We start from the raw sequence: 64,313 nt of genomic DNA, 5'->3' as shown, positions 1-64,313 counted from the left end.
ATTAATTAAATTTATAGGGAGTAGTAAATGAGTGAATGAGAGAGTGATTTCGGACACAGCCATGCCAGTGGCTAGTACCAGACATAGTGGTGCTTTGTGCTCACAATGACAATGCTAACATGCTGATGTTAAGCAGACACAATGTTTACCATGTTCACTCTCTTAGCTTAGCATGTTAGCAACAATAATAAGCAAGCAAGCAACTAATTAGCACTAACACAAAGTGCAGCTGAGGCTGAGGGGATTAGTTTTTTAGGTATTTAGTCATAAACCAAAGTATTAGACAAATGAATCACAAATGTCTTGGGAAAGTTTTGTGCCAATCCATCAACTAGATGTTGCAATATTTCTCAGGATAAATAAAAACGGCTGGTGGTGCTACAAGAAAAGTCAGGTACTCATCAAAGTCATTAGGATTCCTTTTCTGGGCTCCATGGATATCTATACCACATTTCATGGCAATTGATCAGATGGTTCTCAAGACATTTCACTAAAAAAACAGAAATGTCGCCACAGGAAAGGTCATGGTATCAACACAGAGTCAGTAGGCTTCATCTTCTGGGGACCATGAATGTATGAATAAAATGTCATAGCAACTCATCCAGTAGTTGTTGAGATATTTCAGTCTGGAACAAAGTGGTTGACTGTCTGACCGACATTACCAGCCCTAGAGCCGCTAGCATAAAAGTCATGGCTTTTTATTAGACTGGACACATTGTAGTGAAAACTAACCCTTTTTATAATAAAAAAAACCCACCCATTCAGACTTTCTTTTATCTATTTACAGGAGGCATGTGGCCCACCTGTGTTCCAGCTGTCTCCCTGTGATACATCTGGGACTTCTGGTCTGGTTCTGTGCTGAACAGAGAGGGCACAAAGCAAAAACATCACCACTGGAGTCCTATACAAGCGTATCCATTGTAAGTGTGCAAAAAATATTATTCTGGTCTCTGAAGGGGTACATTTATGAACTGGTCTCCACTGTTCTTTTCATCTGTTTTTTCTTAATCAACATGCTGTAATAAATTGTACCACCAGCAATGAACAAGTTAACTCTGAAAAGCAGCTCGCAGTGCACGTCCATGTTTGGTTTCACAGGATCACACTGCTGCCTAGTTAACCAGTTCATTTTACTGCCTGTGGAACCGGTGAGGTGTGTTTTTTCCTTATGTAACATAACGACTCAGACAACCTGTATGAAGAGAAAAGGGGGATCAAACATGCACACAACCTCTTCCACAGGGGTTCTCTATCTTTGTAACAGACACATTCCTTTTCTTTCTCATCTCTCAAGCCTTGATTGTAACTAGTGATGGCGTGATGAGGCCTCATGAAGTTTTTAAGCTTTCCAGCAAATTGATTCGCAAAAGGGTTAATTTCTCGAGGCTTCATTTGCTCACAATACGACCTGTTGGTCAAAGAGTGTAAAACAGGCAGATATATTACAGATGATCTATGTGATCTTTGATACACTGTATCAGAGACGTTTTTTTGACTGTATTTTGCGCCAGTAACGATTTAGAAATAATGATGAAGAAAAAATGAATTTCCACGTAATCCATTTATATCAATATAGGGTGTCTTTTCTGGTAGTGTACTATAATTAACATACCTGTATAATATTTGGATTTCCTTGAGAGGAAAGCGGCTATCAAACGTGTGTAAATCAGTCCTTTTGGTCATAATATAATAATAGCAGGAGGGGCAATTTTAGTAGGCTATTCTAAAACTGGAAAGTGGCAGTGCTTTAACCGGGTGAAGGGCAGTGAATGTGCTCGTGTAGATCATGGATTTATAATAAAACCGCTTGAATATGAATTACATGTATTATGCAACAGGAAACAGAGAGGAGGGGGACATTGGCATCACCGAAGGAAAGCAAAACAGATGAGAGAAACAGTGTGATTGCTGAATCATGTGACGTGTGGAAAATAAAATGCTCACCACCAGAGTTGTTTACACAGCAGCCACTACAATCTGATCAGTGAATTAGAAGAAGTCTGGCAGAATTGATTTTATAGAGCAGGACAGTTGGCTGTTAAGCTGACGTGCCAGTTCTCTCACTCTGAGTCGTTAAGAGATTGACAACATAAGTTTCCATTGGCTGATGAATAACAAATTTAAGTAACACCCTCACAGAACAATCACTGGCTCGCCAGATGTGCATTTACAGGTGTGAGGTGTTGCATAACATGCGTTTACATGGGTGCCAGTCTGGCTTACTGATTTGCAATGCCATTTAGAGTTTGTGGTAGAAATTCTAATACCTAGGTGAGATCTGAAATAAGGCTTCGGTCAACAAAGTCTTTTAAGAGTTTATTTCTTGCAAGAAAGGTTCAATACATCACAGCACAAGCCCTTGAAACACAAGCGCCTCAGTGCTCAGAGTAGAACCTCAGAGCTTGAGCCTGAAGTGAACTTTATGACACACAATGGAAAACAGAGTCTTTGCACGTGTTTTGAACGGCCAAAGCTCAATCCATTGTGTTTGATTCTTAGTCAGCAATTGGTGGCGTAGAAGGAAAATGAGTGTTTATAGTTCCGTCGTGTTCACTGAGTGGGCCCGCAGGGGGTCAGTGTGAAGTGTTTCTGAGAAAAGCATTAAAAATGGCGGGCTGTCTGCTGTGACTGTGACGGTATAATCACAGTGGATCACACGCCTACACACACGAAACCTCAGCCTCAGAGCAGCACAGTGGGTGTTGTTTGGTCTTCAGCAGCTCAATACAGGTGTTACACCAGAGGTTCTCATTACTGATACAGACATGGCACCAGAGTGTCCTTTGTGAAAACATAGACAGTAATTGCACATACAGGCAGATCAGATGTAACTGACAACACAGTAGTGATGCATAGAGCTGTAACAATTCCAAATTGTCTCAGAAATAATTGCGATTAACAATATAATTGTCGCTTTCAGTCAAATAAAATCCCAGAATATACAATATATTTTGGTTATATCACTGTTATGTGACCCAGATAATATAATAACACAAGGACACAGGCTATGAAGTAACCCACGCCTCTTTATTATCATAAAGCATATTTTTTTCTTAAATGAACATAAATCTATCAACAGTCATACCCCTTAGGATCTTAGCTAATGTTAGCAATTAATTGCGGTTCAACAAAGAAACGGCGATTATGTAAAAAAAAAAAAAAATTTGATTAGACAATTATGTAATAATTGTTACAGGCTTAATGATGCAACTTATTTAACATTTGGTGTCTGCTGTAGGTCTTTCCAAGGAGTCCTCTTCCTCACGGTAAGTGATGTGGTTCTTAAAGATCTCATGGAAAGTTGAATTTGATTGAACAGGCAGAAAGGTGATATCGTTTTTGACGATTTCATCGGCTACTAGGGCCGCATTAAATCACCACTGGATGCACTGTTTTCCAGGATGTAGCAGCTTTCCAAATTCAAGTGCTCATTTCATGATATTTCATAAACTATTTCTGCAGCAAAACGTGGTGGTAGAAGTGATATTAGCCACCATAGCTGGGCAGACAAATAAAGCCGTACCACTCAGATATATTCAAAAAAGAAGATACTACGCACTGATCTGAAGTATAACAAGACTCAGAGACTACAGCCATGCTAGCAGCTCTGTTCGGCTGTACATAAGCATAGAGGTGCCAAGAGATGAAAGCTAAGGTCAACATGCTAACAACGTGTGTTGTCATGCTAACATTTAGTAAATAGCACAAAAACAAAAAGACAGCTGAGGTTGATGGGAATGTCATTAGTTTTGCAAATTTTGTAAATCAAAGTACTGGACACACTGGATTATGAATGTCTGTACAAAATATAATTGCAGTCTGTCCAATAGATGTTACGTAAAACATTTCAGTCTTGACCAAGCAACATTTCTAGAGCCACGCCGCGAGCATGGCTAAAAACATCGTAACAAGTACTACAAGAACAAGTTAGCAACAAATATGTCATCAGATGCCAAAGGTAAATGTTAAATGGTTAAAAAGCGTGTACAGTCAGATGATTTAAGATTCAAATATGACAAACATAATTGATGTTCAGCTGAGAAAGCTAATATTATATATCTTTATCCTCTAAGTATTGCCTTGTAAATTGTCCACAGCTAATGTTTGTGTCTGTCTTTTGTGACATTGCGTCATCTAAATACACAGTGTAAAAATCATGGAACTCCTGCTCATTATAATTCCAGTAATATTTGTCATAGCATCACCCTCTAGACATGTTGTTTTTTATAAGTATGGGTTTACAAGATTCCTGTGGTTCTAATACACACATTCAATAGTTTCAGTAAATTCCTCTTTTTCTAACAACACAAACTGTCGTTCCATGTGTATGTGTGTGTGTGTGTGTGTGTGTGTGTGTGTGTGTGTGTGTGTGTGTGTTGTGCAAAATGTGACAGGGCTGTTTAAAGGTGTGCGTTACATAATGGGGCCCACTGTTTTTCCCCTACTGATGACAGTTTAACAACAGGGCCTTTCCACTGTGATGTAAGTCAGGCTAAGATTTAGCAACTATGTCACCAAACTACCTAAAAAGAGGACGATGAAGAAAAAAGTGAGTCTGATCATTAAAATATCTCCCTCACAAACAGTTGAGCCATGAAGACTTTGCAACCTTGCACAACTACTGGTCTGTTTTCATCTTTTAATGACAGGAGCTCATCTATTTCTCCTTAGCTTGTCTCAGCGGCCCTATAATCTCATTTGAGAAAGTAAGAAAGAGCAAGGTCAAGTGAATTCCTTCCCTGTAAAAACATTAAAATCTAAGGCTTCATGAAATTCAACAGCTGTGTCTGTGGGACTGTCTGTGACTTCTTGTTGGGCTTTGCTGAAAAGAAAACAGTGACCATATTTGCATCAGCTGCTCATGTTCTGGTACTGCTCATACACTGTAAGGTCATTTAGTGGACTTGGACATGATGAACAGCAAACTGGACCATCCTGTCCAAACACAGGGCTGCAATGAAGCATGGGTAATGGATTATTCAGGGCAATGATGGAGTGGCGCAGGGAGACCATTCATAACTACTCTATCTGGCTTCCCTTTGACCTGATGCCAATAAATTGTTTTCCATTAGCATTCCACCATCCGTCTCAAAACACACGTGCACACATACATACCCACAGGCACAATGTTCATTTTTAACCTTAATCCATCCTGCTGATGAAACCTACAGTATACTGTACTGTACACCTGTAATACTGTTGGATCCACTGTACTGTACAGTACACAAAGTCATGTAAACCTAATAAAAAGGACTTTAACTCTGAAATAATTAATTCACAATTACAAACAATCATAGGTTAAAAACATGTCATGTTTTTTAAGCAACATGAGACAATACATACTAAATGCTTTGTGCATTTGGGTCCACATATGCATCAGTTCAAAAAACTGCAATATTATTTTACATGCCAATGAAAACCAACTGAATGAGATATGAAACACAGACTGTTATACATGTGTTATTCTGGTACTGTCCAGTACAGTAGTTTAGTGGTGTGCATAGTTGTGGAAAGTACCTAAGCACATATTCAAATACTCTAATACTGTACTTAAGTACATTCATGAGTTACTTACACTTTTCTTAAGCATTTCTATTTTATGCTACTTTATATATCTACTCAACCCCATTTCAGAGGGAGAAATTTTACATATTAAATGATACTAAAATATGATGCACTGGTTCACATAGATTTAACTACCCCACAGTCTGAAGTAGTTCAAATTAGTTCTAACTCGACAAGACAACCACCTTTGACATTAAAATGCAGTCAGAATAATCAAATATAAAATGTAACATTGAAAGCATAATGAGTATTTTTTATTCTTGATCATTTAAGTATATTTCTCTGATAACACCTCTGTATTTTTACAGTAAGGAAGCTTTTGAATACAGGACTTGTAATGGAGTATTTTTACTTGTATGCTACTTTCCACCACTGCTTTGTTGTGGTGTTTTATACCTGTTACATGACATCTAGTATGATATATGATATGATATATATATCTATAATATAATACTATACTATAGACTATAAACTGTATCGCTTTATACTACACTGTATAGAAATGCAATACAGGCCTTTACCATATGTAGCATTAGCATAGAATGCACTATATGTAGTGCATTGTCTTCTATATACAGTCATGTGAAAAAATTAGGACACCCATGCTAAAGTTGACTAAAAAGAGGAATAAAAAAATCATCTTTAGGAAATTGATCTTAATGCCTTAATTAAAAAATGAGGAAAAATCCAATCTTTAAGGAGACAAATTTTCTTTGTGAATGAATAATGTAGCGTAAATAAATAAATGTTTTTCCTTAAAATACAGGGGGCATAAGTAAGTACACCCCTTAAATTCCCATAGAGGCAGGCAGATTTTTATTTTTAAAGGCCAGTTATTTCATGGATCCAGGATACTATGCATCCTGATAAAGTTCCCTTGGCCTTTGGAATTAAAATAGCCCCACATTATCACATACCCTTCACCATATCTAGAGATTGGCATGGGGTACTTTCCATAAAATCATCTCTCAATGCAAATCAAACCAGCTATTAGGCTAACTGAAATAAAACCATGCCAATCTCTAGGTATGGTGAAGGGTATGTGATGATGTGGGGCTATTTTAATTCCAAAGGCCAAGGGAACTTTATCAGGATGCATAGTATCCTGGATCCATGAAATAACTGGCCTTTAAAAATAAAAATCTGCCTGCCTCTATGGGAATTTAACAAAGGGGTGTACTTACTTATTCCCCCTGTATTTTAAGGAAGAACATTTATTTATTTATGATACATTATTCATTCACAAAGAAAATTGGTGTCCTTAAAGATCGGATTTTTCCTAATTTCTTTTAATTAAGGCATTAAGATCAATTTGCAAAAGATGATTTTTTTATTCCTCTTTTTAGTCGACTTTAGCATGGGTGTCCTAATTTGTTCACATGACTGTACATATATGATATTGTGTATAATATATAACATAGAATGGCAAGCCGTTCTACCATTCTATGCTATATTATCTGTACTTTGTGCTACCAAACTATAAACTGTTACAAGAGTGATCCTCTGAGAATGATTCATCTTCTTTATTAAATATAACTGACTGCTTGGAATTCAGATACTTCAACTGGCAGGGGCGTCCCTAGAATAGTTAGCCCCCTGAAAACATCCCACTAACAGTTCTGACACAATAAATAAGTATAATTCCTGAAATGACCTGGGGACCCTGTCCAGCTCTGAATCATCCAGGATCTCAATCTCAACAGTGTCCTAGCTGTTGTTGGACAGGTCACTGTTGAAATGACTGCCAGGTCCCGGTCTAAAAAACAGGTCCACCTATATGTTTAAGCCTTAAATACTGACCTGGGGACCAACTATCCTGTTAAACCAGATACCTCAGGAAACAGGATCGTTGGCAGCAGATGCAATAGATGGTTCAGAGAGAGGGAGAGAGGTGTGGGATTTATGTTGATGTTACCGGATACCTCTGCTCTCACGTCCTCTCTCTCTCAGGTAAAGTCACAGGAGTTGAGTGGTCCAGACAGACAGTTTTTACATCAGTATAACTCTTCATAATATCCTAACAACAGATTTGGTTACTTCCACTCCTGTTTTTTTTTTTTAAAACTGCACATAAAGACCACCAGACACTTCAAAGCAGAATTTACATGATAGGCCTACTGCAGTTTTTTGCAAGTTTATTGAACTTAAAAGTATGTTTCCGTCTGACATGACTATATAGGCTACGTATTACCCAATCATTTTTTAAGGATTCCGGTCTAAAGTTATTTTTTCGCTTATGTAATGGCAGGTATCAACGGGGCCCACCCTAACCCTTACCAAATACAGATCTGCAGTGGTAAGGTCGTTGCTGCCATCTAGTGTTACTCCAGCTCACTACAACATGATGTGCCGAGTAGACTTATCTCAAGAGGCCTGACCATAATGAAAAGGGCAAATACTGACTAAATCGATCAGATTTGACGGTCACAGGCAGACTGATGGGAGGGAGGCGAACAGAGCGTTGCCTGTTATGTCCTCGATGCACATCAGACCGCTTTTCAACCTCTTTGTAGAGGAGCTAATTAGATCTCTCCTCATAGATCATCTAATGATAGGCGATGTTCACGTCCTAGTGGAGGAGAGACACTTGTTATCCGACACCGAGGTTGTACTCCGAGAGGTTAAGGCAGAATGGCAGCGTCCTTTCCGCATGGCCGCCTCCACCAGCCTCGGCCTGCAGTGACAATCTGGCATCACACTTTTTTTTTGTCCAGTTAAAGCAAACCTAAGGCTTATGTTCTCAAACGTGGGCCGATAATGTGTAAGTCATAAAGCATGTAGCTTATCACCGCAATGTTTTTAACATGCGCAAAGCAAGGCGACATAAAATGACTGCCATGTCCTGTGTCATGTATGAAATGGTAGTGTATGGGATTTACGACAGCTGGTTTCTGCTCCTACTGCAGGGATCTGAAGGAGCGCATCCACCTCTTCTGTTTCAGCGATGCGCAGCCGTGCCGCATGACTCACAACGGCAGAAATGGCACGGATGTAAACAGGGGGCGGGCTCAGGTAAGCCTAAACTGTACCTGTCCAGCCAATGGGGCGCCGCGTTTCTCTGACTCGTCTCAAATCTTGCGGTATTCATTGGTCCTCCGTCACGTCGATATGCTGCAAGAGCGAGGCGCAGCTTCGCAATTACACCGCGGAACAGAGGAGAGGGGGAAAAATGATTAATCTGTCAAAGGCGAATTTGTGTTTGGGATGAGACCGCTCTAACATGCAGCCGACTGGAACGAAGCCCACAGGCGAACACAATTAATGCACAAGAATTTGAGATCAAGCTGATGCACCGCCATAGCAGGTGGTGCTTGTATAATCGTCCAGGGTCTTGTCACTCGTCTTTGCTGCCTGGTCTGCGCGTCGTTTCAGCACTGGACAGCGACCGGCTCCATCGGACTCTGAAATCACTGAGGGAATCCTGAGGCGGGGTAGGCTCACGACAGTATGTGATTATTTATCTTCAGTGGACACTATTTTTTAACGTATATCAACGTGTATCTGCTTGCAGCGAACGATGCTTTGTTTTGCCCTTAATAAGTATTATTCGTGTATGATTGGTGGAACCTCGAGCCCCCGGGTTTGTTCAACGACACTATATGGAGCCTATAGACCTCCACTCACCAAATGCCCTTGAAAGTATAGGCTTCGTGCTGCTGGCTGTATGTGTGTGTCCGTGTGTGCGTGCGTGCGTGTGCGTGTGCGTGTGTGTGTGTGTGTGTGTGTGTGTGTGTGTGTGTTTGGTTGTGTGCAAAAGAGGGAGAGAGGTTATGGTGGTAAGCAACTGCGCAATTGTCTGTCCCTGTCTGTTCATATCTCTATTTTCTGCACTTCTCTCTGTCCCTGTCCCTCTCTCTCTCTCTGTCTCTCTCTCTCTCTCTCTCTCTCTCTCTCTCTCTCTCTCTCTCTCTCTCTCTCTCTCTCTCTCTCTCTCTCTCTCGCTCTCTCTCCCTCCTCTGCTTCCACAGTCGGTCCGACCCTCGCTTGGCTCGGGGCAATGCGCGGCTAGATGACTTCACTACCCCATCAACAAGCACCGCGGTATCCTGGACTAATATAGCAGCGTCACACCCCAACCCTCTTCCTCTCTCTCCATTTCCATTCGCTGATTCCGAGTCCACCCGTCTAAAGGCACCATGGGAAACCGTGGCATGGAGGAGCTGATCCCGCTGGTCAACAAGCTGCAGGATGCCTTCAGCTCCATCGGTCAGGCTTGCAACCTGGACCTGCCGCAGATCGCAGTGGTCGGCGGCCAGAGTGCAGGAAAGAGCTCAGTGCTGGAGAACTTTGTAGGCAGGTAAAATTGACCACCAGAAATAGGATAATCCCTTCTCCGGTTAACCTTGAGGATGACATAAGAGGCCTATGGGGCCTATCTCTCTGTGCAGCTTTCAAACCATCTCTTCCCAGCTTAAAGTCACTACTGTTGCACCTTGTGAAGCAGGGACTTTCAATTATGTTATGTGCAGTATACATATTTTTAAACACACACCACTGTCTTGGGCTACTGACAGAGGAGGAAAGAGGTAGGCTATTTGGGTTACAGCAGCACCTTGGAGATTTTAGCCCAATCAGAACCAACTGCAGTCAGGCTCACTCACAGTGCTAGAAATATCCATCTCTTTACAGTTCCCAAGCATTCTTTGTGAGGCATTAATATGCCATTGACCCCATTAAAATGACATAATGCACTGTATAATATGCAGATTGCAGATCACTGCATGTAACCATTTTAAAACACCATCCAACTGTACATGTCAGCTCCCACTGCAGAAAACCTTAGAGTGAAAACACACATGCATATTCATCATCTCGCCCTGGGTTTTGGTCACTCACAACAAACATTATGAGCAGACGCATTTGAATTGATATCTTTTTTATTTTTCAAGATAAGGATCAAAATCATTTCCCAACCAGGAGTGGGATTATGTTGGCAGCACCAATTTCAGTGTTCGTTTAAGTAAAAGAAAAAGATCAGAAACGGAGGCATATCCATATCCCACAACTGCTATATTATGTGCTTTTGTCTGCTCAATAATATGGGACTGTTCTGTTTTATAGCCCTGCATTTTAAACAGATAATGAGGGCTAGTTGATCTCAACATTTCCTAACAAATTAACTCTCTAAATTGATTTACTGTAGCATTTCTTTCGCTGTGCACCGCACACATAAAGGTCAGTTTATTTGCCATGGAGAGTGCTACTCAGCCTGTGAAACCAGATGTATAATGTCTTACGCCTTCTGTGGCTCTGTAGGGAGCTGATGATGTCATCAGGGTTATTTATGATGATGTCATCAGGGTTATTTGAGTCAGGCTTTAGACTCCAAATATTTCACAGAAAACATGCATTACAAACTGTGGGTATTGATGTTGAAAGATGAGAGCACGGAAGGTCTAATGAAAGATGCTATTGAGTTGCACTATGGGAAATGTAGGCTCCAGTGTTTTGCGAGCTTGACACATAGTAGGGACTTAAAGTCAGAACATCTCGGCCTCTGCTGTTTTAATTTTGACCACTATTTTTTCAGTCTGTCTTTCACAAGCTAGTTTTAGTGTGTCCACACAGTTCCTGTGTGCAGTTTTAATATGCATGTGTGCTGTCCCAGATGGATGCATTGATTTTGTCCTGTTCCAACCCTCATTGAGAGTCGTGATGCTGAGTAATGGTCCATCTGTCCAGAAATGGCTCTGCACAGCGCTGAATGGACGAGTAGTGGGCTTGTCTTTCTTTAACTCATTGAGGGAGCTCTGAGGGTCGATATGTGTTAATAAGGTTTTCTTGGAACAGACCTTTAGCATAGCAGGGGGCTGTGATGGCTGTCAGGTGTGTGTATCATGCTCATGCGTGCATGCACACACACAGTAGTGGACACACATTCACACACGCACAAAACAAGTTAGTGTGGAACCCCTTAGGAAATGGTGTAGTCATTGTTTTTAAATTAGAAAGCTCCTTGTCAGCGATGCAGCTCTTCATTTTGACCTGTTGTTTATCAGGTCAGATTCTTCTGTACTGTTGGAGCACTTTTACGTGCAGCAGTAGCTGAAAAGCGACAGGAATTGCTTTGTTTCGAAAGGGCACCTATTCCACTCAGACTATATTGAATTGGTGTACCAGATTAGTGATATTGAAGGGTCTACAGTAGCTTGCATGCCATTATATAGGGTATAATTATAATAAATGTGCCCTTCAAAAGTTTCAAGGGAAAAAGCCTGGAGATGAAGATTATGCCACCATTATCCATTTCTACACTCTTTGATGCATGTTTACATTGGCTGTGGTTTGATGATGAGTTTTGATCTCTTTTCTTAGGGACTTTCTGCCCCGTGGATCTGGTATTGTCACCCGTAGGCCCCTGGTTCTGCAGCTTATCAGCGCCACTGCAGGTGGGCGCACACACACGCACGCACACGCACACGCACACGCACACACACACACACACACACACACACACACACACACACACACACACACATATATACATGCAGCCTCTCCCTCTCCCCTTTTTAAATGTTTTTTTTTTTCTCATGGCTTTTTTCCCTCTCACACTGGCATTATTTTTCTCTCAAACACTACCAGCCACCACTAATCCTCATTATATATTCTTTTTTTTTTTTTTTTGATTATTTTTTTGGGCATTTTTGGCCTTTATTTTTGACAGGACAGATGAAGACATGAAAGGGGAGAGAGAGGGGGGAATGACATGCAGCAAAGGGCCGCAGGTCGGAGTCAAACCCGGGCCCGCTACGCTGAGGAGTAAACCTCTATATATGAGCGCCTGCTCTACCAACTGAGCTATCTGGGCGCCCATCCTCGTTATATATTCTTCATTTTTCATCCTCAGAATGGGCTGAATTCCTCCATTGCAAAGGGAAGAAGTTCACAGACTTCGATGAGGTTCGCCAGGAGATCGAGGGAGAGACGGACCGTGTCACGGGGGCCAACAAAGGCATATCTCCCATCCCCATCAACCTGCGGGTTTACTCCCCTCACGGTGCGAAGCCATAACTCAGCCTCCTTCCTTTCACTGTCAAGTAACAGCACACAATAACACTTTTGCATAAAGGTAGATGGTGACAAGATGTGAGTCATCATACTCTCGCTCTTTCAATTATTAGCTCGCATAACATGATTTCAAAAACTGGCTAGAAACAAAGAATGTGGTTTTTCGAGCAAAATAATTATACAGTATATGAATTAATTTCTATGTTGTTGAGGAGATAAAAGAGACAGTGTAACAGGTCCTTTAATGACTCTGTGGTAATATTGCTGAATATAGCATATTCATATTCAATGCTATTCTGATACTATAGTGATGCTATACAGATGATATATTGATGCTATACATATGCTATATTGATACTATACAGATGCTATATTGATGCTATACATATGCTTTATTGATGCTATACAGATGCTATATTGATGCTGTATGTGATGTCCTTGAATTGTTGGCACTGTGATGCTGTCCTTAATAACCAGAGCCTTGAAATGAAGTGAATTTTACATGATTAGTTTACTATTTTCTGGTTGAAAACTGATAGCATGCACAGTGAACATCCAAAAACATTGGAATTACATCTTTAAATGCTGAGATACAGATGACTGGTTATTTGACAATTAATAGCAAGGCCTAAAAGAAAAACATTCTCATCTTAATTTTTTATTCAATTGAAGTTCAGGTTTGAAGTTGGGAGTGTCTCTCCACAAACCAGATTATATATATGGTATACATACAGTATGCACAATTAAAAGTGAGTTCTCTAATGATTCTTACAAAATTTCCAGCAGTTTTGCTCCTTGAGGCAGTTGCACCAGCTGTTATTAAGTACAAATGTAGCCCAGATATGATGTAGTAAAGTGACTACCAAATGGAAATTCACGCATCACTAAATTAAAACAAGTTTCATCAGACAAACGTAGAGGTTAGTTGTTAATACATATTTACACCAGCTAACTGTCAGGTGTAGCTAACTGTGGCGTCGCCAAGCTAACGGAACCAACTGACAGAACATGCTTGCTAACATATAACCTGTTTAGATTGAAGAGTAGAAGAGTATAATATGGAATATGGTCGACGTATCTGACCTCACACTAGATTGAAATGCTATTTAAACTGGGAAGATTTGAAATACCTCAAACTACAAAAATAAATGACCGTCCCAGCTAATAAAAACACAAGGGAAATAATGAAGATCCCCCTTTGACTAACGATATGCCACAGAAATGACACACAGGTATTGCCAGTTATTCTCAAATTGCATTCCTCTGTCTGTGCAGTGCTGAACCTGACTCTCATCGACCTGCCGGGGATCACCAAGGTGCCGGTTGGAGACCAGCCCGTGGACATCGAGCAGCAGATCAGGGACATGATCCTGCAGTTCATCACCAAAGAGAGCTGCTTGATCTTGGCCGTCACTCCGGCCAACACTGACCTGGCCAACTCTGACGCTCTTAAACTGGCGAAGGATGTTGATCCACAGGGTAAGGCGAGGGCATGATGGCATGGAAAGGATATTAGGAGTGAAGGAGAGATATAGAAAGTGGAATGGAAGTAAACTAAGCATGTAAAAGGTGGCCTTGTGGTTTGTGAGACTGACCTAAAAGTCGAATCTCTGTCAGCTGCAGTGATGGTGCCCAATGTCTGACCTTGTCCTTTGATCTCTCTGAATGTGGAAACAGAATTTCCCTTCAGGGATCGATCAAGTGTCACAATATTATTAGAAACGAGGGGCTGAGAGAAGGGGAACATGGAGAATAAGGAGGGCATTAAAAGATAAATGAGGAGAAGTAAGGAGAGCGGAAAAGAAAATCATGAAGAAATTTAAAGAAACACAGAGGAAGCATGAGGAAGGATAAGAAAGGAATCATTTTAATGTATTGCCCAAAGAGTTTGTCCTTCAGACAGTAGAGGAGGATGAATTAGCAAGGAAGAGGAGGACTTGAAAAAAAGTAACCTTGTGGGAGGGATGAATAATATCGGACAAGGAGAGTGAGGTGGAAGAATAGGGAGATGGGATGCTAGCAGCCAAAGATGCCTCAAAAGGATATCGTGGCAGAATTAAATATGAGTAAAGGGGATGTAAATAGGGGAGAAATAATGAATAAAGAAAGGAATGAAATGATGCAAAGCTGCATTATGACATCTTCAAAGTGCTAAGTTTGTCAAAACAGCCCACATTTAAAAAACTTGTACCAGCAAGTATTGCATTTTTACTCAAGAAAGTGAACCACATGATTAATTATAAAAAAAAAAAAAATGGTGCCTTTAACCTTCCAAAAAAGCATTTCTAGATTTCTATTACATCCTTCCTTTCTCTTTTTGACCCCTTTTCTAGGTCTGAGGACTATTGGAGTAATCACCAAACTGGATTTGATGGACGAGGGCACAGATGCTCGAGACATACTGGAGAACAAGTTGCTGCCGCTGCGAAGAGGTGTGTGTGTGTGTGTGTGTGTGTGTGTGTGTGTGTGTGTGTGTGTGTGTGTGTGTGTGTGTGTGTGTGTGTTATACAGTATAGTGAGCTATGCCAGCCAGATTCACTTTGGCGCTTTCTCTGGTAACTTTTCACTTTCAAAGTCTCTCCCTGTGTTCTTACTGTAATCTTAGTGTCCAATAACGCTGTCCTTGTTCCACCTTCTTTCACTTCCAGTGCTTGTTTTTTTCTGATTATCTCGCTCGTGCTGTCTCTGCCTTTGTCTCCTGGGATTATCATTCACTATTTCTCTTAACTTGTGCCGTTTATTCATTCCCAGGTTATATTGGAGTGGTAAATCGCAGTCAGAAGGACATCGATGGGAGGAAAGATATCAAGGCAGCTCTGGATGCGGAGAGGAAGTTCTTCTTGTCCCACGCATCATACAGGCACATGGCTGAAAAAATGGGGACCCCACGACTGCAAAGAGTGCTCAACGAGGTGATCATAGATTTACTCCCGGTGCCAACAGTGCACTTTATATAATTAATAAGAGGGCAACGTTGTTTTTCTCCCGCTTCCATTGTACAGCACATCAGTGTGGGTGATACAAGACTGTCAGTAGGTGGAAAATGCGCTCACTGTTTCTAGTTCAGCTTCTAATAATTCATGATTTCACTCAGGCAGGCATACCACATGCTATCTGCTTTGTTATTGTAAGAATGTTAAATTATCTATTGTATGATTACAGTGAAATATACATTCTTGATTGGTAAATCACTGTACATCCAAAATGCCAGGATCATAATCTACTTATTGATGCTCCTATGTGATTATAGTTTGTGTAATTTTGCTGGCTTTGTGTCTCCACAGCAATTGACCAACCACATCCGGGACACCCTGCCAGCTTTCCGCAGCAAGCTGCAGTCCCAGCTGTTGGCTCTGGACAAGGAGGCCGAGGAATACCGGGGATACCGACCTGATGACCCGTCCCGTAAAACCAAGCAGCTGTTGCAGTCAGTGCCCCATTTTTTTTTCACAACAAGAGCATTTACATTAAATTTAGTTCATAAAAACTAATTATCCTGCAAAATATCTGACCTCTGAAGAGATAATTACTTCCTCCCATGGCACCCATTGCTTATCAGCTCTTATTTTAGATGTCAGAGGTCATTGCTGGTTTTTTATTTATCATATTTGTTGTTGTTTCAGGATGGTGCAGCAGTTCTCTGTGGACTTTGAGAAAAGGATTGAGGGCTCAGGGGATCAGGTTGACACAGTTGAGCTGTCTGGTGGAGCCAAAATCAACCGCATCTTCCACGAGCGTTTCCCCTTTGAGCTGGTTAAGGTGACAATGTTGTACATAGAAGAAGATGGCACTGCAGAAAACAAGTGAAATAATCTGGCTCGGGTGCAATTATCAAACCTGTTTCAAATACAAATGGCTTTTTTTTTCAATTTGAAGATCTGTTGGCTTAAAGTAGTCAAAGATAAATGTATTGAATCTCTACTGGAATCCCACTACAAGTCATTTTTTTAACTTTAGAATTTAAACGCCCTACAGGTAGCTAAAACTCCTTAATTCTCTGAAAAATAGAGTTCTATGTCCTCAATGATAGCTATGGCTTGACTCATCTGCCTTATTCTGTCTTACCCAAAGAGAGTGACGCTCATCTCTTGAAAAAAAAATCCTGAAACAAAGGAAAATGCACAGGGAACAGTTGAAATAATGACACCACCAGTAGACTTTTTTTTATTCTCATTCTAATTCTTTAAAGCAACACTAGAGAACTTTTCCCGCTTCGATCCCCCTAAAGGTTGGAAGCGGAATTGTCCATTACATTACATTATGCAAGTTTGCCAGATCGGGTAACGGATCTGTAGTTCGAATGAACTGGACAATGTAATGTAATGGACAATTCCGCTTCCAACCTGTAGGGGGACCGATGCGGGAAAAGTTCTCTAGTGTTGCTTTAAGGCTGAATATAAAACTAAATTACACTATTTGCAGTCTAGTTTCTCCTTTTTTTCTTTGTTCTTTGTCCTGTTTACTCCCAACTCTTCATGCACACTGTATAATGTCCTTTTATATTCTCTCTCTTGTGATTTTCTGTTGAATAATCCCTAAACAGCTTCACTATATTATAGGGATGTCCAGATCCGATTACATGATCGGAAATCGGGCCTGATCACGTGGTTTCAGACTCGATCGGAATCAGACGTTACCTCCCGATCAGGACTTGGATATATATATATTCTCATTATTTTTTAACACATCTATAGTTATGCGGTGGCACAGAGTTAGACCCTTTTGACTCCACACAGAAACAGCGGCATGACATCCCTTTGTTGCAGAGACGCTATTGGTTAACTGCCGGCAAAGTAGAACACGGAAGCAGCTTGAAGCGGAAAGCGCGAGTATGTCTGCGGTCTGGAGGTATTATAAAGTTGATGACAACAACATTGTCATAGCAAACTGTGAGATATGTAACAGAAGTGCTCTGTTTGTTAACAGAGTTGTTGAATGTTAAAATATGGTGAATTAAATAAAAAATAAGGAACATCCTGGATCTCTTTTTTCGCTCTTCTTTATTCTTTTTTTATATATTATAGAAGTATCGGATCGGGACTCGGTATCAGTAGATACTCAAAATCAAATGACTCGGACTCGGACTCGAGGGCAAAAAAACCTGATCGGGACATCCCTACTATATTACATGTTCAAACTCAGTACAAATACAACTTTTATCTCTCTTTCTATCGCTCTCATCTCTGTCATGCTTTCTCTTGGCATGCTGTCTCTTATATTTTACAGTTTTACTTTTGTTCCCTGTATTCAATGTCTACACTCTCCCTCTCTGTTCCCCTCAGATGGAGTGTGATGAGAAGGAGATGCGTCGCGAGATCAGTTATGCCATCAAGAACATCCACGGTATCAGGTAAGAATTTGTCTAGCAAACTGAAAACATTTTTCACCCCCCCCCCCTGCTTTTGCACTACAGCCACATCATGTTTTACCCAAAAGGCACACAATTCCTCCAAATATTTGAGATATACCAACCAGTGATCCTATTACACTTGTCTTTCTGCCCGCTAGTATTATAAAGATATAAATACATTTATGTACAGCCTGAAGACAGTCAAATATAATAATGTTGATGTGGCAAACATCATAACAAGATGTACAGAAAACAAAATACAGAATGTGGTTAAAATACATGGTTTGGATGGGAATTTATAAACAAGGGAGGAGCATGTTGTCTTTCTTTATTTCTTTTCTTATGTTCAGCCCAGCCTCTCTCTGTGTTTCTATATCGGTTCAGCAGCGGTTAGCTACCACAACCAAAAGAATTGCCACCCATGCGAGAAATCTGACATTTAAAGAAAACCCACATTAGCATGAATTCCATCCACAAACAATAGCAGGTCCAATGTCTACCATGACATCAGTAAATGATTTTGCACTGACCCCTTTATTACTGCAACCACAGACTGTATACAGAACCAAAATACAGATCAAATATTGATCTACTATGTGGAACCAAAATCAATTTTGCTTAAGTAGATGTCACCGAAAAGGGAAAACAATTTTCATCACAATTGTACCCTTCGTTCCCTTCCTCTTGGTGGGTTTCAGGACGGGACTTTTCACCCCAGACATGGCGTTTGAGGCCATTGTGAAGAAGCAGGTCATAAAGCTGAAGGGGCCCTGCGTCAAGTGTGTGGACATGGTCATCCAGGAACTGATTAACACCGTGCGCCAGTGCTCCAACAAGGTAACTCATGTGGTTCATAGGGGTTTGGAAGTTTGAGGGGAAACAGGGAGGAAAAAAGGAAGGAAGGCTATTTGATAAAGCATGGATAAAGGAAACAAACTTCAACTGAAAAATTAAAGTTGAGCTCATTGTTGAAAAATTATGTTTTCAGTTTGTTTCTGAGTTTGGTTTTTATTATTCATTATTCAACATTCCTCATTATGTTAAGTGAGTGATAAGCCGTGTGATGTATTTTCAGCTGGAATGCTTCCCCATGCTGCGCGAGGAAACTGAGAGAATTGTGACTAGTCATATCCGAGACAGAGAGAGTCGGGCCAAAGACCAGGTAACACTCATTAGCTTGCAATTATGGCCATAAACATTTGTTTATGAGGGAAGGTCTGTGACATGTATTGACACATTATGTCATTAGCCAGTTTTTTAACCTATATCTGTCATTGTAATGTTGTGGAATTACAAACAAGGTACAAAATTAACCAAATAGATTACATATGAATACACATACTGAATGACATATAATACATTTAAAGAAATAGTTTTGGGAAATTAGCTTATTTCAAGAAGATCAATGCCACTCTCATGTCTGTACGGTAAATATGAAGCTACAACCAGCAGCTGATTAGCTTAGCTTAGCTTAGCACAAAAACTGGAAACAGAGGGAAACAGCTAGCCTGGCTCTGTTTGAAGGTAACAAAATCCACATAGCGACATCTCTAAAGTTTACTAATTAACATTGTTTATCTGGTTTGTTTATTCTGTACAAAAAGCAAAGTGTAAAAACAACACATTGTGGTTTTATGTGCAGGACCGAAATAAGCTAGCTGTTCTCCCCTGCTCCCATGTCATTATGCTAACAAGCTAACCAGCTGCTGGCTACTGCTACATATTTACCGTATAAACATGAGAGTGGTATCAATTATCTCTGCTAACTCTCAGCAAGAAAACACATTAGAGTCTTACCCAAAATGTCACAGGTGGGTACTGTTAAAAATTTCAATACTGGTACCAATACTACGGAACCCCCCTGGGGTCAGCTGATAAAAAAAAACTAAACCGTGCGCACAGAATAAAAATCTGTTCCCTCGGTTTTATAAATTGTACGCACAGATTCATAATCTGTGCTCCCGGTTTTATAAACTATGAATCTGTGCGTACAGTTTATAAAACCGAGAGCACAGATTATGAATCTGTACGTACAGTTTATAAAACCGAGGGAACAGATTTGTATTCTGTGCGCACGGTTTTGTTTTTTTTATCAGCTGACCCCAGGGGGGCTCCGTACAATACCAATACCAATACCGTGACTTCGATACCGGTTCATGAATGATACTTTTTTCAATACCAATTTTATAAAATCCATTTTGACAAAAACAAATTAAAACATTACAGCAAAAATCTTTTTATATATTTTTCAGCTCCTACTACGTGAGCACCGTCTCTGTGCGTAACATAGAGTTTTTCCTGCATACCTCTACGACGTGTAGACAGCCAATCACCAGCATGATTAGATCTCGGTAGAAGCATGCTGCATGCTTATTGGCTCACTGACGCTGATGAGATTTGCTCCTTAGGTATTGAAATTTGGTATTGAATGACGAGGTATTTTTCGATACTTGATACTAAGGAGGCAATTCGGTCGGTGCCTAAAAAGTATCAAAGTTCGGTACCCAGCCCTACAAACTAGCGTATTTCTTTGAGAATGACTCACTTCATGGTAAATGTTTTGTGTTGTTACAGGTTCTGCTGCTGATAGACATCCAGCTCTCTTACATCAACACTAACCACGAAGACTTCATTGGCTTTGCTAAGTAAAGACTACATCTATTAGCTCGGCTCCACCACGATAAAATATTTATGAAAACAAATGTTTAGAAGATCTCCTTTTACCCCTGTCATGTGTTTTTTCTCCTTCTCTCTCCTCTACATTCACCTTTCCCTACCTGTCATCCTGTCTCTCCCGCCATCTCTGCTTTGTTGTTTCTCCACCGCAGTGCGCAGCAGAGGAGCAGTCAGACTAATAAGAGCCAGAGTTCAGCAGGAAATCAGGTGAACATTTGTCATGTCTTGTATGTCACACATAAACAGCGGAGCACAAGGTCAAGGGAGTACTGCACACCCACACAGCAGCAGCATGGCTACTGCAGGGAGGAAAAGAGAATGATGCTGAAATGAAAGAGATCTGATCCAAGATACTCTTTCTTTTTAGTCAATCTTTTGCATTGTACACATTTTATGTTACATACATTCTTGCCTTATGTTTTCTTAGATATTATTATTATTTTATATTTTAGTCATGCGTGTGTACAGTGGTTTGTTTGCTTCTTTGGTTTTATCATTTTTATCTCAGTAAAAGAATCACACTGGGTTCTATTACTTTATGCCACCATCATCACCGGTGTTGTTGAGACATTTCCCTTTGTTTGAACCCTTCCTGTGTCATCAAGGTGCCACTTTGCATTTCATCCCCATCCCTTAGTGAGAATCTCAGCTGCACTCTTATGGGTGTCTGTTGGTGAGTATCGCTCATTGTGGGTTATGGTTTGCAATGTCATTTGTGCCTGCAGTAACACTTCTGCCCATTGTGTGGTGCTCTCCAGCGCTGCTGCATAATCATTTTTCCCGTTTTTCACTCTTGACGTGTTCAAGAATGGCAAATTAGCTGAGTAAGCTACTGTTGGGCAGAGGCATTTTCTTTAAGACAAGTTGCACTAGAAAAATTGCCTTTTTTTTAGTGCCATGAGGTTTCTAAATCCCCCACATTCCTTCCTGTTGCAGGCCTCCTCTCCTCCCGCATCAGGCCTGATTGTAAGAGTTTTCTCTCTAACCATTTACTGTTTAACACCCCCTCCACCCACCAGCGTCCGCAGACTACAGGGGGTTGCCAACTAGACAAATAGACATTAAATTATTGGTTATTGGTTTGGCAATTAAAATATCATCTCTAAGACTAAAAGTGTAAGAGATTTCTTTTAGTATCCTGCTATGGATCCAGCCACAAAACAGCCCTGTAATGTTTGCCTATGACAGAAAGGCTTTGTAATGATTTGGGTAACCTCCTTAGTGAGTCTTAGGCGGTGCAAGACTGACAGTAATCTAACCTAATAATCACTTGGCACTGTGCCCCAAGGCCTGTTTGTGTGGGGCTTGTAGTGTTATTACCCCTAACACAGTTGACACACACATGCTTTATTGTGTGCTTGAAGCACTTAACACAATGGTTACTTAACAAGCTAACACTGGCCTCTGCTTGTGAAGCACACAGTTCCTTGAATGAGACTGCACTGACACACAGTCACATGTTAGGCTCTGAGTGAGTCACAAAGACACAATGACACACCTTTCCGGATCTTCATACACATTTCATCGCAATTCATGCATTGATTACCTGCACAGATTAATTTGGGCTAGCTTTAGCCATGATGTGTTTGTTTTTTAATCGCTGCCAAGAAAAACTCCTGCACACTGTCTTACTTGCAAAAACGATAAAGTTTGAATCATAGGCAACGTTTAGATACTGGACCATCTTCAAACCAGTGCCGAAACGTTGCCTATTATTAAAACTTTATATTTTTTGCAGCAAGACAGTGTGCAGGAGTTTTTCTTTGCAACTCTTGACCTACTGTCTCACGTTGTAGATGTATGTTTTTTTAAATCAAAATAATTACGGATGAAAAGCTCCTGTCATCCTCTTGTCTTCTTGTTATTTGTGCGTTTTACTTAGTAAAAAAAAGACTGACTTTCTGACCTCACTCTCCCATCAGGTCATTCGCAAAGGCTGGCTGACCATCAACAACATCAGCATCATGAAGGGGGGAGCCAAAGAGTACTGGTTTGTGCTGACTGCCGAGAGCCTCTCCTGGTTCAAGGATGACGAGGTCAGTTTAAAGCTGCAATATTTTTTACAATAACATTGAATCAAATCGGTCTTAATGTGAAAGGGGTCGCTTGTTATAACAAATCCACAGAGAATTATCACCCTTTACTCTACACTTTCACTTCAGCTTTACAAAGCGTTTTAGTGTCTTTCAGCTTATTGTTTTTGGTAATTAGCAGCTAAAGAGACATAAATATTTCCCTTTAGAGTTAGAGGGTTTGTGTGCTTGTCCCTTTTTCATGTTTAAAAAAAAAAAATCATATTTAGGGCCTTTAGATCAGGATGAGGATCAATTAAAGCTGTGCTAGGCACTTTGTTGTTGTCGTCATGGGGCAAAGATTCCATAATAATCTTTCAACATATTGTAATTCAAGTAGTCTCCTCTTGGCTCTGTATTCTGGCTTCAGAAAATCTAGCCATGACGGGAGGCTTTGGTCAACCCCAGGTCATTACAAAGAGAGAGAGCGTTCCAATTGGCTGTTCTGCCAAGAGAAGAGGGGGAGAGCTGCAGGAAGAGGTCTCACTCTACTTCAACTTCTGGCTTTATTTTGCACTTTAGCCACTGCAGCTTTAAGGGTGGCTCAGATATAAATATGTGCCAGTTCTATGTTTCGCCTGAATGTCTCCTGGTGGGAAGGAAATTACTTGTGTGAAAATAGTCATGAAAATGGGAAAGATATTCTTTGTGGAATTGATCTTTATGTATTTAACTAAATAAAAAATCAACTAAGACTGATGGATGACAGTCGGATGTTGTGCAGAATGAAACCAGCAGTTAACTTCCTACATGGTAAATAAATGACTGGTTATGACTTGTTTTTTAAAGCGGAATTTTATTATTCAATTTTTTATTATCATTGATAATACTGTACATCATAAAGACAAACAACGACATACTGTTTTTGGGAGAAAAGCTCAGCATTTGCACCACTCTGCATCGACAGGATGCAGCATTTCATCCGTGCTGCTGCTGGCTTGTTCGGCGGGCTGATGTCTACCTGCCTGTCTGTGCCTGCTGTACAGGTTGGAGGATATTCTGCACAGCAAGTGTAGATAGGCAGACACACTGCAACTCCTTCAGCCAGTTGTTGGTATTGTTGCTGCATGGTTGTTTGTTTATCAGACCTTGTTTAGTCTCTTGCTGGGGTGCAGTTCCACGAGAGGTACACGGAGTGGAATCTGTATTTGTGCAAAAAGACAAATTGATAGAGACAATAGTGCTCTCTCTTTTTTTTATATGTGGTTCCACTTTAATGTAGGTCAACTTAATATACAGTTTGGGAGCATTTATCTTTCAAAGAGTCACTCTTACATATGTGAAGAGTTTGGCCTCTTCATTTGGCCTTGTCATTCACTTCTCCTTTCCATTCATCTTTCCCTTTGTCTCTGAGTTTCCCTTCTTTTCGCTCTTTCTTCCTTCCCCACCTCTTTCCACTGGGAGTTCAGGCATTCGCTTCTTCTCTGCAAATTTGGAACAGTCCCAATCCCAACCAAATGTTCACTCACAGACACCCAAAATATATGAACGCACACTCAGCCCTCAGACATCACATGGGCCACACAGCACTGGGTCTACAGATTGTCATTTGATACGTTAGTGTGGTAATGTAGGAAATTATAGACTCCGCTGGCTTCGCCTTGTGTATTTCATTTATGTTTTACACCCTGTAAACTTTCTATAGTCGCATACGCATGCACGTGCACACTCGCGCACACACACACACACACACACACACACACACACACACACACACACACACACACACACACACACACACACACACACACAAACACAAACACACAGCCTCCTCCCTCTCTTGGTGTGGTTGGCAGTTACTTTGGAACTGCTCGCATTTTTAGCAGGAAAAGTTTTTGATCCAAACATCAGTTCCAATGTTTTAGCAGAGAGGAACCCCTCTATTAAATACCAATATTCCCCTGTTTCTGGCCTTCAACTTCATAAGCAGCTATCACTCTATGACACTGAGTCACTGTTTTTGGCCCTATATAATGGGTAACATTCCACAGTCCACTCTTTGACTTATCATACCACAAACCAACAACACAAGAGCTTACCTCAATAGACTAACACTCATTTAACTGAGTCAAATGTAACACATCCTGTGTGTACATATATTTTTGTGCACTGTGGCTGTTGCTGATGTGTTTCTTGCACCATCTGCAGAACACTTATCCTACCAGACATTTGCAGTTATTTGACACCACAGCACTATAGTATGCATCCTTAAAGCCTTAAAACTCAATTTTGGCCACCCACTGAAATAACTTCACTGGAGGTGTCTGACTGTATATTCAAACTCCACTTGATTGATTGGCCCTCGTTCCTTTGGCCTGTGTTAGATGCTTTGCAGCCGCCTTCGCTCCTCCCCCCTACCAGTGGACCACATCTTCATCAGAGCACCAGGCCAGCAGCCTGCACACTTACTCATTCATGCTATAAAATTTTGTGAGCTCGACCATTTTGTGAGTTTTGGCTTTAAATCTTTCTTTTTTTTTTATCATCCCAGCTCACAATTAAGAGCACGTTGTCAAATCTGCAGTTAGTGTTATATTGGTAATGTATGTTTATTCCAAAAAAGAAGTGAAAAGGAAGTGGTGAGTGTTAGAATGCACTTAGGACAAAATACAGATTAATATAGATCACATACAGATTATAAAATAGATTAAAAAATAGCAAAGCGGGAGAAGGAAGGAACAGATGCAAAAAAAAACACATCTTGGAGACTTGAAATGCCAACAGAGAGACAGAGAGACAGAGAGAGCGACACAGAAAGACAGACTGACAGAAGAGGGTCCATGCCCAGTCTAACCAATGTGCAGACTACTGTACACCAGTATGATAATGAACAGGTAGTCTGAACACTGGGTGGACGGAGCCGGAGTTAAGAGCCAGGCCTTGTGTGCTGTTTTCTGCCATTCCAGATGCTTGCGGGCGGCTCTGTCATCTGTGCCCTCCCTTCGCCCCTCTCCATTTTGGCAGCAAGGATCCCGTCTATCGAAAACCCCTCAAAACTACAATTCGCCTCATCCGCGTTTGCCGCCTTCCCCAGCCTTTTGGTGCACGTCTCTTGGCGTGTTTATTTGTTTTGGTAGATGTTTGAGCTTTGGGTCCCCTCGCGGTCCATTTCGGTCACGCCGGCCATGAGGAGTATCCAGCCTTGACGTGGCATATTCGCTCAGACGACTGGGACAGACTGGCTGCACGTTCAGGGAGGGGATATTACAAAAAAGAGGGAAAGAGAGAGACGAAGGAGGGGGGGGGGGTGGGGAGGAGTGAGTGAGTGAGAAAGAGAGAGGAAGAGAGAGGAAGAGGGAGGGGACCTGTGTGACCATATAAGGGCTGCAGTGACCCCTTGGGGAATACAACGCAGCAGGGTCTGCAGCGTTTACTTGTCTTCTCTTTCTTCTTCTCCACTCATCCTCTTTAATTCTTACCTGCGACCATCTACCATCTCTTCCCGGGCAATCAGAACAGATGTGGGCTTTCTTCTGCAAATCTTTTGCAAATCCACTTTTGTGTTTCTTCTTCTTCTTCTTGGACTCTCCTCCTCCTTTCGCCCACCGTCTCTGTAACTTCTCCCTCCTTCCCTGGTTCTGTGTGCTGCTAAGCACTACCAGATGTTGAGTTTTAACGCCAGGCTGTCATTTAATCTCTCCCTCTCTCGCTCCCTCCAAAAAAAAAAAAAAAAAAAAAAAAAATCGGGCAGGAAGTGGGCCCCTCTGGAATGGAAAGAAAAAATATTGAGAAAATATAGAGGGGGAGGGATAAAAGAAAAAAGACTGAGAGAGTTAAGAAAGATGGAGGCTAGGATGGAGTGTAAAAAGGAAGAGCAGAGTTTCTCCAACTTAAGCATCCATCACAGGGCCTCTTTGAATGTGTCATCCTCGAGCTTCTACCTCAGAGGATGAACATTGTGTTTGAGCCCTGGACCTCCAGTGCTTACATATACCTGTGTTTTCCCCGTCTTACTCAGTTTACTCAGCCTTTAGCTACCAGCTCTCCGCGGCAAAACACACCGTGAAGAACGACTGTGTCTTGACCCACACTCTAATGACTTCCACATGTGCTCTCCTTCTCCCTTCTTTCTGCTTCCCCCTTCTCCACCCACTCCCCCCCTCCTACCTTCCACTCTCATTTCTCCCCCATTCCTCCTCCCTCCTGTCACCCCCTTTCTCTTTGCTTACCCCCCCCCCCCACCACCACCCCCCCACGTTCCCTCTTTAAAAACCTGATTTCACCTTTCTCTTATGGACATATTCTTGCACAATTTGCACCAATTTCAGTGCATAAGAATTCATGAAAATAACAAACGGAGCAAATTGCATTAGTCATAAAATGCGCTCATAATGCATACCTTCTGTTTTCCTCATTCATCCACAGGAGAAGGAGAAGAAGTACATGCTCCCTCTGGACAACCTGAAAGTCCGCGATGTGGAGAAGAGTTTCATGTCCAGCAAGCACATATTCTGTATTTTCAATACAGAGTCAAGGTCAGCTGTGAGATCGTAACATTTTCATTTTTTTCTTTTCATGTGGCTGTAAATAAAACTCTTGAAAGCAATCACATGCAGTAGATGGAGTTTGAGAGTCCAAGGCCTGTGTGCTGGTGCGGCTGCTGAAATATGTTTTGGATTATGTGTTTAGTACAGTATGTATGCCTGCATGTACTGTATGCATGATTGCAGGCTGGACAAGCTGCACCTATTTCTAAAAGATCTTCAGCTCAGTTTAGGTTGTCATTTAAATGTAGTGTGTTCAAGAATCACAAAAAAGTAGTTTACAGTGAATTATTACAGCTGATTATTATAAAGTAATTTTTAAGGCTTGATGTTGTAATAGGTTGAGGATAATAGAAAAGCGCTGACAGGACTGAAACGTATCCATAACGTGGTGAAACTGTATAAAATGTTTAGTATCAGGCCTGAACTTTTAGTAATTGGTGCAGAACGTCCTGGAAAACATTTTATGGTATTTCAGTTTCTTCATCCCTCTTGGCTGGAAACCCAAGAAAGGGTTAAACAACAAAATATCCCACATGGAAGGAGGCACATAACCTAATACTGTCAATACTTCCAGATGTCAGAGTTTGTATCTTTTTGTGGAACACTTTTTGTAACAATGGTGAGCACTGTCTCCATGTTCCTAAATAATGAATCCTTAATAGATTAGTTAGATCAAATTGTAATTTTTATTTAATTAAATGCACTCCTCCACTTGGTGTTGACTGCATATTCTCCTGTGGCATGGTGTTTAGGAATGTGTACAAGGACAATCGCACCCTGGAGTTGGCCTGCGACTCTCAGGATGATGTGGACAGCTGGAAATCATCTCTTCTACGTGCCGGGGTCTATCCTGAGAAAGTCATGGCGGTTAGCAAACTCATTCATTCTCCATTTAATTGATCTTTTACTGCCTCTGGCAGTCGTCCAGGATTCATAGCACCGTGGTTACATTCGTAACTTTATTTTTTTTAGCTTTGGTTCCCCTGTTCATGTCTGATCCTAACTATTAATATTAACTGTATTTACCTGTCCTCTTTTACAATATTATTATTTAATTTCCTACCTCCTATTTTACTATTTTTTAGAATATTTGAAACCTTCCAAATTTTAACACATTAGCAAGGCCATGCTGGAAATTACACATTTTCCAAATGGCAAACATTTCGCCTTAGTTTTCTAACATTTACATTTCAGAGTGCACATGCCATTATATCTGAAAAAAAATTTACGCATCCTGTGTGTGTGTCAGATTCATTCAAAGCACCCAATATCTTTTGTAAATGTAGGCCCCTCTTTTCTCATTCACCTCTTTTTCCTCCCTCTTTAGGTTGAGAGTGAGACCACCACCGCCACAGAGAACTTCTCCATGGACCCTCAGCTGGAGCGTAAAGTGGAAACCATCCGTAACCTAGTGGACTCCTACATGGCTATTGTCAACAAGTGCATCCGGGACCTCATGCCCAAGACTATAATGCATCTCATGATCAACAATGTAAGAAAAGATTACTCAGATGTTCATTTATATGTGTCGTAAAGACAGCTTTCCTTTTCTGTTACTGTATTAAAGTAAAGATACTAATGCTTTTAATGATACTAATAGTGTTAGATGATAACCATCAGAAGGCCTGTACTTTTTAATCTTAATTTTCATAATTTTGAGTCATCATCCTGCACCACCTCTTCCTGCCACTAGGTGAAAGACTTCATCAATGCAGAGCTGTTGGCTCAGCTGTACTCTGCAGGTGACCAGAATGCCCTGATGGACGAGTCCCAGGAGCAGGCTCAGAGGAGGGATGAGGTGCTGCGGACCCACCAGGCCCTGACAGAGGCCCTGGCCATCATCGGTGATATCTCCACCTCCACCATCACTGTCCCCATGCCTCCGCCTGTTGACAACTCTTGGGTGGGAGGACCTGGTAGTCGCAGGTAAAGTTACAAGAATTAAACTAATCCTATACACGCATCCTGTAACATTTTTAAATAAAACTTTTGTTAGCTGTGCTCTTTCTTTCCTAAACATTGTTCAGTACTATAACTCCTTTTCCTTCTCCAGGTCTCCTCCATCCAGCCCCACTGCCCCAAGGAGGATGTCTTCAGGCCAGCGCCCGGCTCCCCGAGGGGCCCCGCCACCACCAAACCGCCCAGGACCCCTGGGGCCCTTCAATAACATTGCTGACAGCCCTCAGGCTCCCAGTCGCCCTAACAGGGCCCCTCCTAGCATCCCCAGGTAAATGCAACCTTCACATGAACTTGTTATGTCGGGAAGATGCAAAAAAATGCTCTTCAGATGTCTTTATGAGGGTAGGGATGAATAAGACCCCCATTACTGCAATTTTAAAGTGGTATTGACCTTCTTATTTAACTACTCGTTTTTGTTTTAAGCAATCTTTACATCGATAATTTTGACTCTGTGTGTGAGACATTGAAGTTTTAAACATAGCATCTGTTTGATTTATGTGAAGACTGAATACTAATCTTGTCTCTTTTCTTGTCTCTTTTGTTTTATTTACTATTCTATTCTCATTGTTCCTTTCTCATTCTTTTTTGGAATATCTTATCTGTCCTTTTCTCTAACACTATTCATTACACATTATTATTACATCATTCTCTACCGAAGCCGGCGGCCCCCGCCATCTCCTACAAGACAAGCTCCACCATAAACATCTAAATGGGCTTCTCATCCACTTATCTCCCTCCTTCATCCACTCCATCCCTCCTCTATTAGCCATGGCTCTGCCATCCTGGTCTCTCCTTAGTGCAGACACTGAAGTCTTTGACCCCTCGACCCTCAATTTCCTGCCAGGTGACGATGCCCATATATCTATGTACAGTATGGTACTTGTCTTGTGGTATATGTGTATGTGCGGTTGTTGCTCGCCTGTGGTCCAAGTTTGCTTAGCAGATCCACTACCCAGTATCAGTCCCTGGAACCTCCCCCTCACAAACCCCTCACCAAGTCAGCCACTACCCCCACTTGCTGCTTCTACATGAAAATATGCTTAGCAGTCATACTGCCCTACTCATTCCAAAATGCAGCATGGCACATAAGCTGCTTTTATTGCATGGGAGTGTGTGGATGTAGAGTGTGTGTTTTGTGTGTATGTATACACGGGGGAGGGACTAATTTGCCTATATGTAGGCTGGGTTTGATTTAGTATTGTGTTAATTTATTGTATAATGCCCCCTTAAGTGTTAATTATCGGCTGAATGTTCTCTTAGGAACAGAAGTTGTATCTTAGTTTGTGTGTGTGTGTGTGTGTGTGTGTGTGTGTGTGTGTATGTGTGTGTGTGTGTGTGTGTGTGTGTGTGTGTGTGTACGTGTTTGTGCGCGAGTAATTCTGTGTATGTGTGTACGAGTGTGTGAGGACACGTGTGCATGTGCTGTCCATCTGCACGTTTGTTGGCGTTTCAGTTGTATTTGTTTTCATGGTCAAAGCTGTTAATGATGAATCATAAAAACCCTCGGGGGTAGATTTAATGTTGGACTTTCGTGAGTTATTCCTGTGTTGTAGTAGCAACCATACACACATAGCAAGGCTGAGGAGCACCTTCAGTATTCTTCATATGGAAACAGCCTCAATAATGCATTTAACCTCGTCATAGGTGTCTACCTGTGCTGTATCGATGGTCAAGTTGTGACCCTTGCAGCCTTAAGCTCAGATTCAGATGCTGACCTGTGAAAAGGAAGAAAAAAGTAAACTTTCTTTTTTTTTTTTTCTTTTCTTGAACGAACAAAGAACATGCATTTACATGTTTCCATTTAGCCTTTTTCTCAGGTTTGAAACATGCAACTCCATGCCCATCACAAACTAGCGCTCCTTCTCAACTCTTCAAGCCTCTCTTATTTCCTCTTCTCTCACAACCATCGAAGCCAGTCAGTCAGCGTCTCCATCAGAGCTTAAGGTGGTATTGTCAATGTTCAAGTGCTTCTCTGTCAGTTTGTTATTGTGTATGTGGGCCTAAACTGTGTTCTGATGTATATAGGTAATGATAAGGAGATACTGTAACTGTGGACTATTAAGACCTCATCACAGATCCTAGCGCTTTAATCGTTATCTGTGTCTCTATTCACTAAATGCTCTCTTCTCTCTAATTTAGACTGCCTTACTGGCATGAATTACAAGTATGTATTGCCAAAGCTAAATGTAAAAAGAAAATTGGAAGGTTGAAAAAAAAATAAAAAATCTGCTGAAGACCAACAACAAAATAGTTCCAGTTGTAGTGAGATGGCATTGTTTAGCAAAAGGGTGCAATGTTAAACTGGGGAAATGCATCAGTTGTTATTTTCTGTGTCTCTGTATCTCTCCTCAATAAACTTCTTCCTCATAATGTCTCACTTTGTCAACAGAGTCTTTATCGTTGAAGCACACTGGATTTTAGGGACAGTATATAGAGGCCTATTTACGAAATAATATGTTGTTTATGAATAATATGCTATGGCTTGCTTGCATACTTAATGATACATACCGAAACAATGTATTTTCGATGGATAAATTGTCTATGACGCCCACAAGACAAATAAATATAGTAATTTTACAGTAAATTCTGTGATGGCCTATTGTATGAATATTACAGCAAAACTAGAATGCTTTATAGGTCAGAAAATAAATGTAAGTAGTATTATTACCATGTTCAATACCAAATTACTTCTTCAAGATCAAAAACTTAATATTAAATCTCATGACTATGAACTAAGTCTTTATAAATCATGGTAATTTCATTTGCTAGGATTTTATTTTAGCCAAAATATGGCACTAATAAATGATTTAAATGATTTTAACATGTATTTAATTTTTTAAAAACAATATTCAGGACCTGCAACTTCAAACTGTTGCCTATAAATATAGTATTCCATACATCATTACAAAAAGGCTGTTGTACCTCTACGCTCCCTCATCCCAAATATCTGGATTTGTGGAACAGTGCTACACATCTAAAATGGTCCAATCATGTATGTTGAACCAGACTGCTTTCCTTATGATAAAATTGAATGAAATGACGACTGTGGAGTAGAGCAAAGCCACTAGCTACACAACAACAACAAAACAGTCGCATAATTATTTTTTTATGCTTTCTTCTTACCAAATATAGGAAAATGTCTTAATATTCAATTGTATACAGGTGACATTGCTTCACATGGATGCATGTACGGTATATACAACCTCAAAAACTTTGTAATAAATCAGTAAATAAAGTCACAATAAACCAGCAAAAAATGTTCATATACCATCTGGGACTAACAGTATTTGATGTATTGGGGATCAAACACATGACTGCAGGTACTAACTAAGTAAATATATTTTTCTCTGCTTTAGAAATCAAAATATATTTTAAGCAGTGCATGTGAGAATGGCTTTTTGGGGGTAATGTATATAGACTACTATGCCTACTGCATTCTATAGAAGACAAAGAAACCCCTCTCTTAATGGGATTACCGAAGAATCAAAGCACGTTTCGCTGCCAGTCATATGATGGCAGCAGAGGCCTAGTTGAATGTACAGTTATTTCAGTAATTTAACAAATCTGTCATTTAGCATACATTGTTTGCACATAGTGTTTTGATTTCAGTGGAGTTTGAGAGCTTGATCAGGGGGGGAAAAACAGGTGAACTACAGTGAATAATTTAACAGGTAGCATGTTAATGTCCTAAATGTCCTATTGTGACTGCCCTGTGGTTAGCTGAAGTGCATCTAGGTGCCCCTTTCATAGTAGTCCTTTCATATAGCGATATAGTGACTCTTGTTACGCCTAACACCAAGTTCGTTGAATCTCCTTTTTGAATGTTGCGTAGATGGCTCCCTCTGGTGACCTCAACATAAACATGCATCTGTCTCATAGACTGTAAATATTAACATTCTATGGTCTATAAGCCTTCTGAAGTACTTAATGTACTCTTGCAGAATTTTTGTTCTGAAAAAGTAGAAAGTGAACCCCCACGGCCGAAATACCACAGGTCTCTAATATTTTAACAACTGTTGCATGTTAATACTTTTGGCAAAAAAACGCTTTGATGTGCACAATGCGGGTCGCTTTTCAACATTATTGCATCGCAGTTACCCATCAACCTCCTCTCTTACTGGTCATGGATGTACAGTATGTTTTCGTATTCAAACCTGTTTTATTCAGTCTATGATTCAAACTGATTAAAACGCGGGTTTTAAAATAAATCAAAATGTTTGTAAGTATATTTCCCATATGTTTCCCATCAGCTGTTGCTGTTGATACGGCTTTCGTCTGTGTTATCCACCCACTGAACACCACATCTCGGTGACACGTGTATCAATCATATTTATCATATTGTGGGTCCATTTTGTCATCGTGAGTCGTAATTATCACAATTATGATAACATCTGAAAGCAGGATAACCTCTTTTTCCCGGCTTAAAAACCTCACGAAGAAAAGCACCACCCACTCGGGCAACCAGAGCCGCCGAAACGAGCGCTCCCAACACACACACACACACACACACACACACACACACACACACACACACACACACACACACACACACACACACACACACACACACACAGTTTGAACTGCGCAACAGCCTTTCTGCCTTTTCATTGGACAGTTGACCGCTGACACGTACTGACAATCGGTAGCAGGTTGTGCGTGGGTGACATAGACAGCGAGCTAGCATCACACTTCACCCGTGAAACAGCAAGCGTCAGCTAAGTTAACAGGAAACCGCGGGTGAATTTATGTCCTAGCTCAAGAGACTGTCAAGACTGCTTGCTAAAAGGATACAACGCTATTTCTGAGTACGGCGAGCATGTCTGTCCCGGCAGGAGAGGGATGAAGATGATACCACTGTTATGGCGAGTTGTGTCAGTGTGGCTATGTGTAGCTGTAACGTTATGCTGTTGGTGAGTTGATTTGTCAATTTGAACTGAGTAACGTTAACTTTATTATTAACATGTAATTAGCTGTGAAAAGTAACAAATTATCTGACAAACGTTACCCAAGGTTTAAATCTATTAACGCATTACATTAGCTAGCTATAGCGTTAACATGATGCTGTGATGTGGCACCTGGCTAACTTCTGACTTGTTAAGAGTTATTAGCTTGAGTTGCTCACCCAATGTAATAGCCTGTCAGCTAGGTATAACACAGCTAGCTAATTATCAATTTGTACCTGAGTTAGTAACTGTCTAACACATATAACGTTAACAGTTAGCCCTCCACCTCCTGACATAGCTATGTACTACCGAATGATTTAGCAGTTAGCCCACATAAATGTAATCCGCCACCACAAGTTTGTGTCATGTATGAATCTCCTTTAAGCACAAACTGACAAGCATAACGTGTATGAAGTACGTCACTTTTGACTAAAACAATCATGTTGTTGTGCTACACACACATGAATCTGCCGAGTAATACATCAAATCAATGGCTGTTGATTCCCACGACCATACTGTCTGTCACAGAGCTAGCCGACGTTACACAGATTTGGTTCATCAGCTCTTGATAGGATTATTGGCCTTTCACGTCAGTCACGCCAGTCCTCTTGAAAGCTGGAGGTTGTTAGGTCTATGTAAGTCTGACAGAACACTGTAGTAGCCATAATAATAATAATAATAATAATAATCAGTTTATTTATATAGCACCTTTCAAGAGCAGCCGTCACAACACAAAAACAGAACAAAAAACGTGAAATGCAGACATCAAGCTAAAAACAAAAGACCGTAAAAAAACAAACAAAAGCAAGTCTAAACAGATGGGTCTTGAGCTCAAAAAACACAATGTAACAGACAGTAAAATCAGCAGCAGAGAGGGAGATTATGTAGGATGATTATGTGCTGTAGCCATGATGTAACAAACAAGGATTGTAACAAAACATAACACACACTGACTACTGCACTGTAAGTTAGATAGAGAGAGAAGGGAGGGAGGGGTATGATGATGTAATATGGTATTAAGATCTATGTTAGTGATGTTGACCTGCCCTACTTTCACAAGCAACGCTTTGTCTGTCATTTTAAAGTGAAGCTGTGGGTGATAGTATTTTTGACCTTTTAATGTCTGGTATATATACTCTTGGCAAAGTACAATTCAGTAACAAGCCAATGTGTTTAGGCTGCAGAATTTTGTCAGTTTATAGATGTTAAAGGGGAACTATGCAGTTTTTTTTAGCTTAATTTACCTTAACTGAACAGCTTTGGAGTCATTGGAATGGTTATATGACTTTTTTTTTCAAGTTGAATGGTGGTCGTCTTGCTTCCCCCTAGCGCCTGTGAGCGGAAAAACCACCCTTGTAACTTTCGGCCGGCAAGCCGCTGGCCACAGCGTCAGGAAGGATCGCGTGATATCAGGTCTCGCGATGTAACGAATTGCTTCGCGGCACTGCACACATACGCCCATTCAGAAACCGGCTGACAAGGTAGCGATGGAGTTTTTCACACTATCGTCATGGCTGAGCCGGCAAAAAAGAAGCAGAAAGCTAGAAAAGCATTGTCGGAGGAACAGAGTAAGAGGAAACGGCAGACTGAACGAGCGAGGAGTCAGACACAAGTAAACATAGGAGCTGCCAAATATCTATTCCGAAGCTGTAGGGGGAGCTCTATAGAGAAACCTGTGAGCAAAAAGCGAGAAAACGGTGAAGAAATGGCCAAAACTGCATAGCGCCTCTTTAATTCACTTATTCATAGCACTCAGACATGTCATGGCAGGAAAGCACAGGTGTACTTACAAACACGATTAACAGCTGTATTACATTCAGGTTTAACAACCCCAGGGCCCTGGTATTGTGCATGCTGGCTAACTGAAATGTCAAATTGGGACACTTTTTTTAATTGTTGCTCTCAAAAAGGATTGGCTGATATTTACTGTCAGTGTGAGATGATATGAATTAGAGCCCGACCGATAAAGGATTTTTAAGGCCAATATTGATACAAATATTTGGTGATTTAAAAATCCGATATTCCAATATATCGGCCGATGTATATTTAAAATAAATAACTAAACTCACTAAAATAAGATGATAATGCAGTTTAAAAATAAACTTGTTTGTTTTATTGTCACAACAGAACAGAGGAACATAAAAATATATTAAAGTTCTGATAAATAAAATGTATAAAAATACAAACTTAAGATATGAAACTTAAAGGGTTAAACACGAGTTGCCAACAGGGCCCTCTGGTGGACAAACTATGCAACGCCAACACTCATAACATGGTTGAAGGGTGTTTCGTCTGTTTTTATTTTATTTTTTAAATATTAATTTATCGGCCATTATAAATGCCGATACCGATAGTTTGGAAAATGCCTAATATCGGCCTTTAATATCGGTCAGGCTCTAATATGAATTTGGCCACCATCAGAGATTTTGCCATAGTCATCATACCGTGGCATGTAGCCCTTATACGTTGTTGTATTAGACCATTGTAGGGTTGTTTTTATGGCAATATTGGATTATTGTGGGCCTAAATTTAAAGGTTTTGAATAAGTGCTAGGAATCAAAAGGTAACGCATGATACAATACGATGACAGTATTTTGCCCACAGTAGTAATACTACCATAGCACCAAGGGATACATGCAATATGCTGGGTGCCTCAATATCAATGTGTTTAAGCGACCGCTGCATCATAAATCACTGTATGTGAGAATATAAATTATTTGTTCTACCTCTAATTCCTTTAGGGCATGAAATCCTAAATATCATACGTGTGACACCATTTCGCTATGTAGACTACTAATCTTATCAGATTATTATACAGGTAACAAATTGTGAGTAATCAATGATGCATCATGTCAAGTGATGTTGATGTGACTGAAGTTGAGAGAGTCACAGGTCACGTGTCAGTCAGAGGTGTGCCTCAAAGACAATCTTGATGAGAGTGGACCTTATACAGTCTATGGAGTTGACACATACACATGCTCTTTGCACTTGTGGGAGACATGTTTATTTATTTTCACTTCATATCCAATCTGCTGTCTAAACACTTACATTCTATTCTTGCCTGTTCTTGAACTTAATTTGACCAATTACTCTTGAATATTGAAAAAGTTATTACTGTACAGTATGTAGGCTACAGCATTTTAGGCTTGCCACAGGGGTAAGAACCATTTCATCATGAAGGGTACACCTAAAAACCTCCCTTGAATTTCCTACCATTTTCTTTGTTAAGTCTACTGCCTTCACACCACACTGCTCCATTGGGAGCTTTAAATGAGAAAACAAATGCTCTGTTGTTTAGTAAAATGTCTGTCGATAGTCTAGCCCCTCGAGTCAGATCAACAAAGGAGTTGCGCCAGCCATGCCCAGTGGCCAAGTAAAGTACCTGACCTGGAATCAAGAATAAAATCCAGATAATGACCTGGATTGTTGACAGGTTTGCAGTCACTGTTGGAGTTTGGCCTTTGAGACTGTACGAGGAGGAGGACCCCCCCCACAGGAACATTCCTTTATTATTGCAACTATTTAAAGCCTTGCTACTGCTAATTTGTGTTGTTTTCCTGCCAGGAGTGAGCACAGTCACTGTGAACCTGACCATTGTTTCTGACACAGTGTCACCCAACAGAACTGTGGTGTTGAAAACCAACAGATAGGGTTTTAATATCTCTATATAATGCAACTAGAAAACAAACTATAGAAGCAAAAGAAGTGAATGTTATTCATTATTTTTGAACTGAACACGTGGCCGATACAGATTTCAGACAGTAGACACCAGACAAAAACGGAACATATTGAAATATAAATAACATTTAAAAAATATTGCTTTTTTGTTTTTTTCACAGCCTTACAGTCAGGTTGAGCAATATGCCACTTGTTAGAGGTGTGTCTCTTTACTTTGACAACATCCCCTGTGGGCCAACAGATAAGAGAAATTGTCTCTGTTGGGGTACAGGCCGCATGCACTTTATCAGTGCGTCACGCTGGGACATTGGGCTGCAGCTTCCACTGTGTCAGTATGACTCACTGCAGACAAATACAAATGTTAAGTATGCCTAATAAAATAGTTTATGAATATCCCTGTACAGTACTTAGACTTCTTTCCTAGATACCAGGACATTTTCCCTAATGCATTAACAAGTGACCCATATTCAGAAAAATGTGGCTTGTATGGTATTATGACACTGATTGTCGTTCACTTTTCGTCTCGTAGGTACCCTAGTTGCTATGTCTGTTGCACAGAGTTGTACCAAGAGGCCCAGAGGCCTGTGTCCTCACAGGACGTCGGTTCGGAGGAAGAGTCAGAGGAAAAGATTCATCATCACCAGGTAGCATCAGCTGTATACTACCATAGTACAACCACCCACCTCATTGCCCAGAGGTTTCACAGGTTGCTGTATGAAATAGCTCATGTGACCATACGCTTCATTATATATTTTTAGCTCATTTAACAACACAGGAAACCTGCTGTCATGCTAGACTCATATCAGATTATCAGTAGTTGCACAACAGTATTTGAATTAATGGACTAGCAAAAATAATTGTTTCTTATTCAGATTTGTGGATGATTTGGCTTCTGTGAACAAACTCTTTCATGTTGTCAATGTGTGTGTGTGTGTGTGTGTGTGTGTGTGTGTGTGTGTGTGTGTGTGTGTGTGTGTGTGTGTGTGTGTGTGTGTGTGTGTGTGTGTGTAGGTTGAGGAAAACTGGGTCTTACCTGCCCAGTCCCCACCTGAAAATGAGCCGTTGATAGAGGATGATCAGCAAGAAGAGGAGCAGACAACACAGGATGTGGACAAAAAACAGTATTTAGAGGTACAGTATAGTTGCAGCATTTAGGTACATTAAAACCTAGATGTGACTATCGCAAAAATGAACGTATTAGTACAGATAATTTCTGTGCTGTGACGTTTGCTTAATGCATGTGAGTGATGATTTCAAAGACGTGTTTAAGCTAAAATTTCCAAAGGCTTTACAATTTGGTTTTCTCCAGAGCAGCACAACAGTTTTAGACCTGGATAAGCAATCATACGCATCGTACCATCCAGTCCTTTTTTATTGATCGTTCCTGGAACATTTGAAGCTTTAAGTGTTTGGTTGATAAATCCAACTCTGGCTAATGGGCCAACCGTTTTAACATTTCCCTCCACAGCTCAAGTATCTATTTGTTTATCCATCAGGCCTTTGAGGTGGAGGAGCCTATTATAGAGGAAGAGATGGAGGCAGACAAAGGAATTTCACAACCTGAGCCAGAAACTGAGCATAGCTCAGAAAATCAAAATCCTGAAACCTCCATCACTCAAGACCAGGACTCAGCCTCCCTACTGCCTTCCTCTGACCCTGTCTCTGATTTTGCTGCTGAGCTTGAAGACAACACCAACATTCTTAACCTTCAAGACAACATCAAAGATAGGCAAGATATTATTACCTCCAGGCTTATTTAGAGCTGTTCAGTTCATTTAATCTGTCAGTTATCTGGAAAAATGCCACAAAAATGCTTTGCTGTATCTCATTCTGGTGTTTTAGAAATTGTATGTTGCTTCGGGTTACAGCACTGTATGAGAAGAAATATTTTTTTTTTTCTGTGAAGTTTCCCTGCAAATTAAAATGCTGAAAAGGTGTAACGTGGATTGTTGTTTCATCTCAGTTTTTCAGATGATGCAGCTGACGTAGCTGCACCTGAGGTCATTGATTCTGACCTGCCTCCAGCTGACTGTGAAGAAGAAGAAGAAGAAGAAGAAGAGAACAAGCAATATGACAATGATAGGTGGGTATGGTGAATCCTGTGCCCTACTCAGTGAGCTAAAAAGATATAAATAACATTTCTCTTGCATTGTTGTCAAGTTGGCTTTCACTCTTAGTTGTGAGCCTGACCACCGTAGAATTTGGTTATAGTTCTACCTAAAAGACAAACGGGTCTCTGACCCTCTTAAACAAACCAACAATTCTTTTTTTGTTGTTTTGTTCCCGCAGTCCTCCAATGGTTCTGGAGAACACTTCCAATGTTCACACTACAGGTACTAAAACCCACACTGACCCACCAATGAGTTCTCAGACTGCTCACAGCACACAGCATCTGGAGGCCAACACATCACATGGGCTGAAAGAGCAAGTAAGGAACTCGGATAGCATGTGAACTATTTTCCTCTCTCTACCAAAGGAGGTTCCCTAGCTCTCATTTTCTCATTATCTTTGACAGGACCCGAGCTCCCCTGTTACCACAGGCACAGATCCCAGTGTGAGCAGCAAAGACCCCGAGGACATCCCCACGTTTGATGAGTGGACGCGGAAGATGATGGAGGTCGAGAATGAAAAGAGTGAGGTTACAATTGAAGATTGATGATCCAGAACATAACATATTCTGGTGTATGTGTGAAACTTAAGGACTGAATTTTTAAAACTCCCCCATAATACTTGTTTATGTTTGGCCTCCCAATAGCTCAGTCTACTCATACTTCTAACAATGTGGCTCCTCATATGGTGAAGAAGGTCCAGAAGAACTTCAATAACTACGCCTCAGTGGAGTGTGGAGCCAAGATCCTTGGCGCTAACCCAGAGGCAAAGGTAATGTTATACGACATACTACTGAAGAATCTGCTTACTCTGTTGGACTTGGATGTTGATAAAAATGACAAATATAAGCGCATATTGATTTGTGAATTTGTTCCATACAGAGCACTTCAGCCATATTGAAGGAGAACATGGACTTGTACATGCTCAACCCCTGTAGTAATAAAATCTGGTATGTAGTTATGCAAGCGTCTTCTGCTTTCTATTCACAGATGCAACCTAAGAACATTTATTTTCATCTCCACCTGAAGCCAATTTTTAAAGCTTTGTTTGTCATTCTCGCCCAGGTTCATCATTGAGCTCTGTGAGCCCATTCAGGTGAAGCAGCTGGACATCGCTAACTTTGAGCTATTCTCTTCTACTCCCAAAGACTTTCTTGTCTCCATCAGTGATAGGTATGCACTGCAACTGTGGTGGAATTTCCGGAAATACCACGTTGTGGTATGCTGACACTAAAGGGAACGCTTAGATAACATCAGGTCATTCATAGGTCACAGGTCAGGGGACGAGAATATTCGGCCAGTCTCTAATAACCAAAACTGTTCATGTATAATTATTTGTCTCTACAGATTCAGGGAATCTAGTCTGCTGTATGATAAGGGAATGTTTTGTCTCAGGACTGTCTCCGTTTGGAGGTAGGAGGGCCAGCCACACTTTAGTGTACTTCCCAGAGAGAGAGATGAAGGATTAGGCTTCAGCATCTTTTTTATGGCGCCTGCAATATCTTAGTTTACCTTAAAGTGATCATATTATGCTTTTTGGCTTTTCCCCTTTCCTTTATTGTGTTATATATCTTTTTTTGTGCATGTTATAGGTTTACAAAGTGAAAAAGCCCAAAGTCCACCCCAAAGGGACTTACCATCTCCAACAGAAAACACTGTTCACAAACTGCTCCAAACAGCTCTATTGTAGTCCAGCCTTTACTTCCGTGACGAATGTGCGTCACTTTGTAACACACGTTATAATGCTTGCCTAGCTGCTAGCATGGCACGCCGTCATACTCTGCAACTGACTAGCTAGTAGTACTTACTGCAAAGGTGCGACTCCCAACAAAGATGGTACCGAAGTGAGATGCCTCACTCTGTAGCTAAAACAGAGAGCTCAACACACAGGGTGAAAAGAGGAGCTGCAGCAATGTGCAGTACAACAAATAAATGGTGTTTTCTGAAAATGAAACCACATAAACCTATTCTGGTACAACCTCTAAATACAATTATGAACCTGAAAAAGAGCATAATATGAGCACTTTAAAGGTTCAGCTAAACGTAACGCCTCCAGCACGAGTTTAAATACACTTTCAGGAAGACAGGAACTTCAGAGTTGGGACGGCACTGCACAGTAACACATCGTGATTAAACTGTACTGCCTGCCTAATTGTCTCCTCAATTGAGTGTTCATTAAATGCTTCTGTGTGTAAGTCATCAAGGTCTCCCGAACCTTCTTCACGTATGTGAAATGAGTTGTGCTGCTCCTGTGTTTTTCCCAAACAGCAGCTACCATACGTACAATATCTACCAGTACCGTATATTACCACTGTTGACATTCTTTAAATTTTTTTAAAACTCCCAGACATCCATATCACTGAACTGACTATGTTGCGCAAATCTACTCCTGTAGATATCCAACAAACAAGTGGCTAAAGCTGGGAACCTTTCACGCCCGGGATGAACGCACAGTCCAGAGCTTCCCATTAGATGAGCATCTTTATGCTAAATATGTGAAGGTGAGCTTTTCTAGTCACACGACCATTGCATCTGTCTCTATTCTGTGCTAAAGTATTGCAGAGGAATTGCTGTTATCTCTTATTGCAGGTGAGTATTTTAACTGCTGTTTCTGTATACTTTCTCTCTGAATTAAGTTTTAGCCCCTTCACTGTAGAATGATAAGAGTATTATAGGAGGTTTTGACCTCTGTATATAACAGTTTCCGTGTGATCATATGATACATTATTCTGTATAAGGGCACCAGCACATTCATGAAATGTAAAATGTAACTAGGCCAGTTTGGACAGTGTTTTACATTCTAGATTTGGACATTTGCATTTTGCCTCTGAAGTGACTCAAATGAAAACCAACACACACTCTCAGACCTGCTTTGAATGCATGTCTCTTTAATTCTTTTCTCTTTTTTTCTGTCTCTCTTGCTTCAGATGTTCACCAAGTACATAAAGGTTAGCCTGCTTTTCTTGTAGAGGTCTGTGATTGTGTGAGCTGAATAGTAAACATGGAGGGGGGTGCATTTTGTGTCTTTCTTTCATCTAAGTGGTGTGATTACAGATTCAGATCTAACTTGCTATGCTAGCTGATAACCCATTGTAACTTAAATAAATAGTCTTTGAACACAAACATATCACACATAATGAATGTTTGATAACCCATGATAAAATGATAACCACCAGTTGCCATTCAAATAATAAAGCATAGTATGTCAAATCATCTAACTTACCCTCTACTGAGATGTTCCTCAGATGTACTCACATTGGCAGTCAGTCCCTCAAAGTTTCATTTTAGCCAAGTGTATTGATTTTACAACAAAACAAAATCACTGCTTTGCTGTTTGTAAATAATACAACCACTGCTGAGAGTGTTTATTTGTGCAGGGTACAATACTCTGAATAATGTTTGCATTATTATTTAGGTAGAGTTGGTCTCTCACTTTGGCTCTGAACATTTCTGTCCCCTCAGTCTCATAAGGTATGTAATATCCAGGCAAAGTCTTTCTAACATACTCTTAACACAATTTTAATATTGTAAACTGTTTAAAGTGAGAAACTTTACTAAGTAACATGTAGATTTAGCTATGGATGTGTTGTGTTCTTATCATTGTACTTTGTATTGTTTTGTGTTGTATGTTTTTTTGTTGTTGATTTATTCATTTTTCTATTTCAATCAACAACACATACACCAGTTGGTCTTAAAGTGTGTTTTCCAAATGATAGCTTGTTGCATCATGCATGAGCTCTAAATGGTGTCAAGGGATATTATGTAATATTTGGCATGTGGTCATGGGCAGTTCACCCGTACAACACTATCAAGCCTCTGGTGGGAACAAGGAGAGCTAATGCATATGTTAGCAGCTGTTCTTTCCACTTCTGTAGCATATAAAGATAAATCTGGCTGAAGCTTGCGCACAAAAGAGATGGCAGAAATCAGAACTTTCTCATGTTGGAGAAAAAGACTCTTATTATATTCTATATGACCTGTGTGTTGGTCAAAGACTTGACAATGGATCACTTTTAAGTGGCTAGATAGATTAGATTTCACTGTTACATGAGCTTGGTTATAGATTTCACTGTTACATGAGCTTGGTTATAGATTTCACATGAGCTTGGTTATAGAATTAATTTTGATGTCCTTTTTTGCCAGGGTGTTTGGCACAAGCATGGTGGAAGAGTACGAGGAGATAGCTGATCCCCCAGAAAGGCCAGATGATCAGGATGATGACTTGGGTAAAAATTGAGAACATCATGTATTTAATACATTTGGACATTTGTCAGCATGAAAGACACACTAACCCATTTGGTACAGTTTGTATCATGTTTGAGGATAATATAATAAACTTGTTACATTGAAATTACCCCATTCATGTATGTGTTCAGGCATTATGTTTATGGTCACTGTGCCAAAATCCAAATGGTTTTACAGTCACTTATCATTGTCTTTTTAAGGTTTTGTCATGAGATTGATGTGTGTTATTAAATGCACTGCTCCCTACAGATTATCCAAATGGATATGCACCTGGTGAAGTCAAGTTATCCAATAATCTGATAGGATCAGCAAAGGGTAAGTATACCAAACATGTATTTGTATTGCATAAAGATGTCTACAATGATCCCAAAACCTATTACTGTATTGACTTGTTGCTCTGGTGTTTCCATTTTCTCTTCAGATGTCATTTTTAACATGGTAAATAATATTGCTGTCAATGTGCTTGGCGGAGGCCCAGAGTTGCAAGGTATGACCAACACAATCAGCAGTAGGAGTTAGATTTTTAAGTGGCATGTGGCAGCCGGAAGTGGCATGTCCTGGCATGTGCCACTTTCCTAAAGCCAAGTGGCGTGTTATCGCGAGGCTACGTGTTATCGCGAGGTTACGTCACACGCGGGTTGTGTTCAGGAAAAGAAGAAACGGTTGCGATTAGGAAAAGAACGGGGTTGGGTTGGGTTTAGGAAAAGAACAAACGTGGAAAGGAAACATCACTCATGGGACACAAAGTCACACGTGGGACGCGCTCCTGGGTGAAAGTCCTGTGTTTTACCCATCCTCCACCCCGACCAATCTCTATACACGGATTTTCGCCCTTTAATGCTACTCGCTACGGCGTCAATTCACACGCAATCGCAATTGGCATACGGAAGTACCGGAAGTACATGACACTGGCACGTGTCACATGCCACTTAAAAATCTAACTCCATCTCACAATCAGCTTGACATTTCTGCATAGAAGCTCTCACATCCAGTTTTGTCTCACAGCCTTTACGTTTTTGAAGGAGATCCAGTCACTATTATTATTAGTCAGTTGTTGACAATATGTTGGCGATGACTTTTTAAAATTATAAATGTGTGTTTACTCTCAATATTATTTTTCGTATTTACGTTTTGTAGGCAACCTTTCATCACAGGAAGCGAACATGACTGAGCCATCAACCCAACTTGAAACCACCTCTCAAACTGCCACTACAGACCTTACTTCAGTGTGAGTACATGTCATGAGTCTTATTACATCTTTCATCACTGAAGGTGCGTTTACACCTTCAACTAACCTTAACTCTGGCATTGTTTGTCAGAGTTGAACAAAAAAACATAATTAAATATCATTGACCGATTGAAATGTTATTTATACTGTTGAAATGGAGGGAAAGTGGTAAATATGACTTAGTGTCGTGATGCTTTATGATCTATCTTTAGTCTATATGAAAACCTATGTAAAATTGCTTTTAATGTGTTGTACTATGCCATTCCTTTACTGTATTTATTTATATGTACTATATTGTCCGTCTCCCTCTCTAGTCCAGACTCTGAAGCGAAAGAGATGTTACCAGACCCCGATATCCCTGCAGCTGTAGCCCCTTCCTCAGAGACCTCTGTCCCAGAGACCCCTACCGCTGATACAAGCAAACAAGAGCTCCCCCCAGTGGAGGAAGAAATTATCATTCCTTTAGAGAAAGATGAGGAAGAACATATCAGCTCTACAATCATCCTTTTGGATAAGGAGGAGGAGTTAGAGGAAGAAAAAGAGAAAAGGGATCAGCATGAGCGACAACAAGAAATCCAAAACTACTGTTCACTACTTCCTTCATTTTCTTCCTCTTGCTCTTGCGCAGCTTCCCTCCAGGAGTATCTCCATCAGCAGTGTTCAACCCTGCTGTCCAAAAACAGGAAATGCCAAACCATGAACAGAAAGCAAATGATTCTTCCCATCCAAACACCCACTTGGGAACTACCCCTGTCCCCCTCTGCTTGCCCTGAACCTCCGCCGGACCACAGTGAGACAGATCAGCCCCATAAACAAGAACAAGCTTCTGAACAGGAGCCAGAGAGCCCATCAGAAACGCCACAAGGAAACACGGTAGAATCTCATAAAGAGTCTATGTCCGAACCTCCCCTGCTGGAGCCCAGGCAAACCTCGAACCTCCCCACGCCCGTTGCCACCGACTCATCCTCTGCCAAACCTTCCCCTATTGTGGAGACACCACAGCTGTCTCCTGAGGAACCAGCGAGGGAGCTAAAGCCAGAAAAGAGCCAGAATGGGCTGATTGAAGAGAAGCACATTGAGCCTGCAACCTCTCTGAATAACTCGGTCGATGTAAAACCCAGTGTCAGTGCCACAGTGGATGATGCCTCAGTGGCACTAACAGAAGAGAAGTCTGACATTAAGGTTCCTAAACCAGAGATAAATGCCCCTGTTCAAACCCCAGATAAGGCAGATGAATCCCAAGTTCTCCATCCCACCACCTCCCCTCGTATAGAACATCACCCGGACCCACTAGTTGTACCTGACAGTGAAATATCACTCCCTGCTCCAGACACCATTACAGAACTTGAACCCTCTGGTGGTCACTCGGTCATCACAGAAACTAAAACCGAGGATTTCGCGGAAGACATCATTACTTCGTCAGATGGCAGGCCTTCCTCGCCTTCCTCACCGTCTGTCTTAGACATCTATGCAGAGCCCCCCAATGGCACGGAGCAGAACGGGAACCCAGTGCATGGCTCCAGCCAGAAGGAGTCTGTGTTCATGAGACTCAACAACCGCATCAAGGCCCTGGAGATGAACATGTCACTCAGTGGACGCTACCTGGAGCAGCTAAGCCAGAGGTGAGAAACAGGGACACGCACCAGTGCTACAGGAACAAAAAAGTACTGTATGGTTGCCAGCCTTTGTGTATAAACTGAGTATGAATACGAATACGACTTCCATGTTTTGATTCAAGGTATCGAAAGCAGATGGAGGAGATGCAGAAGGCTTTCAACAAAACCATCATTAAACTCCAGAACACCTCTCGAATAGCAGAGGAGCAGGTGAGCAATGAGAGGGCACACAGGTTTGTGCAGCCAGTTGCCATGTAGAGATATATGCTTTTTGTCTGACCTTGATTTGTCCGAAAATCATTTTGTTATATTGATTTAAAATGCAATTAATAATCTTGGTGGGCTGAGTACAACATTGCCACAGATTTGAGCTGCTGCTTCAGTTTCAAGTGCATCTTTCCAATAGCATTCTGCTTTAGGTTTAATGCACTAATCAATATTTTTGTATTAGCAGTTGCCAGCTGGTAAAATGACTATATGTAATGCTTCACATACCATTTCAATGATGTGAATGTGTGTGTAGTTGCTTCAGTTGTTGTCCTTTTCCTCCCATAGGACCAGCGTCAGACTGAGTCTATTCAGCAGCTGCAGGGCCAGCTGGAGGATGTGACTCAGCTGGTTCTTAACCTGTCTGTCAGAGTCAGCCAGCTGCAGAATGAGGTAGATACAATGCTCCAGGCACAAAGCCTTTATGTGTAACCAGGAGTTTTTTTCACCCTGATAGCAAACTGAGTCAATGTAGTCTTTTCCTACACCAAGCCATCAGGATGACAAATGGGTCCTGACACATAATTTGAGAAACATCTTTAAAGGCTACCAAATGCGTTGGCATTTTACTGATCCAAACTTTTGAAATACATTCCGAATGTGTACGTATGGAATTGTTAGACATTTTCTTCACTGTATTTTTCTGTCTCTCCATTTGTCACATCAGACATTGCCGCTGTTTTGTTATTTATAATATCAATTGTCTGTCTCCTAGGTGTCAGAGAGGCAGAACTACCTGCTGCTGTCTCTGGTGTTGTGTCTGTGTCTCGGCCTGCTGCTGTGTGCCAACCACTGCCGCATCCCCACTATTCCTCCAAACACAGAACCAGAGCCACCCATATCTAAGAGCTACACCTATTGCTGTCCTGAAAGGTAGCAAGACAATCGTACAGTTTTACTTTCTGCTGAAAATTTACACCATGTACAAATACTATATCTATATCAAGATCCAGTAAAGCTTAGATGTATCTTTACATACATGGTGGCAAGGACAAAGCTCTAGTGAAGAGGGTAAGTGTGAATAAGCACTAAGTGGAATTTCCAAATGGGCTATAACGGCTAATAGGCAGAGGTTACTGTGCCTTCAACAGCTTTTACTCATTAAGCCAGTTAATTGATACAATTAATCATCAAGAGCATCGCAGCTGGAATCTTAAGTGATGACACAGCCGTGACTTGGTGCTTTATGCTGTCTTTTTCCTCAACCATTACTGTTACCTTAATAGGCAGTTCTCTTCCTGTGATGAGACTGGCTTGAAGAGGAGTGCCTCCTATCCACTCATACACTCACTCGCCGCTACTGAAGGTACGGTTCTACTACATAAGTGCTATCATGGTAATAATAATCTGTTTGAAGGGTTTTCTCAAATATCTTCATTTCAGAATTGAACCTTTTCCTATCTTGGTAGAAATTAACATTAATCTTTGGCTCACAGGCCTAGAAATGCTGCACTCAGAGGAGACACAGAGTCTTTGTCCACCTAACAGAAAGGTGTGTAAAGATGAATTTATTGCAGTGCAGTTTGAAATACTGGTTGTATCTGACAGTTGTTAACAGTTCTTTCTCCCTAACCTTGTCCCACACAGAGGAGACGCCGTAAGATGAAACCCATGGAGAAAGTGGAGACGCTCAAACCCTCTTTTCATGCTGCTCCAGAACTGTGTAATGGAGCTGTTGTATGTAATGGTGTACCTGTCACCACTAAATCTTCACCCCTTACAAAAAGGTTACTTCAACCTATGTTTAGAGACTCGCCGTCAGAAGGCAGCTCGGAGGGATCTTCGCATTCAGATGACCCCTCCTTCTGTGGCATCACCACAGGTTGCACCCGAATCTGTGACGGGCTCCCTCCACCCAAGACCCGGGCGGAGAAACGGGCATTAAGACGCAGGCGTCCAAAGCCCAGTTGCGAGGTGGTGGACTTGCTACAGGCCCCACGGAGGGACAGAAGCGAACCATTGCCCATCTCTACCATACAGGACATCATGAACAGGAAAACTGAACAAAGCTCTGGGACATTTGGGGTGAATGTTGCCCTCTCAGGTCCTGTTTGACAGGACTCTACTCCCTCTCACTAACTGCCTAACTCTTTTCAAAAGAGGATGGATGTTAATTTCTGTAGCCACAGGCAGCTTTAAGCTTCGATATGAGACAATCCCTTCACTCTCACTTTTGTTTTCTGTTTATGTTCTCGTCAGGTGTTTATATTTGTAATACTTCAAATCAAAGAAACGTCTTCCCAGCTTTCCATTAAAGCTTTCCTCCTTTTGTTTGGAAATATTGACTATGACTATTGACCTTATGCACTAACAAAATGATTCAATTAAGTGTTATTGTCTACATGCTGCACACTGACCCTGTAAACAACATATCTATTGTGAAGAAATTCCATTCATATTCTTTCATTCTTAAATTGCATCCACAGTTCTTTCACTTGCTTCCCTTCCTCGCGTCTTAGTCCGTCCCACTGAGGACGCATGGGAGAGGAAACAGGGAAATGTGTTTTTAGAGGGATGAGATGTCCTTTCCTCTGAAGCGTCATTGGATTTGTCAGCTGTATGGGGGGAGATAGCACCAGCTTTCAGCTGCACGGCTTCCGGGAAGGCTGCTCTCGTGTATCTTCGCTCATAGCTCCTCGGAGATCCCTCCTTGATTCTCGCTCCTCAGGGCAGGAATAAGAGCTTTGAGACAGTAGGGAAGTAGGGCCAGAACAATGGCCGGTTCAAGCGAGGAGCTATCAAATAAGAGAACCAAAATTTAGCCATTGACTCAAATTTTCAAGGACAAGCACAGGAGTTTTTTTTAAAGCTTTAGTGCTTACTTTTTTGATATTAATGAACGTCCGTTAGATTCAAGCCATTGCCAAATTAGTTGCTAAAAAGCTAATTAAGAATATCAGCTCCACACAACTCTCTCTGAATTTCTCAGTATGGCTATGTTCAGAAGATTGTGGCGTCCGTCCGGTGACTTTCCCGCGCAGAAACTCAAGTGAGGATAATTACCTCTTCTGAAGAGTCCATCATGTTTTTTTAATCCTCCATGTCCTCCTTGGCTACTACTAGATTTAACTGTAGTCAGTTCATCTTCAAAATAAAAACAAACCGTTACTGAAAATGTATGTGGGGTGTTAAGCACAGAATACCTATCAAAGTATTTGTATTCTTATATTGGAAGTGGGAAAAATAGAGCCACGAAACATACAAAAGAAAATGTATCATGATATATTCTATTGTTAGTTATTAATCCAGTGAACCTGAAAGAGTAGAAAAAGTAAGATGGTCTTTTACACACAACATGAAAGGACTTCAAAGAAGTACATTGTTTATGTGATTCTAAAGAAAATAGATGAATCTATCTATGCACTCAAGTCCAGGCATGTAGCTAGTTAGGGCAAAAAACAGGAAGTTTTAGTATTAGTGGAATTTTGCGTTTTCCCAAAGTAAAATAGTCATGACATATTTACTTGCAGAGCAAAACATGGTGCAGGTTACTAGAGGCCATGGCAGCAGAAACGTGGTTTTAGTGGTACTGACTGATTCAGTAATTTATTAATTAATATAGTTCTGGATTAACATGACGTAAATCAACCTAGGTTAATGCTGTTATTAATCATTCTACATTCCAAGGTCAGTGGCTGGATAGAATTGTTTTAAAATGGCTTACATGACTTGAGAGGCCGCGATGTGTGGATAGCTACATGTTGGCAATGTCAAGTTCTCAGTGTGGGAAAACTACAGATGCATGGCAATGAAAGCATATGGCAGGCACAGATTTAATGCCATGTGGGGCTGATTGTCTGTTGCCCCTCTGCAATATGATTGGCTATTAACCTGTTGTCATCTGATCTCTTGTCAGAAGTTAGCATTTCTTGTAAAGAAGATGGGGTCACCCTAAACAATGTGGATTATATTCTACAAAACAACTTCAAAAGTCTTCATTTTGAAGTAAAATTGAGATCAAACACGTAGGCAGCCACCAGCCACAGGATATTGTTATAAACCAAACCGCTGGTAAAAACAATAATCAGATTTAGGGTGGAGTAGTTCTCCAGAAAAAAAAAAGCTAGGTTAACGTTAGAGAAGACGCCTCCGCTGTGTGTTATTCGGAGAAGATGGTACCCGGTCAAGTCAAGAATAGGCTTTCAAGATCTCAAGCATCTTTCTGAGAGGATTACCAAACATTAAAGCAGCAGAACAACGCGGAAAATGGGGCTAAACAGCAAACGTTGCCCAACTTGACAACGCATACAAACTGAGCTGTATTGTACCGCAAATTGAGAAGAACAGGTATGTGCCAGTCTAATCTGTGAGGGGAATTTGCATTATGTCAAATGTGTGTAATTTTCAGGTTTTGCATTTGTTCGAAATAACGTTAGTTGTTGCAACACCATTTTCCCACCTATAACACGCCTGCGGGTTACACAGTAACTAGGCTAACTGTAGCCTAGCTACAATGTTTTATAAATGTTTCTATAAACAATAAGGTTGGCCTGGACTGTTGTCATAAATACCGAACCATAGCCCATGCTGTACGGCCACAAGAAAATAGATTTATGCAATGTGTAATAATATACTAGTATGCATCGTGTTAGATAAAATTGAACCGTTCTTTGTGTGGTAGCGGAGAGACATTGCAAGTTGAAAAAAACAAACTCTGTGCCTCCATCCATCATAGTGAGCTACTTTGCATCTTATTGGCTCAAATTCTGGTCGTTAAAAACTTGAGAACCGGTGTAACTTAGGGCTAAATGGGTTGTTTAGAAGTTTAACGTGTTTTTTAGAATCAGTCATGGTCGTAATTTTCGGTACGTAGCAGAAAAATGTGAGGCAACAGGAAAACGTTGTAAAGTTGTAAAAAGGAAAAATAAACTAATTAAGGTAATTCTGCTTTTACGTCCAGAATATGACATGCATTGGCTTTGAAATGCCAAGTTCTCGCCTCAAGTTGCTGCATTGTTCAGTAATCTGAAGCACGATTGGTTAGTGAGAGGAAGAGTGATTGTACAATAACTTTACACATGGATTTGGAAGGTGGATATATCCATCTTTTTCTACATAAGAATGAAGCTTAATTATATCAAATGCTAAGAAGGGGAAATTAAAAAATAAGGTCTGGGATGGATTTGAGCTCAGACCTTAGAGCGAGCATCCACCTCAGAGGTACCCTGAGCAGGTGAATGAGCCCCCCCTCCCAGCAACAGGAGAGTAACTGACCCTGAGCCCTGAGCGCTGGAGGAGAATAATGTTCTCCTCCCAATTGCAAGAGAGAATTCCCTTGTTGCTATTACCGTGTTATTGAAAGGTAACACTAGTGTATGTTTGTTGCTGACTAGTGTTAGCCAGATCATATTTGCCTTAAATGTTGTGCTTGTAGTACTGTTTGTGTGTAGTTGAGTACCACATGTAGTAGGTTTAATTTACAGGAATATGAGCAGTTGATTAATATGAGCACAGTTGATTAACAGTAAAGACTGAGGAGCTGTGTGTGAGACACTACAAGGTCAAATGGGGGGGGAAATATTTCTAATCGGGTCACAGAATCTAATTTAACATATATGGCACTGACATGCAGATGCTTTCCTGTGATTGGCTGAGTGACTTTACAGATTTTGTTTTTTTTTTAGCAAATGGATCATTTCACAAATAAAAGTTTATTATGTTGTACAGTTAAAGCTGTACACACTATTCATATAGAGCAGGGGCAAAACACACACACACACACACACACACACACACAAATAACAAATATTCATAGTACACATTTGTATTGAGCCTGTTTGCATTATTGTGACTTTATGTATTCGTGACACAGCAGTTTTGGTAAAAATAAGAATGTATACAATCATTTCACCCTGGTCTGCAGGTAAAACTGAACTACTTCAACCTCTCGTATATAAGTGTTTTGTTGCTTTGTCCAGCAGGAGGCAGTGTAATCTTTGGATAAACCTGCATTGTATGATTTTTCCAACCATTACCATCATTTTCCATCTGATGAGTCATTACACTCAGGGTGGAAGTAAATTAGTTTAAGGGCTAATACTCCTCTCCTCCATGCATATTCATTTGGTTTTTGTCTTTGCCACCATGGAGCCACTGAAACTGCTGTCCTTATTATCATATTTGTGTTCTTTTGTTAAAATATACTTGTTAGACTCTTAAAAAAGGAATATTCTGAACCAAATGTGCTCACTGTTTTGTAGTGCACATTTGAAATGTTTCATGGAAAACAGAACACTGGCTGAAAATGTGTTTGAAGACCGCTTCTTTTCATGTGCAGCCTCAACTAAAAGCATTTATCATATGGTTCTAGCTGTGTATTTCAAGTCGAAAAACTGGATTAATTCCATAACTTTTATACGTACACTGTCACATGGTCAGAGCAGTGGTGGATGTGAGAAATTAGGTTAAAACCTCTTTATTCATCTGACCCGGTTGGGTTGCAGGAGCCTTTCAGAGATAAGCGTGCCTGATGCTCTTTTTTTCCCCTTCATTTTGTTAACAGAATTCCTAGGTTTCTCTTTGCCCTGCCTCGTTCCAAAGATAATCTGTAAATGCAGAGCTGCAATCCTCTTTTCCCGGGCACTTTATCCAAGGTCTGTTATGGACTGAATATTCTCAGTGTGCTGTTGTATCTGTATCTATGTTTTTATTTTGGTATACAGGTGTCTGCTCTGTACTTTCGTTAGCTAGCTCACTCTCATAAAATGAAGTCCCTACTCTTGGAAGAATTTTTTTTCTAACACTCTGAATACTTATTTAAAGGGTATTCCACCAATTTTACACACAAAGGTCAGTTTACTTTAATGACAAATACGACATAACCCTTAAACAGTTATGTAATGTCTTCTGTTTCTCTGAAGGGAGCTCTTTATTGGCCGAATGTGTGTTCAAACAGAAAGCGAAGCAACATTTTGCGTCGTGTTGTTTGCTTCGAGTTCGAAGTGCAGGACCTTTTCGGCAGTCTGTGTTTATTAGCCCCAATATGACTGATCTCACAACTCACCAGGAACTCCAGTTCATACTGTTATTTTCATCGATCTTGCTATTTCCTATAGTCTCTGTACGTTTATGATTCAACACTAGATTCATAAAGCCCCAGGATAAGTGCAATTTTTTTCTGAAGTCAATTTCAACTGGCAACACATCTTTACCTGAGTTTGCAGCTCCCTGGGCAAATGTACGTCTATTCGCACCTACAGTACTCACATCTTTCTTTTGACTTATCATCATAGAGTTAGTTAGTACAAACTGGGAGCATAGGGGCATGGAAACAGGTGGGCATTTACCAGGCAAGGGTCAAATGAAATAACACTGTTGGTTGCACTCTGGGCAAGGCAAGGCAAGGCAGCTTTATTTGTATAGCACATTTCAGCAACAGGGCAATTCAAAGTGCTTTACATGAAAACAGATTAAAACATTTAAAACAGATAAAATACAAGAATAAAAGTTACAGTGCAGTATAAGAAATTAAACATTGAAGAGCAATTAAAACAGTTAAATATATAAAAGCAGATAAAATAGGAATTTCTCTTTATATGCTTATATAGATTGTCATACAGTGTCAATAATGCAACTTCAGTATAAGAAATGAAGTTATTTAAAGAAAGGCAATATCAAATAGATAGGTCTTCAGCCTTGATTTAAAAGAACTGAGAGTTGCAGCAGACCTGCAGTTTTCTGGTAGTTTGTTCCAGATATGTGGAGCATAAAAACTAAATGCTGCTTCCCCCTGTTTAGTTCTGACTCTGGGGACAACAAGCGGACCTGTCCCAGACGACCTGAGAGGTCTGGGTGGTTCATAGTGTACTAGCAGATCAGAAATGTATTTTGGCCCTAAACCGTTTAGTGATTTATAAACCAGCAAAAGTATTTTGAAATCAATTCTTTGATGCACTGGAAGCCAGTGTAGAGACTTCAGTACTGGAGTGATGTGATCCACTTTCTTGGTCTTAGTGAGGACTCGAGCAGCAGCGTTCTGAATCAGCTGCAGCTGTCTGATTGATTTTTTAGGGAGACCTGTAAAGACTCCGTTACAGTAGTCTAGTCTACTGAAGATAAAAGCATGGACAAGTTTTTCCAAGTCTTGCTGAGACATAAGTCCTTTAACCCTTGATATATTTTTAAGGTGGTAATAGGCTGACTTTGTAATTGTCTTAATGTGGCTGTTAAAATTCAGGTCTGAGTCCATGACTACACCAAGATTTCTGGCTTTGTCTGTTGTTGTTAACATTATCGTTTGAAGCTGAGTGCTGACTTTTAATCGTTCCTCTTTTGCTCCAAAAACAACCACCTCAGTTTTTTCTTCATTTAATTTAAGAAAGTTCTGGCACATCCAGTCGTTAATTTGTTCAATGCACTTAGTCAGTTGTTGTATTGGACTATAGTCCCCTGGCGATAAGGTTATATAAATTTGTGTGTCATCTGCATAACTATGGTAACTTATTTTGTTGTTTTCCATAATTTGAGCCAGTGGAAGCATGTAGATGTTAAACAGGAGAGGCCCCAGAACTGAGTCTTGGGGAACTCCGCACGTCATATTTGTATGCTCAGATGTATAATTCCCTATAGACACAAAGTAGTCCCTATTCTTTAAATAAGACTCAAACCACTTTAGTACTGAGCCAGAAATGCCAACCCAGTTTTCCAATCGGTCTAGTAATATGTCATGGTCGACCGTATCAAATGCAGCACTGAGATCAAGTAATACCAAGACTGAAATTTTGCCACTATCTGTGTTTAAGTGGATGTCATTAAAGACTTTAACAAGAGCTGTCTCAGTGCTGTGGTGTGGTCGAAAACCCGACTGGAAGGCATCAAAACGGTTGTTTAGTGACAAGAAAAGGTTCAGTTGTTGAGAAACCGTTTTTTCAATGATTTTACTTAAAAATGGAAGGTTTGATATTGGCCTATAGTTGCTCATTAGTGACGTGTCTAGATTGTTCTTTTTTAAGAGTGGCTTAATGACTGCAGTTTTCAGGGCCTGTGGGAAGATACCTGAGAGAAGAGACGTGTTTACAATCTGTAGATCTGTAGCCAAACAATTTGCAACATTTTTAAAAAGGCCCGTTGATAGAATATCAAGGCAGCAGGAGGAGGTTTTCAGATGTTGTATAATGTCCTCCAGGTTTTTACGGTTAATCATATGAAATTGGGTCATATTGGAATCTGTTTTGCCTGGACACTGTGACAACACATACCCTGTACTCGATATGGAAGCACTGACTGTTTGTTTAATTTTCTGAATTTTGTCATTGAAGAAGGTGGCAAAATCATTGCAGGCCTTTGTGGATAAAAGTTCAGATGCTACTGGTACTGGAGGGTTTGTTAACCTATCGACAGTAGCAAACAAAGCACGTGAATTATTATTGTTTTTGGCAATAATGTCCGAGAAGAAGGACCGCCTTGCATTCCTCAGTTCCAAATTCTAAGTGCGAAGTCTCTCTTTATAGGTGTTGTAGTGGACCTGGAGATTAGTTTTTCGCCACCTGCGTTCTGCTTTTCGACACTCTCTTTTTTCTGTTCTTACCAGTATGGCATTTCTCCATGGAGATCTTTTCTTATCAGAGACAGTTTTTACCTTAATGGGAGCAATGGCATCAATAACATTTGTAATTTTACAATTGAAATTGTCTACAAGCTCAGTGACTGAGACCCCTGAGAGGGTGGGTGTGGACGAGAAAAGCTGAATGAATGTTTCACTGGTGTTGTCAGTGATATACCGTTTTCTTATTAACTTTGTTTGGACACTTTTTTGCACAGAGATAGTGCCATTAAAGAAAACACAGGAATGATCAGAGAGAGCAGCATCAGTCACCACAACCTTGGAAATGTTCAAACCCTTCGAGATAATCAAGTCCAGAGTGTGCCCCTTGTTGTGTGTGGGCTCCGTCACATGCTGAGTCAGTCCATAGTTCTCAAAAATACAACACAGTTCTTTTGTCCCTCTATCCTGGGGGTTGTCAACATGAATGTTGAAATCACCAGCAATAACTACACAGTCAAAGTTAATACAGATTAAAGACAGCAGTCCACTAAAGTCGTCAAAGAAGGATGCACAGTATTTAGGTGGCCTGTAGATAATTAGAAATATAGGTCGAGAGGGGGACCTTAGCTGAAGAGCCACATATTCAAAAGAAGCAAAGTTTCCATAAGCTATTTGAGTACATTGGAACGAGTCGTTAAACAAAATGGCTGGGAAATGGAGTGTTTTTTTAATCTTGACCCATTCTCCTCTCTGCCTCTGTTGCTTTGATTTTGACCTTTTTTGAATCTGTCTTTTGTGAGTTCCCCTACTTTATGTTGCAATAGTAAATTGTAGGAGCATCCCTTAAATCAGTGCTGATATGATATATATCGCTCTACGACTTTGGTCCGGACTGAAATATCTCAAAACTATTAAATGTATTGCCATGACATTCTGTACATATGTCCCATATATGGTTTCATCCTCTGGGCATCATGCTGATGTTTAACAGGTATAAACATTACATCTGCCAAACGTTTACCTACCTTTTCTGTCTAGCTTAATCCAAACAATCTGACGTTCACCGTGTGTTTTATGTGCTTATAAAAGGAATTAATGTAACTTCAGATGTAAGACTGAACTGGTCACCATCAAGAGTACAAGGTTCACCCACTTGTGTGTGTGTGTGTGTGTGTGTGTGTGTGTGTGTGTGTGTGTGTTCATGTGTGTAGGTAAAGCTTTCAAAGGCCAGTTCTCATTGGGCCTGATTGCTCATCTGTCCTTTTTAAAGGGCAAACACTCTAACCCTCACTTTCCTTTTACATCTACATATCCTCCTATCTATCTATCTACCTTTTTCTCCACATATCCTTTATGGATCGACTCCTACCTTTATTTATTTATTTATATATTTATATATATATATATATTTTTATATATATATATATATATATATATATATTTTATATAGAATAATTCTCTCTCTCTCTCTCTCTCTATATATATATATATATATATATATATATATATATATATATATATATATAGAGAGAGAGAGAATTATTCCCAATGCTCTTATCCTCCTTTAGCTCTCCTCCTTTTTTCTCACCACACACTTCTCTCTCTCGGTGTGGGAGGGGGTCTGTTAGTGAGGAGTGGAGGATCCCGTCAGTGTGAGCGTATGCAATGCAAGAATAATCCTCTGAGTGCTTTGCTTTCTTAGATTTTCTGTGAGAGGGGAGTAGAGGAGGTTCTTTGATGTTCTGCGGATACCATTTGAGACCGCGGCATTAAATGTGGATTTACTAACTTCTGTCATAGATTCTCCCATCCCTCCCCTCTGTCTTCATGAGTGTTATTGCTCATTTCCTTCTTTTTCTTTAAATTGCCCCGCTAATTATATTTCCTACAACCCACTACCCCCATTCACTTCCTTCCGGTGTTGGACATCACAATAAACACACTTGTAGCTGTGATTTGGGTGCAGTTAAATCTTCTTCATGGTTGAGCTACAATGGCATTCTGATAGGGCAGTTTAGCAGGGTGCTTAGCAAGAGGCCGATAAGATGTTGGCAGCCACTTGGAATCAATTCGGCCATGCCTTACCCTCAGTAAGCCCACTGTCGCAGAAGTCCCATTTCCATACACTTATGATTAAGGTGGTGTGTAGGGCTGAAGTAGACATTCAAAAAGCTGCAGCAGACATGCCACATTGGATAAGCTTTTGGTTGAAGATGTATGTGTATGAATAACAGTCTCCTCCAGGGAAGCTTCTGCTTAATGTTTCATGGACTTATTTCCTCTGTGCCTCTCTGTCATCTGAAATTTGCTGCTGTCTGATGTGACACTCCGAAACCTGAGGTGTTCCCCATGATCATGGATCATCTGACACCCAAGCCTGAGGTGTGCGAGGGGGAATAATGGATATACTCTTAACACACTGATATATCCTGCGTTCATATGGCATGTGCAAGTGCAGACACGGACATACAATATTGAGTCCACATTCACTGGGTCACACTGTGTTCTCATGTGAAGCCCACATGGGTGAGACACAGCTGAGACACACTCTCACACACACACACACACACACACACACACACACACACACACACACACACACAGAGATGAGATATAACATGTTGACTAAATAGAGGATAGAATGCACACCATTCAGCCTAGAGTAAAGAATGATCATGCATGACGTGCACTTTCACAGGAGCGTGTAGCCTAACCTTTCCCCTGCTGATGAATGAGTCACAACCCAGATGCCAAAGGTGACCTTACACGATGCGTGCCTCTGACTTCCAGACTTTTCAAACCATATCTCACGTTGTTGTTTGTTTGTTAGTGTCATTTGGAATCTTCTTATGAGGGCACTTTAAACTAATTTGTTACATAAAAAAAGAGTAGAATTGTACATATTGGATTAGACACATATGATCTCAATCACTAAATCTCGACTGCAACATTTAACACCCATCCAGTGCAGTGGCGGCTGCTGGTCTTTCAAAGAGGGGAAGCTAATTTTCGGCCTACATCATAAAAATTGTCCATTTAATTATAATATTATAATAATAATAATATATAATAATTATTTATTGACATTTATTGAAAAGAGTTCTGGTACAGGATATACAATCCTCTATTCCAGACTCTAAAAGACACAAAACAAAAAAAAACAAAAAAAAAAATATATATATGCGTGTGTGTGTATGTATATGTATGTGTATAGGTATTTTCACATTTTAACATTTTATAAAAACACATTCATTTCATAATTGAAGTTTTCTAACAATTCATAAATAAATTACATAAATTACTGACAAGCTTTATAATTATACATTACACCTTTTGACAGGCGAATGCATCCAGCCTATTCTTAAAGGAATTGATAGAAGGGGAACGCACAACTTCTTCTGGAAGCTCATTCCATGATTTTACCGCACGGAGTGTGAAAAAGTTCTTTCTCTTTTCAGATAGGCATGTTCTAGGGTAAAGTTTTAAAGAATTCCCTCGTGTCTCGTACCTATTGTTCCAAAACTGAAAGATAGGCTCAACTGTTACATCATATATTCCCTGTACAAGCTTATACACCTGAATCATATCTCCTCTGTATCTCCTAAATATGAGAGTCGGAAAAACTTAATTTCCTCAATCTATCTTCATAAGACATGTTTTTCATTCCTGGAATTAATTTAGTAGCTCTTCTCTATAATATAATAATAATATAATAATTATTATAATAATAATAATTTATAATATCCGTGAGATGGTTTCATCAAGAGGCATGGCCAGCAGTACATTTTCTTTGTCATGACACTTCCAGTCAGCCAGCTAACTTTGTCATACCAGGAGAGCTGAACAGACCTGTTACTTTGCCCTATCTTTTGCACTAAATCAATCTTAAGGGTTGATCTAACCCTGCTTTTTAAGTTTATCCTCGTAAGATTTTCCAATGGCTTTGACAAAATCAGGTCGACATTATTAGCATTGTCTCCCATCGTGTGCAGTTTGCTAGCTGGCTAGTTCACCCCTACAACACTAGCCTAGCCGACTGAATGAATGAACAAACGATCTAACAAAACGATATTAAACGCGAAGGAGAAAAGGTGGGAATTATGTTAAACTGAAACAAGGAATGTGGTGTATACTTGTATGAAATGTATGATGAAAATTGGCTAGCAATTTCCCCAAGTAACCCATTGGTTTGTGGAGATCTGCTATCCGTCGTCAAGTTTGCCGTTACGGGCGCAGCCATCTTGGTTGCGGATGTGACGATATTAGACGAGAGGGAGGAGTGAGGGAGGAGCTGCTTACACTCTACGTTACACACTTTCACTGGAAATCACATCATAGCCACGCCCTAAAACACCCCCTGCTTTATCGCCGATTTTAAAATTAACGAGACGATAATTCAAAAAATGAACATCATTCTGTGTTGCAGAAGACTTAAAACTAGCGATTGAGACCATAAACTAGCGATTGAGACCATAAACTCATTATGAAAATGTTTACTGAGGTAATAAATCAAGTGAGAAGTGGGTCACTTTCTCATAGACTTCTACAGAAACCGACCTCCTTTTGCAACCGCACGTGTCGCTCCCTGCTGGAATTCGGATAGAATGCAGGTTTAAGGCACTTCCGCATTTGCAGCACTTCGCCGAACCAGATGTGTTGTCCATTAATATTAACAGTCTATGGTAAATATCAAGAAATAGGTTGCAGCAGTTCGTCTTTCAACTACACTTGCAAAATCCGCGATGGGACTGAGCTGAGCTCTGCTCGAACAGCTTCAGCGACTTTTTATAGTACAAAATCGCTGTCAAAGGAGATGCAGCCTTTCGACAGACCCTCAAATCATCACGCAGAAGCCCGGAGTCCAGGCCAGCCCACTGCTCCATTGACACCCAGAGACGCCGAGCGTCCGTGGGCGGGACATAATCACAGCATTTATCCAATGACCGTCTAGTTTCGAAGCACTGAAAAAAACTGCTCAAAGGCAGCCCTATTGAAGTCAGTGGACGCCAGGCTTCAACAGGGAAATGCACTGTGACTCTACGGGAATGTATCAGAAGGAAATCGAGTCAGCTGATTCTGAACGAACTTGCCTTCGAGATGAACGTATTCTAACGCATTTTTAGTCAATAAAATGTTAACACCATTCATTTTTTGACATTTTAGGGTAAGCCGATCGTAAAGAAATCGCCTCTGATCCAGTGTCAGTGTTAATCACTAATTATGTAACATACATGGAATTGAATATTAATGTTGATATCTTATGTCATTCATGAATTAATCCTTGACTCCTAGGTAACAATAAGATACTGCTCTACTTAACATGAGAGGACACAAAAATGGTAGCTAATGGCAAAGTTATCATGAATAAAGATGTATTTCCTAGCAACAATTCAGACCATGTCCACATTACACCAGCTAAATAAAAAAAAAACAATCATAACACCTTTTGCATAGACATACGTTTCGGTGCGAAAACCGTGCGTGTTTAATGCAGCTTCACATTTCTGTCTATGTAATTAAAGTCCCTATTTTATCATTACAAAGTTATCGGAGAACAGAAACCTAAATGCAGCTTAATGACAACACATGTTTATTGATGTAGCTAGCAGATCATTTTGGCAACATATGATATATTTGGCTATATTGACTAAAGGAGTGATTACAGAGAGAGTTACAGGCAATGTTGGGCAGTAGAAATGTGGTTATTTTTCAGTAACGAGTAGTGTAAGGGATTACATTGAAATTCTGCAATTACATTACAGTTACCGTTCCCAGAAAGGCTCTGTTACTTTGATATCTGGGTGTCGACCTGTTTGCTGTGTCACTGTGAGTTCGATGGGTGGTTGATATGCGTTCAGTGGACAGACTGGTCTGGGATGTGCTACTTTGCGAGCAGAGGCTGGAGGCGGTTAGAGGAGAAATGTGAGTTCTGGTAATTCCAAAGTCTTCTTCACATTTTGTGTGATCTTAGCGGTCTTTCTTACATTAGCAACAGCTACGCCTACAGTCTGTTTTCAAAAAGCTTAGTATTGAAAATGGCAGCTTAGTGTGGTCAGAGCGGGCCAAAAAGGAAAGAAAAGATGCCTTTTTAAATTAAAGCTGGCAAAGTGTGCACAAACAGCACTACTTTAATACAGAGGGCTCAAAAGTCCTTACTAACATCATTATGCCATCTATCATACTGATCTATCATGCTGATACCATCAGCGGATTTAAAGTTGATCAGGAAAGATTTAAAAATGAGTGTACAGATACACAGATATCAAATAACTCATCTTTAGTCACTGGATCAATAAAGTAGTTCTAAAATAATGGAAACTCCTTACAAAACAATATAAAAGAGCCCTGCAGTAAATGCCATTTTATTGAAGTTCAAATCATTGTTCTCTGTTGAAACTGAATCAACTCTATTATCATAGTTGCTAGGCAAACCTAATTCACCAGGAATACAAATGATGACTCAAGTGTCTCTGTAATGTGCTAATTAGTATTTAAATTAATATGAGTCTCTCGTGTAGCTGCCTTTTTGTAATTGTGATTTATTGTGCTTGGAACAAACACTGCAATATTAGGTAATGTGTCTGGGGGGAATGCCTAAAAAAATGGCATATACAATGATACATATGTCATGGCAGGAAAATGAGCAAAGAGAAACTGTGTGCAGTTTCTGATACTCTTTTCACCTCTTGTAGATCTAAGTGGACTGTCTGTATTCACTATGTTCCACTCATGACTCCAATATAAAAACTATACAGTGAAAATGTGGAGCTTACTACACAAAAGCCTGTGTGTGTCATAAATGTCATTCAATCTCAGTCTTACCCCGATTCTCCATCGGGCGCATCTGTGCTGCGTTCAGGCTGCGCCGCGGTTTTGTTCCGTCCTCTGTTAAACGCCATACCACACCGGGGGAGCCTCAGAAGCTGAGCGTCTTGCTACCCGACTCCCAGATTTGATTGTCTCTACAAGCACTTTACAGAACAATCACGTGTTTATTAGCTAGTATCTACATTCCACTCTAAGTACTCCTGTAATTTAACTCCATGCCTTCTCTTTTCTGGTATTGTCCTAAAAAAAAGGAAAAAAAGAAAAAAAAGATGTCTTATGTTTTTCAACCTTCAAGATGAATCTCTCGCTGTCCGTGGTGTTGTAGAGGAGACATAAACGATATTGGGGGGTGTCTTTTGGTGAATTGACTGGATAGTCTCGCTGTTTCACTTCCTGCCCGGCTGTCCAAGCGGTTCGCGTGAAAATAGACCTGGCACGTAGCGGAGAGCCGCTTCAAGGCTGTTATATACTGGACGCAGCCCAGCTGGCGCGTACAAATGTGACGTCATCGGATCATCGTGACTATTTATACCCGCGCTGGTGCTCGCGACACTAGTTGCAGTCTTCTCCTGAACAGAGGTGGCGCTAATGAGCAAAGGCTACCGACGTTGCTGGCTGCAGCATTGCCGTCAATGCTTCGATTTGATTCGATGACCTACTTCGTCGGATCAAGCCTTTCATTCACCATAAAAGAACTCATCTTAACCCAGTAAGTTTACAAGAGAGACTTGCAGTCACTCTGAGAGTCCTGGCATCCGGTTGTCGGTGAACTCGTTCAGGCTTCCCGTTTCCGCTTTGT

The 64,313-nt window shown here is 40.6% G+C and overlaps 2 protein-coding genes across 6 annotated transcripts; both read left to right on the top strand.

Annotated features, from left to right (window-relative positions):
• The first annotated feature begins 8,677 nt into the window (after positions 1–8,677).
• Positions 8,678–31,491, top strand: dnm3b (dynamin 3b). Of its 2 annotated transcripts, XM_036005113.1 has the most exons (22): positions 8,678–8,996; positions 9,534–9,862; positions 11,881–11,954; positions 12,413–12,562; positions 13,849–14,052; positions 14,907–15,005; positions 15,325–15,485; positions 15,858–16,000; positions 16,197–16,332; positions 17,856–17,923; positions 18,622–18,760; positions 18,999–19,085; positions 20,498–20,568; positions 20,752–20,806; positions 21,536–21,565; positions 22,522–22,635; positions 27,037–27,146; positions 27,911–28,025; positions 28,486–28,650; positions 28,852–29,084; positions 29,212–29,385; positions 29,776–31,491. In XM_036005113.1, exons 2-22 carry the CDS (start codon positions 9,702–9,704, stop codon positions 29,816–29,818), a joined length of 2,532 nt encoding a protein of 843 aa, XP_035861006.1. In that variant the 5' UTR covers positions 8,678–8,996; positions 9,534–9,701; the 3' UTR covers positions 29,819–31,491. The 2 variants fall into 2 exon arrangements, with proteins under 2 accessions (XP_035861006.1, XP_031149287.1); XM_031293427.2 differs by lacking the exon at positions 21,536–21,565.
• A 2,238-nt stretch (positions 31,492–33,729) lies between these two features.
• LOC116045635 (SUN domain-containing ossification factor-like) lies at positions 33,730–49,541 on the top strand. Of its 4 annotated transcripts, none has more exons than XM_031293391.2 (24): positions 33,730–34,027; positions 38,268–38,382; positions 38,750–38,869; positions 39,235–39,467; positions 39,702–39,821; positions 40,028–40,166; positions 40,254–40,371; positions 40,494–40,618; positions 40,729–40,796; positions 40,912–41,019; positions 42,242–42,347; positions 42,774–42,794; positions 43,262–43,317; positions 43,990–44,072; positions 44,341–44,406; positions 44,513–44,578; positions 45,229–45,319; positions 45,634–46,941; positions 47,058–47,145; positions 47,491–47,595; positions 47,918–48,075; positions 48,417–48,508; positions 48,639–48,694; positions 48,790–49,541. In XM_031293391.2, exons 1-24 carry the CDS (start codon positions 33,957–33,959, stop codon positions 49,255–49,257), a joined length of 3,981 nt encoding a protein of 1,326 aa, XP_031149251.1. In that variant the 5' UTR covers positions 33,730–33,956; the 3' UTR covers positions 49,258–49,541. The 4 variants fall into 4 exon arrangements, with proteins under 4 accessions (XP_031149251.1, XP_031149269.1, XP_031149260.1 ...); XM_031293400.2 differs by having other exon boundaries at positions 33,731–34,027; positions 48,429–48,508; XM_031293409.2 differs by lacking the exon at positions 42,774–42,794.
• Positions 49,542–64,313: the final 14,772 nt, after the last annotated feature.

The sequence above is a fragment of the Sander lucioperca genome, chromosome 9 (genome assembly GCF_008315115.2).
Source record: "Sander lucioperca isolate FBNREF2018 chromosome 9, SLUC_FBN_1.2, whole genome shotgun sequence".
NCBI lineage: Eukaryota > Metazoa > Chordata > Actinopteri > Perciformes > Percidae > Sander > Sander lucioperca.
The sequence above is the reverse complement of the archived record's forward strand: the minus strand, read 5'-3'. Positions and strand labels throughout refer to the sequence as shown.

Coding starts and splice junctions, on each gene's coding strand:
- dnm3b (XM_036005113.1), top strand. CDS start 9,702: ATGGGAAACCGTGGCATGGAGGAGCTGATCCCGCTGGTCAACAAGCTG. Junction 18,761..18,998: donor TGCGCCAGTGCTCCAACAAG/GTAACTCATGTG, acceptor ATGTATTTTCAG/CTGGAATGCTTCCCCATGCT. Junction 20,569..20,751: donor GACTTCATTGGCTTTGCTAA/GTAAAGACTACA, acceptor TCTCCACCGCAG/TGCGCAGCAGAGGAGCAGTC.
- LOC116045635 (XM_031293391.2), top strand. CDS start 33,957: ATGAAGATGATACCACTGTTATGGCGAGTTGTGTCAGTGTGGCTATGT. Junction 40,619..40,728: donor GCGCTAACCCAGAGGCAAAG/GTAATGTTATAC, acceptor TGTTCCATACAG/AGCACTTCAGCCATATTGAA. Junction 48,509..48,638: donor CTCACTCGCCGCTACTGAAG/GTACGGTTCTAC, acceptor TTTGGCTCACAG/GCCTAGAAATGCTGCACTCA.